This window comes from Vanellus vanellus (genome assembly GCF_965231255.1).
Source record: "Vanellus vanellus genome assembly, chromosome: 25".
NCBI lineage: Eukaryota > Metazoa > Chordata > Aves > Charadriiformes > Charadriidae > Vanellus > Vanellus vanellus.
The window spans coordinates 3505434-3566381 of record NC_138930.1 but is presented as its reverse complement, the minus strand read 5'-3'; the positions used below and the strand labels follow the sequence as shown (position 1 = coordinate 3566381).

At 53.6% G+C, this 60948-nt stretch overlaps 4 protein-coding genes across 5 annotated transcripts in view; 2 read left to right on the top strand and 2 right to left on the bottom strand.

Annotated features, from left to right (window-relative positions):
- Window positions 1-474: 474 nt before the first annotated feature.
- On the bottom strand, window positions 475-29436 carry SH3GL1 (SH3 domain containing GRB2 like 1, endophilin A2). Of its 2 annotated transcripts, XM_082495452.1 has the most exons (10): window positions 29307-29436; window positions 9699-9767; window positions 9522-9594; window positions 8736-8879; window positions 6844-6977; window positions 5467-5625; window positions 4803-4906; window positions 3111-3235; window positions 2575-2628; window positions 475-816 (listed from the first exon to the last, which is right to left on the bottom strand). In XM_082495452.1, exons 1-10 carry the CDS (start codon window positions 29349-29351, stop codon window positions 620-622), a joined length of 1104 nt encoding a protein of 367 aa, XP_082351578.1. In that variant the 5' UTR covers window positions 29352-29436; the 3' UTR covers window positions 475-619. The 2 variants fall into 2 exon arrangements, with proteins under 2 accessions (XP_082351578.1, XP_082351579.1); XM_082495453.1 differs by lacking the exon at window positions 2575-2628.
- Window positions 29437-29784: 348 nt separating this feature from the next.
- Window positions 29785-45885, top strand: CHAF1A (chromatin assembly factor 1 subunit A; the record flags this gene model as incomplete). The annotated part of the gene is made up of 16 exons (XM_082495358.1): window positions 29785-29800; window positions 29929-30756; window positions 30834-30884; window positions 31112-31929; window positions 34529-34585; window positions 37037-37278; window positions 37884-37944; window positions 38499-38567; window positions 38988-39211; window positions 39727-39895; window positions 40103-40183; window positions 40269-40358; window positions 40589-40850; window positions 41461-41948; window positions 44224-44317; window positions 45756-45885. The coding sequence occupies 16 exons, from the start codon at window positions 29785-29787 to the stop codon at window positions 45845-45847; spliced, it is 3642 nt and encodes a 1213-aa protein (XP_082351484.1). The 3' UTR covers window positions 45848-45885.
- UBXN6 (UBX domain protein 6) lies at window positions 45859-52184 on the bottom strand. Its single transcript, XM_082495557.1, has 11 exons — window positions 52028-52184; window positions 51415-51569; window positions 51049-51110; window positions 50788-50919; window positions 50134-50231; window positions 49653-49728; window positions 49482-49566; window positions 49000-49219; window positions 48764-48894; window positions 47959-48104; window positions 45859-47437 (listed from the first exon to the last, which is right to left on the bottom strand). The coding sequence occupies exons 1-11, from the start codon at window positions 52108-52110 to the stop codon at window positions 47309-47311; spliced, it is 1317 nt and encodes a 438-aa protein (XP_082351683.1). The 5' UTR covers window positions 52111-52184; the 3' UTR covers window positions 45859-47308.
- Window positions 52185-55380: 3196 nt separating this feature from the next.
- HDGFL2 (HDGF like 2) overlaps window positions 55381-60948 on the top strand; it is an 11557-nt gene continuing 5989 nt past the window's right edge. Inside the window, exons 1-4 of the mRNA XM_082495492.1 lie at window positions 55381-55500; window positions 58240-58316; window positions 58398-58536; window positions 60429-60608. Of these exons, the coding sequence (XP_082351618.1) occupies window positions 55429-55500; window positions 58240-58316; window positions 58398-58536; window positions 60429-60608 (468 nt within the window). The 5' untranslated portion in view covers window positions 55381-55428. The remainder of the gene's footprint in view (window positions 55501-58239; window positions 58317-58397; window positions 58537-60428; window positions 60609-60948) is intronic.

Here is a 60948-nt window from a genome sequence, read left to right as displayed (position 1 = left end):
GTGGCGTCCCTCCCCTGAGCCCCCCACCTGGAGGCAGGGAAGAGCGGGGGTCCTGCGTTGGTGTTGGGCTGCAGGGAAGGTTGGGCACCCGCGGGGAGGGGGGTAGTGTTCAAGGGGGTGGGGGGCGAAGGGGTTGCCCCTCGGTGAGGCTGGGAGCTGCTTTGCCCCCCCCGCCAACGGGATGCGCATCTCCCCATGGCAACGCTCAGCGTGAAGGATGCAGCCCAGCTCTCCTCCCCTCCCCTGCTCATCCAGCTGCTTGACCCCCAAAAAAGACAAAAACTGGACAGGGAGAGGGGCCTGCGACAGTCGTACAGGCAGGGAAGGGGGGGATGGATGTGGCAAGGCGCGCAAAGTACCGAAGTTCAAGCACCAGAAGGACACACACACAAAAAAAAAAAAAATTAAAATAACCAAATTCACAGGGGTTTTGGGGGGGGGGGGGGAGGGAGCGTTTGACCCTTCTGGCTTGTTCCCTGGTGGCAATCTCGCCCCGAGGTGCCGCAGAGCTTAACGCAGCCCCCGCCGCCCGCCGGAGAGGGCCAGTGTCGGGAGGGAGGTGGAATGGATGCTCGGCCCCGCGCGAGCGGATGGCGGGGGGGACGGGAGCGATGCCGTTTCACTGAGGTAGCGGAACCAGCACTTCCACGTAGTTGAGGGGGAAGAAGCCCGACTGGCCGTTGATCATGCCCTCGTACCAGTTTTCGTCGATCTGGTTGGTCAGGGTGATGATGTCGCCTTCCTTGAAGCCCAACTCGCCATCGTTTTCGGGTTCGAAGTCGTAGAGCGCCTTGCAGCAGGGCTGGTCCAGGGGGGCTGCGGGGAGAGACGGGGCCGGGGGGGGGAAGAAGAGAGGTGAGCCGGACCCCATCAACACCCCCGTCCTCGAGCGCCCGGCTCTGCCGATGCCGGGGACCGCTGCCGCTGGCACATGCCGGATCCGGACGCTGCGCGAGATCTTGGGCTCTGCCAGAGCCGGGGTTTGCGCAACTGGTTTGACAAACCGGCTCTGCGCTGCCTGGGATGAACTGGCCCTTCACTTGGCCCCCACCATGGGAAAGCATTAATTCCGTTTAAACTCCTCACCGGCTTTTAGCTCACTTGTTGCTCATGGCAGACCATGTCCTTCAGGAGCTTCTCCCAAAGCGGACTCCCACCTCCAGCACCCCCCCGTTGTCTGGTCCTGCCTGGATTTACCCCACTCTAAGCTAAATTCCAACCTAAATTAGACCCTCACACTGGAAACCAGGTGGTGAAAAGGCACATTATTCCTCCGGAGATGAGAGAAACTGCTGTGCATTTCATCGACGATGGGGTTAGACATCAGCATGTGGTAGAGAAGGACCCCGGGAGTCCCTTTAGAGGGGTCACCCCGAGCCTGAGGGCGATGGGAGGGAGAGGATTGCCAGTGCCGCCCTGCGCAGAGGGCTTCAAATCAAATTAGCAAACCAGCAGCTCGGTGTTGGATGCGAGGATCCCCCCAAAATGAGGAGCAAATCAAAGTCTCTTCCCCCCATCTCAGCTCCATCAGACCTTCTGACTGCAAAGGGTGGTTTTTTTTTTTTTTGTAGCGGGGAAAGCTGCTGCTTGCTCTGTTGACTAATGTTTTGGGACGGGCAGGCGCTCGGTTTTGCAGCCGTAGGGATCCTACTGAAAAGGGAGAGAGCTCACGCAGCCCAGCGGGGTCTGTTCCCTTCCCTCCGCGCTACAGCTCTTCCAACCAGGGCAGGGGGAACGGCCCGGACAGCAGCCAGCGCATCTGGTCTGCCCAACGCCCACAGCAAGAAAGGACCCGGCGTTAGATGAGAACTCGGAAAACACCAAAAGCGGCAGCCAAGCGGGTTCATGTTTTTGAGACCACTTCCCAAAACGCCAGGCTGGTCCCACCACCGCGGCGCTTCCCCTCCACCAGGCTCCTCAAGTCATCCTGCCCCGCTGCTGCGCCACCACAAACGAGCTTTCCCCACCACAACGCCTCTGAGCCACAGACCCAGCCTGGCCTCGGGACCCCAACGGGACCCCAACGGGACCCCTCAGCAGGAACACCGACCCACGGAACCCCAGGTCACCCCACAACCCATTGGAGGCTCCTCGCTGCCCAACTGGGACCACAAAACCCGCTCGGCGTGCCCAGGCTCTACCTGCTCCCCCCCCCCCCAGCCTTCAGCTGTGGGGTACGGGGGGGCAGCAGGAGCAGGAGTGGGAGCGATCCGGGCTGGGAGCTTGTAACGAGAATGGGGTAACCCTCGAGATGTCTGATACCTCGTGGAAGAGCATCTGATCCCTGTGGCCTCAGGCAGGACATGCCTGCGCGATGATAGCTGCTACAGCTCCTCCGGGGTGAGCAAACGCCCCAGATTTGGGGGGGTGGGGTGTGTAAATGACCAATATAGGGTGGCTGGTTTAATTTGGGGCTTCGCTCGAGGCTTAGCTCGGCTTAGCCGGGCTGTTCTGCTGGCCAGGCTCAGCGCGGAGGCGTTAGCGGCTCCAAGCGGCAGCGTCAGGGAAGGAAGAGCGAGGAGGGATGGGGGAGAGATGGTCACACATCATGCAGTGCGGAGGGAGGAAACTCACGGATACTCCTGACGGAGGCCCGGGACGACTTGTCGGATCGGAAAGAGGAGGAAGCTGCTTCCAAACAAAAAGAGACATGCTTAAAACAACGTGAACTGGAGAGAGGGAAAGGCAGGGCCCAAAGGGAGGATCTGTTAGGAGAAACGGGGCGGCCCACATGCTGTGTTAGGAACCCGCCTGCCTCGCCGGGAGCAGGGAGGGACGAATGCAGCGTGATGGAAGACGGGGAGGGAGGGAGAGAGGCTTCGTTTTTTCCTGTCTGCCGCTGCTGGCGCTGACTGGGCACTAAGAGGCGAGTGGCCCGAGCTGGAGACCCCGCTGGGACACCCCCAGCGCCAAAATAACGAAGGCTGCAGGGCCCCAGGAGAAAAGAGCCTGAGTCCAGAGGCATTTCTGACATTTTTCAGCACCGCCAGCTCGTGCGGGCACATCCAGCACACCAAAAACATCATTTCCAGGCAGACTAGTTCCCCTCCGTCCCCAGGAGGCTGCTCCAGAGGCGCCTGCGTGTGCGCACACACGCGGGACAACTTTACCTGAGACTTTGGGGGTTGGATTGCAAGAGAAGCCCCCGTTAGACTGGTCAGTCTCTCCGAAGTCGTACGTCTCCCTGGGTTTGGGCTTGTACTCCCGCTTGGGACGCGAGGAGGCCTCCCTCATTCTGGAAGAAGGAAAACAAACGCAGATGAATTGAAATATGAAACAGAATATGACGAGATCAATATGATATTTATATTTATTCCCCTTGGTGGCTATGCAGGGGAGCAGATTGGGTTGTAGACAAGAATTTGCACAACCCTCCGAGCTGGGGCGTTTGGAAGATGGATCTTGCCCAGGGTTTGGGACCTGGTCCTTAGAGAGGGCCACACGCCCCAGGCTTTGCTACGGAGGTGTCTCGGGCGATTCAGGCCAGCAGAGGACACTCGTGCTGCACTGCGAGAGCTCAGGCTTGGCAGGATCCTCCCAGCTCTTCTTAATTCAAACCAGACACAGCATCCACTCAGCAGTTTCTTCTCCGAGGCAGCATTGCCAAAACGCCCTGAGAAGCGGAGAGGCTGCCCTGGCTCTGTCCAAGCCACCCTGCGCCAGGCTGCGCATCCCCGGCTCCGCAGGGAAGCCCCAGACGCAATGAAGCCACCTCTCCTTCCTTCGCCGGGAAGAAGAATCTCTTTGGGGAGATGCTTGCCCGGGTGAGACAGAGCAGCAGGCGGAACGACCGTGCTAAGTCATGGCCGTCACGTGAACCAGCTCGCTCGGTATTTCAACAGCACCTCTGTGGGTTTTGGCACCTCGGCAGACACCACACGTTCCCCAGGGCCGCGGCGGAGGTCAAGCGCTCCAGGAGGGGCAGGGAGAGCAGCAAGACCAGGCAGCTCCGTGGCTCTCCCGGGTCCTGGGTGCCAGACAGCTATCTGCCTTTCACCAAGGAGCTCATGTAGCTCAAAACCCCAGAGCACGCGCGGCACTGCCCCGTCTGTGGTAGGGTCTACCAGGGACCGCCGTGTGGACAGAAGGGAGAGTAGGGCTCGCTGGAAAACAAGGGTTCTGGTGGAGGGCTCACGGACGCCTGCCTTTAAGGAGGTGATCTAAGCGCTCTTCCACCGGCCTGCGGCCACCACGTCATCCCCACCACATTGCATTCACCTTCTGGTCTTCAGAGCAACTGGGAGCCCTTGACACGGACCTTTGTGGTCCAAAACCGTGGCCAATGGCCAGGTTCCCTCCTTAACCACGGCTGAAGCTAATGGCACAAAGACTCCAGGATAGGTGGTTCCAGGTGACACAGGGTGCCAGGCATGTCCAGTTTGTGACATCTGAGCCATCTGCTCCACCAGCGTGATGCAACTTGTGACTCGATGCTGGGTCTGGCCAAAAGGCACATCTCGGGGGACACTCCCATGCTCAACGCCCACAAAGCAAGGAGCCGTGAGCCCTGGCACGAAGGGGATTTCATCCTCCTTCTCCACCCTTGCCAAATTCAACTCCAGCCTCCCTGGGTGCAGCACACCCCGATTCAGGCAAGGCTCAGCCCAGAAGAGACCAGCTGCCCATGGCGCAAGCTGCCCACAACCTGAAGAAGGTCTGGATCGATGCTCGAGTGACTGCAAGAAGCAGCTTTAATGCCAGGAGATAGATTTAGAGGGGTGGTCAGGTATTTATAGACCAGTACGACAGGGAGAGCTTGTGGCTGTGAAAACTGAGAGTGCCTACAGCACCCTGGGACTCACCTGCGTTTGAGTTTTTCCGCAAGCTCGTCCAGGATCTGCACTGCCTGCCTGTGGTAGTCCAGCTGGGCGTCCACCAAGGCTGAGAGCTGGCTCACCTGCTCGATCTGCGAGAATCACACCAAGGCGGGATGAACGGCTCTCCCCAGCTGACCACAGACTCCCTTGTTGTACACATGAGGATCATACTGGGGAACGTGTACGAAGGGCAACTTCCCCGGGGAGATGAGGAGAAGGTTTGGGATTTCAGACACTAGAGGTCAGGCACTGGCCGAGACTCAGCAGCACAGAGGACACCTCCTACCACTCCCTGGGCTTCACTAGCTGTTCGAATCCTTCCCAAGTAAAATGCGTTACCAGCCCAAACTCACTCCCACCAGCACACTGAGAAAAGACCTGGTTTGGTACAAGCCACAGCCTCTCCTCTGGCCAAGGGCTGGATCAGGAAGAGGAAGTACAGAAAGGATAAGAGGCCACCAAGCCACGTGCCGGGCACTCGAATCTGGGTTTTAAGAGAGCAAAACCACGCTTGCAAAAACAAGAGTGGAAATTAGCGTCTACCTTGTGCATCCCTCGAGAGATCCCACCCTCGTGCACACAGAAACGCCACCCACCCGGCGGCTCTCAGCCCGGGGCAGAGGAGCCGGCGCTCCCCCCACACACTTACATCGGTTTCTAGGAGGTTGTGCATACTGGTCTCCGCTACTTCCTTGGACTCTTCGAACTTCTCCATGGCCTGTCGAAGTTCTTCATCGGGGATTTTGCCCTGTCGCTTCTTCTTGTAGTCAAAGTCCAAGCGTCTGCCTTCCAGCTTCTTGAGATGGTGCTGGGAAGAGGATGGTTATGAATAGTAAAGGAAAAGAAGGCAAAGCCGGAGTGGGAGCAGCTGAGCTCTCCTGCTGGGAAGGCAGCTCTAGTTACAGGCCAAGTTCATTCGGCTCAGAAACCTGATCTTGGAGCACACACCTTTGTTCAGACCCTGGAGAAGCTCCAGGACGTGATGGAGTGAGGCAGGGCTGCTGTGAGGTGACAGGGAGGATCGGACTGTCTGAACTCAGTCTGGCAGAGGACTACTGCTCCGGCTGCAGGGCTTTTTACTAAGAAACGACCCTCAACTAATTGGCATGGCGGTATGGTTTCACCCCCTTCCAGCCGAGAGCTGGAGGAAAACACTGCAGGGAGCAGCCCAGGTCCGTTCCCCATGCAAGCCTTTCGGGAAGCTGAAGAGTTGACCTGCTTCTTTCAGCTCCCCAGGAGCGATGGGGACCGCTGGAGATCAGGAATTGGGATGCAGTTTCAGGGCATCGCATCCCCTGACTGCTCAGGGCAGGGCTGTTTAAATCAGCTCTATGGCAGCCCGCAGAATTGGAGTACAGATAAGTACTGAAACAGTAGTTGGCGGTTATTTTATCTGGGACACCACTGTAAGCGAAAATTCACTCAAGAGCGCTGCGTTGTGAATTACAGGTCAGGATGGATCCTATTACAAAGCCTGTCCGTGCTTTACACGGACTCATCTCTGTGGTACCATACGGCAGCTACCAAGCTCCGTGTCTCCCCAGCGAGACACCAAAGGGCCATCTTGAGATGCTGCATAAGAGACCTAGAGGGAAGCTTGCTCGCAGCTTGAAAGTACGTTGTAAATCCAGGCTACGAACAGAATAGAGCCCGCAGCTGTAAAGACACCACGAAGTTTAACGCAACATGGCTGGGAGCTCGCAGCACAAAGAACCAAATTCAGCAAGCCCAGGGCACACGTCGGGATGTACTCCCACCGCATCCTCTGTAAAACACGGTAAATGAAGAACCCTTCAAACCTGCATCCAGCCTTACGAGCTGCTCAGGAGCAGTAGCAGCAGCGGCGCTGAGCGGGTGGCTAGTGAACGTGGGGAGAGCGAGCACACAGAGTGCAGGGGCAGAGACCCGATTCCTATGCGAGTCCCTGGTTCCCACCACGACAGAGCAAGCAATTACATGCGCTAATAGGCAGGAGAGGCCAGGAACGAAAGAGATGAGGAGGAGAGATAAACATTGGGGTGTTTACCTGGATCTCTTTCAGGTCTTTGTCACACAGGTTCTGGAGGGGATCAATAAAATTTTGTTTGACTTCGATATCCAGCGAGTCCTTCACTTCAGCCAACCGCTTCATAGATTCGCCAGCGTCAAGAAGCGCATCGCCTTCGAGTGAGAAAAGGAAGGGAAGAGAAAGGGAGAAGAGGCCAGCCAGTTAAACAGAGCCGAAGTCTGTGGCGGCTGCATGCAGAGCCATTCTGCCAAGACACCCAGCGTGTGCAAGCTCCGTCCAACACCCCCAGTGTTTCTATCTGGAGCGAATCTCTGAGCCTGGCACGGTATGAGCGGTGCCGGCGTGAGAGCAGGCGACTGCCTCTTGGTACCGACTCCACACAAGACACTTCACCAACACGCTTCATTTTTTTTCCCCCCTCGGAAAAACAGGAACAATCTCTACCAACTACACAGAGGAAGGAAAAGGTAAAAATATTTTAAAAAGCAGTATTTTTAAACTCCCTTTTAGCTCAGGGAGTTGCTGAGCCGCTGCTTGGCCATGCAGTGCTTTAACCTTGCTCTGCTCCTCGGCCACAGCGGGCAAGAGAAGCCCGGGGCAGAGGCGCGTTCGCTCTGATCCAGCCTGGCCATCCTTTTGTTCAGCCGATTTTAAGCCCAGAGCGCTCTGACCAACTTTTCAAGTTTCCCCAGATGCTGGCAGCCAACTTGCAGCCTTTTATTCATTTCAGACACTAACTTCTACCGGGCCAACCTTATCCCTTCTCCTCCCCTCTGAATTAGAGGGCTCCGAGTTGCTTATTGAAACCTATTTCGTTTCATGCTTTTCTAAGGCTCCTGCCACAATGACAGCTAAGCCAGACGGACTTGCAGCAAAGCGTTTTTAGTCTTGGCTTTTTATTCCAGTGGAAACCATTTCCAGATTAAATTATCCCTGTGCAGCTTTGGCAAACCAGCCCTTTCAGCACTACGTTAGCACAGGAGAATATACAAGTGAAACAGAGGGTAAAGCGAAAACATCACTCTACTGTCCAGCTGGAAAAAAAAATAAATATACGAGAAGAGTTATTTCAATCATGATAACTCTAGATAACCTCTCCCAGGGAGGGATGCAGCACTAACCTAGACATTTATCAAGTTAAGTGTTCCTTTAAAGAGAGGCTATTAAGGGAAATCAGGTTTGGTGTGCTCTTCTAAATACTTCCTTCCCCCTTGCTCTCCGGTTCCTGCAAGCCAGGAGAGATGCAGGGCTCTGAGTTGGCCAGAGACACTCTCGAGACTCCCTCGTCACTCCCACAAAGTAGCCAGAGCTTTTTAATTTTCCTAAGGCAAGAAGGCTCCTCCCTGTGCTGGAAGCCATCAGGCAGCTGTGCACTGTACCAGGTCTGTCACGTGTGCAGGCTGATGTTTTAGTGGATTAAAATTGATGTCACTGAAAGGCTTCACCCCCCCTCCTCCCCGCAAGTCACACGTGGTTATGAGAAATTGCCACGCAAAAAGATTTCTTGGCCACAGCCTCCCTATAGCAGGGCTGTAGCTGGAAACGGCACCGTAAAACTCGGCATCTCGCTCAATCTAGTTTCCACGTCACCGATATTCAGTTTAGAAGCAAGGAAGCATTTTTTCCGACATACAAATTGATCTCAGTGTTTAATCAGAAAGCATCAAGAGGTGGTTTTGCACGTGATGCCACGGATTGGGATGCAGGACACTGGGGCTCTGCTCGCCCCTTCCCTGCCGCCCCGGGTGGAAGCCTTCAAACCTCTTTTAAGAGCCCCCAGTACTGTTAGGTGATGCAAAAGGTCACACAGCCCTTCCAGAATTTAGAATAACAGCTTGGAAATTTGGCAGCAGCCTTTGCCATCTCATCCGCACGCTCCCAGGGGGAAGCTAACCCCACGGGACACTCACCGAAATTGGAGTCCTCGCCCAGCTCCTTGCCGTATCGGATCATGCTCTCCCCCAGCAGCCCTTCTGACTGCGGGTAGCCGGGGTTCTTCACCTGCCCGCGGATCTTCGACATCGTGTTGAGCATGGTTAGCTTGGCTCTGGAAGCTGGCACAGGAACAGCCACAGCCGTGTTTGCAATTACTCGGACTTGCCAGCAGCTGCTGGCCACTGCCAACATTTTTTTTTCTAAAGCTACACCCAAAGCCAAGAAGCCCTATTGTCTTCATCTACCAGAAATACCATTCGCTACGAAAAGAGAAGTTTCTTTTCCAAGACAGCAAGCAAAAATAGTTCCCCACAGCTCACCAGTGAAGGCCAAAGGAGTTTCCCCAGCCCTCCCATAGTCCCTGGAGTGCTCTCTGAACGAGCTGGCTGGAAGCACGGCAGGACAGCAGGCTCCAGAGGTGATGCCTACAAAGGCAGTCACCCAGCCCGGAGATACCACTTTTTCTGGACACCCCAAGAAAAATGAGTCCCCTTCAGGGCCTCTCTAGGTCCAAGGCCAAAGATGCGTCCGTTCTTTCACTGTTCGACAGCAAACAGCAGCGTCTTGCAGCCCAGGAACCCAGCACAGGGCAAGAGGAGCATCTGGATCTTTACCCAAGTTGCCTGACCTCATTTGTGGGCTGGTGACCAATATCTCAGGGCCAAAAGGGTTCTCTCTGATGTCTCTCTGCCCCCTCTGCCTCTTTCCCTGGAAAACTGGGGGGGCAGAGGGAACGGGACAGGAGAGATCCAGGCACTCACCTGGGTTCGGCTGGAGGTACTCTATTGTTCTGGTCAATACTTCTGTCACTGCCTTGCTGGTCAGGTCCACTTTCTGTAGGAAAGACAAAACGATCCAGATGATCAGCTCAGGGCTTTGGCAAGGTCACAAAGGAGTTATGTGGGCGATTTTAGACGTTCCTCTTGTTCCCTACTCACCTTTTCCATTTCCTTGAAGTCATCGTCTAGCTTGGTCCCTTCAGCCCCTCCAACCTTCTCACTGACCAGCTGCAGAAAAAGAAGAAGGGAGGGGGAATCAGGTGCAGTAGTAACTCCTTAAAGCCCCTTATACCTCATGCAGTAAGTCCCTGGGACAGAAAGGGAAGGGGGGTGATCCAAACAGCATCTGCAAGAGAAAGGAGGTGGCAGGAACAGCCCACAGCATGTTAAGATGTAGCTCTTTGCTAACGCTGCCCTGTTAAAAATCCAAGCATCCCCTACCCTCCCAAAGCACGGCTCACTCAGGATGTTCCTCACCCGACAGAAGCTACACAGCTCTTTAAATCCCACCACGCGGCTCCAACTCCAACGCTCGCTGGAAAAAGCAAGCAGCAAAATTGTCTCTCGACTCCATTTTGAGCCAAGGCTTCGGTTTCACACATGGCAAAATGCAAGTAAACAGGGAAGGAGCACGCTCTGCTCTCAGCAGCCAGCGCCAGAAGAGAGTCTGGAGAGAGCAGAGACCTCCCAAAGCCCTAAACCATCTCCCTCCAAGGGGAAACGCTGGAGGAGCTCAGGATCTGGGGCACTGGGGGGGGGGGGGGGGTTTGAATTCTTTGTTAAGCGGAGAATAAAGAGATCTGCGGAAGCCACGGTAAAGTTTTCAAATCCATTTATCAAAGCGTCTCTGACGCCTGTTCTAAAACTAGCGAAAAGGTGCGATGTTTGACAAGCTGTAAAGACAGGGCTGCTTTCGGCTATTTGCGTGAAGGGCTTATCAGCTTTCTTCTAAATATTGCTTGGTCTAAGAAAAGACCCCTGCTCCCTAACCCCCACCATTCAACTGCCTGGGCTGAAAGATAAGAAGCGCTTCCCTAAATCCACCTAAAAAGCACCCTTCCCCACAGCCCAAACGGGGAGGAAAATTTCCTTCCCAGCCCCAGGTGCAGGCAAGGCAGCGCCTGGGGATGCAGGTCATCCGGATCAGCCAAAATTAGCCATTATTTTGACCCAAACTGGTCCAAATGGACAGCAAATCACCTATACGGACATCAAAAGCGGTCTAGGAAACAGGCGCTGAGTCCCAAGCACTCGACGCCTGCTGCGGGGCATTGCCAGGATTCCTCCCGTTTGTAGTCAAAAGTCCAGTTCTGGACGAACAATACAGGTTTGTTTACTTCAACATCAAATACTTGATTTTATCAAGTCTTTCTTCCTCTGGAACCCTCCTGCTCCCATGGGGATTCAAAATGGTTCCTTTTTTGAAGAGGAGGAGGGAGGGGGGGGAAAAACCCCAACCTTTTGGGTAATTATCTGGCTTCAAAAGCCCTTGGAAACACCCCACCAGCCCCTCTGCCCTACGGGCTTGCACCGACAGTGCCGTGCTCAGCCCCCCAAAATCAAGTCACCAAGCAGGACACATGCATAAGAAACGCCTGGTATCACGAAGAAGAACAAGAACTTCAGCGGTTCAGCAAAATCCCATTTCCAGATTGCAAAATAGGGAGGAGAGAGAAAAAAAAAAAAAAAAAAAAAAAAGAAAAGAAGCGCATATTCAAAGACCCTCAGAGTGCCCAGAGACAGGCTCTGGCGCTGAACACCAACGTCATCGCTGCTCGGAGCACCGCCACGACTGATAATGTCCTTGCGTCTCGGTGGGGAGACATCAGCAATCGTTCAGTGCCGCCGAGGCAGCGCCGACGCTGCGGAGAAGAGGCTGGGGAGCACCGAGAGCTCTTCTAACCCAGTGCTCAGCACGGAGCCGCGCAGCATCAATCACTGCAGGGCCAAAACGACGGCTCAACGAGGCTGACAAATGAGGCAGGAACCTTTCGGGGCCTCGCTGCACCAAGGGAAGCCTTTCCCCCCCCCCCCCCCCCCTCTTTCGGAGGAAGCACAGTTCAGCAGAGGACCCGAGATGTCAGACAAAGAGGGATTGCTGCAGTTCACCCTTGACGTTTAGACACTGGGGGAAAAGGAAAGGGTTGAGGCTCTCCTGGTTCGCTCAGCTCAGCGGTGGATTTCGTTCTCCTGCTTAAACCTCAGATAAGGTCTTCACAGGACCCAGAAAGAGTATGCCAGGATGGCCCAGCCCCGCACACGAAGCAGGCTCAAAAGGGTACGATCACCCCATAGCTTCTTGCATTTGGGCAACCAACCTGAGCTTGATTTTTTGGGGTTTTTTTTTTGAGTTTTTTTTGGACACCGGCTCCCTGCTTGGGGTGCCAGCGCACACCCCGGCAAGCCGGCTCCGAGCTGGGGAGGTGCACGTTCCTCTTGAGACACACCAAGTCTAGAAAACAAGAAAAAAAAAAAAAACAAAACCCCAAAAGCCAACCCCAGGAAGCAGCTGCTCTGCCTGCCAGGGCAGGCTCAGCAGAGCACAACTCGCTCCCGGCTGCCATCGCCTGTCCCCTGCCAAAAGTCCCGGGGAAAGGGGCTGCCGCACGCCCCAGAGTGGCACGGATCACTTTCGCAAAGGTTGCACCTCCGGAAAGCTCTTTTATTTGTTAATACACCTGGGAAGGGTACAATTATCCCATGCAATTCTATTCCCACTTTTCTCCACCCATCCACCCACGGATTTGCAGCGCAGAAAGCTGCAAATACCCCCCCTGGCAGGGAGCTCTGCCGTAATCGGGGACCGCATGCCATGTCAAAGGCATCGATCACCACAGTGATTTTGGAGGCTTAACACCCTCCCAGAGAGCTGAGAGATGTGAAGGAGGAAAAAAAAAAAACCACCCAACAACCTCCCCCCCCCCCTCCCCTCGCTCACAGACTAATTTAATCCTCCTTTTGACGTCCAAGAAATGCTACTGGTGCCCTGCTGCGAAGGAAGAATAAGATTGAGGTTCTCTCCCTGCTGGCTCTAATTAAACTGGGAGGCTTCATCGCGGGAGGAAAGAAGGAGGGACTGCGTGTCATCCGCAGCGGCTCCCTCCCTATCCCCAAATCTGTCAAGCAAGGAGACAAACTAATGCAGATTCCCCCCCACCGGCGCTAGCCGAGCCAGGAGCCAGGAGAAGCCCTCGCCGGCTCCTTGTTTAACCTAGAGCTTCACGACGCGACCGGGAGCCAAATTTCTGAGTGCCGCGTCGTGCATCTCAGCACGCTGACTGTAAAAAAGCCTGCGAAGGCTGGCAAGTCGGCGGCTGACTTTCTCCGGGGGAGCATCACGCTCACCGGGAAGCTGGTCCGTCGCTTGCAGGATGGGAGAGGAAGGAAGAAGCATCCACGTGCTGCCCGTAACGTGGCTTCAGTGAACTCGGGTCAGTGAAACGCTGCCGGTGCACATCCCGGCACAGCTTCCTCCGGGAAGCGGTTCAGGGGTTTTTTTGAGGATGTGGTGACAATTCTTCTGTACTTTTACTGCTTCGGCAGCCAGGAGGAGGCATGGGATGTGTCCGTCTTCCCCTGGTTGGGGAACCTCACCTCTGCAATCAAGACGGATGTGAACCCAGGGGAAGGACGGTGCAAGGCAAGACATGCAAATCGTTAACCAAATTCAGTGGCCCAAATACTCTCGTGCAGGCTCGTGCTGAAGCGCATCAGCTGTCTCAGCGTGAAAGATGAGAACAAGCCTATACTCTCTGGTGTCTTTAATCTCCCAGCCCTGCCAGGTCGGGGGAGACACTAAAAGGTTAAACCTGGAGCGAGCCCTGCCGCAGCGACACAGCAGAAGCCCTCAGCTCCGCCGCCGCAGCAGCCGAAGCCAAATGCTTCCTACAGCAAATATTAGCACACGGCGATATAGTTGAGCGTCGTGGCCCAGCGAGATAAAAACTGCTACGAAAACGAGACGGCTGTTTACCTGGAATCCCAACCAAACCACGCCGCAGGGCGGGGGAAGAGGGCCGAAGCAGACGCTGCACGCAAACGCCAATGGAGAAGCCAGGAATCAATCCCTCGCTTCCCAGCCATGTTTAATTAAAAGGATGCTGGCAGTTAAAACATGCCCTAGATAGCTCCGACTTGAGATCAGCGAGCAGGGAGGTGCATTTAATTCAAGGCTGGTGCGTGGCGCGATGCAGTGGCTCCCACCCCAGCGAGCATCTCCAGGAGCACGGCATCCAGCCTGCTCCACCTGCAGACCTCATCCAGAGGGACGGGCTACGGCCACTTCTTGCCACCGCCGGGTTGCTCCTGACCACGCTTCGGAGTTCCTGCGGCCTCCTTTGAAAGAGCATTGACTCACGGGGGTTTCCATCGCTTTCCTTCGCAGGGGCGTGGGAACGTGAACGATCCCGACTTCCCCTCGCTGTTCAAACCCCACCGAAGGGCTGCGGACGGTGGAAGATCTTCGGAAATGAAAGACCTATTGTTTAGAGTAACTACTGCGGCGGGAGGTTGGCTACGGGGAGAGGCAGGAATGGTATGTGTACACAGAGGGGGAAGAAAGGCGCGATGAAGAGGGCTTCTTTTTTACAGCTGGGAGTGGGAGAGAAACGTAACTCGGGGACAAGGGAGAGGGCTGCGCGGCCGCTCCCGACTTACGGCACAAAATCCACACACCCTTCCTCAAAACCCACCATTCCTTCATCTCATCCGCTCAGCTCCAGGACAACTCACAGCAAATAAAGAAGTCTGAGTGTCCATTCCTTGCTATACTGCACTGGGCATCCTTACGTGAACAAGACGGATCAGACAGACGGGTATCAGTCATTTGGTGCTGCCCACGCCATCACCGAAACCCAAACAGATCCCAAGGGTCTGGAGAAGGACCCTGACACACCCACTCCCACCCCAAAGCTGCATTTCTCTCGTCGTTGGCTGCAGCATCACCTCCATTAACATTCCTGCCCGGAGCACAGCCCATGCCCAGCACGTTTCGCCACGTGGCAGGAGTGCTTGGCCAGGATGCGCCTGGATAAATTTAGGAGCCCAGAAGACCGGGAGAGGTTTTGTGAGCAGTAGATGAGGCTGTTCCCCGAGAAGAGGTGGGCAGTCCCAGCTCGGAGCAATGGGATGGGCAGTTCTCGCACTGTGGCCTCGCTGCGTCGATCCCAGGGGCTGCTGGTGGCAGAGGTGTGAAAGATGAGTAGAAAAAAAAAAGAAAGAAAAGGGAGATTTTTGTACAGCATCATCAGTAAAATTCACGACAAACTGAGAGGGGAAATGCCATCAGCCAAACTCCCCCCCAGCTGAGGAACACCTCAAAACCCGGAGGAGGGCAGGTTTGCAGCACACCCCACCATAAGTAGGTGTCGTTTTCTGCTAATAAGCAGCTTTCCCATGGGACTTTACACGCCAGTTGTGGCTGCCCCATCCCTGGAGGTGTTCGAGGCCGGGTTGGACGGGGCTTGGAGCAACCTGGGCTGGGGGGAGGTGGCCCTGCCCAGGGCAGGGGGGTGGCACTGGATGAGCTTTAAGGTCCCTTCCAACCCAAAGCATTCTGTGATTCTATGATTCTGCACTCCCGATTTTGATATTCTGCTCTTTAGCCTTCAGATGCTTTAAACTGGGAAATTACCCCTAACTCCCTCAGCCTCAAACAAGCAAAACATATAAAGAGAAACACAAAACCTATTTTTTTTTTAAAGCAAACCCAACAACTTTGCTTTCTTTTTCCATAGCAAACAGTCAGCCCTATTTATAACACATCAAACATACGCCATCCTTGCACTCAAAACAGTTGCCTGCAGTGGAATGAAAACCTTCTCCCTCCAGACGCTGGCGTATCAAAGCCTTCCTCTTCCTCCCCACCACCCTCCACCTCTCAACAGAAAGTTCCCTTCAAGAAATAAATGAAAAAAAAAACAAACAAACAAACCAAAACAACCCCAAACCCAAGCAAACAGACAAACAGCTCTACCCTGGCTCCCTTGGTGAGGAAAGAGCAAGTCCAGTGGAAAAAGCCAGCCCACAAAATAATTAAAAAAGGTGCCGTAAATGTTTTGAATCCCAGATGAAGACAGCTCAACTACAACACGACAGCCTGGCAGGGACACGTAGAAGGAGCAGTTAAGGAAAACCAGTGCTAACTGGGATCGCTAGCGCCCAGTCTCAGTCGTGCCCAGTGGCACAGATCTATGGGCTGCTCCAAAAAAGCTAAATAAAGCCACTGCCACTGCTCCAGCTCAGCAAGGCGGGACTCCCTGGCATTAAGTGTAATTTTCGGTCATCTTCACCGATAGCTTTATCGTCACAGAGCGAGAGGCAGCCGGGCGGTTGCAGCTCCACGGAGCCAACGTGCGAATTTACTCCGTTGCCGCGTGTGTGTTTAAGCTGCAAAATAGATGCGCAGCAAATGGGTTTAGTCGCTTGGGGGCAGCCAGTGGGGCTTGGTGACGGCGGGGCTGCAGAGCCCCAAAAAAGCCTTCTCCAAACACACTCTGTTTCTCACGGAGTGCCCGGGAGAGGCAGGAGCCCAGCGGTGCCACAGTTCAGCTGCAGCACCCAGAAAACACCCAGGGTCTTCCCCGAGTGCCGCCGCGGAGGCTCCTTGCAGAACCAGCCCATACTGGGAGGTGACTCAAGGCCGATGGCGATCCTCTGTAGATGTCTGGGCTCGGATGCGCTGCCCATCTGCGCCAACGCAAAGTGTCTCATTAAAAGTTAATTGTCACCCTTCCTGGCGTAATCCTTGGAAATGAGGCAAGACTGGAAGGTGCTGGTCTGACAGCAGACACCAGTCGGGATCCAGAGCGTATGTCGTGTCAAGACCTCGGCATTTCGGGTCCAGCTCCAGCTCCCAGCCGCAGCGGTCACCACGGGGCTGGGAACTGGGAGGAGAGGACCAGCCGGTTCCCACGGAGCAGCCGCAGATGATGCGAAGCCACCGAGAGCTCCGATGCTGTGCTCACCCCTTTTGTCCCCAGCCAGCCCTGCCGTTCTGTCCGTTCAACGTTAGCTTTGTGGATCTGACTGTATTCTGCCTCCTTAGAGGCTTTTAAGCCTTTTTGGTTTAGGTTTTTCTTGGGTTTTTTTTTTTTTTTTTATTAAAAATGGAAGGCATCCTTTCGTAAGGAAGGACGCTGCTGAGAGGCAGCGGACACCCCGGTTTCAGGAGAGATCGGCACGCCCACAGCAAAGTGCACGTTATTCTGAGCAACTTCTGACCTACTTTAACGAGAAGAAAACAGATCTAAGTGTTTATTGTGCGGAACAGGGGATGAACAATTACCATTAGCCTTGTGATGAAGAGGAAGGCGCGTTCCCTAGCAGATCCCCATGCTCCGAAGAGCTGGGGGACTGGAGGCACCCAGCAGCTCCGTGGTGGCTTAGCATCCACTGGACTTTCTCACCCCAAAAGCCGCCACTCCACCAGGAGAGAAGACTGACAAGTGCCAGAAGAGGAGAGAGCATGAGAGGAAGCGATTTGCCTACTGTCAAGAGCAGGTTAGCAGCAGAGCTAAAAACAGAAGGTGGATGTGACTCGGCAGACACCGTCTCACCATTTCTCACATCCCCGTTGGACAAACCCGAGAAAGAGGAACGGCAGCCGAAGCTCTCGCCCTCCTGCCCCTCTGGTCCCTACCATCAGCCCTACCGTTGATCTAACCTGTCTCGGGGCACCTGGTCACTCCACCAGCCTCCTAAGTTGTCTGGTCTCCCTGCTAAACAGCTCGCGGGAGCATTTTTACTGTTATCCAGCCCTCAATCTTCTCCTGAGCTTTCTTGCCTTTGTTTTTCCTGTTCCCAACCTTCCAGGAGGAGGGCCAGTCCCATCCGAAACTCGCCACCGACATACTCGTGCAAAGGCACGTAGAGGTGCTCCGCTACCTCCAGACACGTGCACCAGGAAAACGTGTCTAGAAACAGACCCAGCTTTCCACCCCCTCACCATCTGAGATGGGGATCTAGCCGCTCTCCACCCAACGCCGGAGGAATTGCCTTGATTTTGAGCAGGAAGGTCAACCCAGAACAATGAAGAGCTCCTTCCCTTCGCTCCCGACAAGGCAGAAAGCCTTCAAAGTGACCTCGGGTTGTAATCTTATCATATAGAAACCGCAAAGAAAGAGCTGCCGCATGCAAAGACAGCTTTCTAGGGAGCCACCTGTCAAATCACCTACTCAAAGCACTATCGAATGACTCATCTCCATCCAGCAGATGGGCTCAGAGGAACAAGGACAGCATGAATTAAAAAAAAAAAAAAAAAAAAAAAAGTAACTCAAGCAGCAGCCAGCAGGTCACACTGGCAGAGCTCGGGCTGGAGAAGGGCATATACATGCACTGCAATGCGGTCACCCCCCGTTTGCTCGGGGGATCCATCCTTTCCTTGTCTGTAGGACGATAGTATTTAAAATCCTGGTTGTGATGGCTGTTTACGAGGCTCTGTGCTCATCTCGGTGCTCCCCAAGCGAACGCTGCCAGCAGGGGAAAGACGCTGCCTCCTTCCCTCCTCGAGCAGAAGCCGACGGCTCGGCTTGCCCGGGCTAACGCCGAGGCAGGGACGGGCCAGCCCGCCGAAAGGGCACGACGCTGCCTTAAAAACAGACTCACCCCGGAGGAGAAAGGTCTCCATAGGCAGCTCTCACCGCGGGGAGACACTCGAAATGTTCTTGCTGCGGGGAAGGGGGCACCTCCCAACAGTCAGACACAGCCGTTTGCATCATAAATATTTTCTCCTCTTATTAAGTTACTTCTCGCACGCTCTGTACCAAATGAGACATAATTTCTATTCAGCTGGAAAAAAAAAAAAAAAAAAATCAACGTAATTGGGTCAAGTTAACCGGGAAAACAAAAACACATAAGGAAAAAAGCAGCAGCTCTCCTCTCTCCCCGGCAATGCCCTTCTCCTCACCCACTTGCAGCGACTACAGCCATTCAGAGGAAGTTCACTAAACCGAGGGGAAACGTGGAATATTTGCCTTGCATCCAGATTTCCTGCCCAACCTCCCGACCTCCTATCGCAGAAGAGCTTTAGTGAATCACGGCCTGACTTTCGCAAAGCTGCTGAGCCATCATTCCTCAGCAACTCCACCCCACCTCCGCAGACCCAGGGGGGGGAAAAAAAAAAAAAAAAGAAAAAAAAAAAAAAAAGACGCGTTTGAGACTCAGAGCCGCTCATTAGATGGGATATAAGAGTACAAAGCACTAGAAGTGCCTCCTCGTAATTGCAGTCCTCGGTTTCCTCTTCTGCAAAGCGCCGATGACCGAGCGAGGCAGAGCACCCAGCAGTCCCGGCCTCCAGCGTTCCGAGGATGAGCCCCGAGCGTCCGCCTGCACGCCGCTCCTAGGGGGTTCACAGAAGGCAAGGGGGTTGGAAAAAGGGACAGGAGGACTTAGGACACCTGTATGTCCCTGGGGGAGACACCATGGCCACAGGACAGCTTGAAAAAAAGCAGCAGACGGGATTTCTGCTCCTGCGCAAACCAAAAGAGATGAAAAAAACACCTCCCCGGGGCACACGACACGAACTGGCATCATCCAGTGAAAAAAAAAAAAAAAACAAAACAAAACAGCAACAGAGCCTGGAGATTATCAAGGAACTGGGAAGGAGGCAGAAGAACCTCCGGATTTGCAGCGTGACGAGACCAAACCAGGCTGATGGGACACGTAGAGCAATTACCTAAAAAGCGCAGTCACGGCTGCATTCAGTTTTGGGTGGCAGACAGCGTTTGTGAGCTCAGGAAGAGCCCAGGCGAGTTCCCAGGCAGGTTTACAGATAGAAGGGAGATCGAAAAAGATGCTGAGCTCAGGCAGGAGCTCAACGCCCTCAAAGGGAAGGCAAAACCCCTCTTCCTGAGTCGGAGGGGGCAGAGGAGCCCCATGCAGAGCACGTTTAACACGGAGAGCGTTGGCCAAGTGAAAACTCCAGCGCGGACCCAGCGATATCTCAGTGTACACAAACATCAAAGAGGGAGAGAAATAATCGAGGACACTATAAACACGCGTTTTCCTTGTTAATTTGAATACTAGGAAAAGCTTGGTGGCTATCAGACCAGTGCACAGCATCCTAAGGAAAAGCAGAGCGGGAATCAGTGAACAAACCTCCTCCGTAAGACTGCCGGGAGCAATCCGGCGACGACGACGTGCTGGACCAGATCAAACTCCTGCTCCTGCATCAGTTCCTCCAAGAGCTCTGCACGGGAACCCTCCCCACAGCCCGGTCCTGTCACGCTTCCAGCCCATGCAAGACAATGCAGCGTTTTTCTTGCTGCACGTCGTTAACGCTTGCTAATACTCATTTCAGAATGGTTTAAATGGGGAAGGGGGGGGGGGAAACAACCCTCCCAGCTCTTTGCAGTTTGCTTTTACTCTGCAGGTGCCACTATCGACGCACCACAATTGCCTTTCTGCCCCGCAGCCCGAGCAATAGGCGTACCAGAAATTCAGGTAGAGAATATTTAGACGATGTTATCCCTGTGAAGCATAAAAGTACAGACTCCCTCGTCTTTTAAAATTCACCTGGTACAATTAGGAGGAGCTTTACGATGAGAGTAACTACCCCAACATCTGGCGCTCCAGATTTGTGCCTGCCCAACGCCCCCTAAATCTGCCCAAACGCATGTGCGCAGACACGCGTCACCAACCAACAAGATGTTTTCTAACTGCTCCACCACGGAGCTATAAAGCGAAGACGACCTGCGGGGGGGAGAAAACCCCTTTTGGCAAGAACAGCACCGTCTTACACAGTGGATTTGCTTTGTACATAGATAATTGTTCACCGTTTTCCTGCCTTTTTCATCACGAAGGTGGCAAGATTAAGGTTAAATATAGCTAGTCCTGTAAAGCCAAAACAAATTTGTTCAAGAAAGCGGTTAATAAATTATCACCGATGAATAAAGTCTGGGCCAACAAGAAGAGCCAGCCGGGTTTTCAAGCTCTAGGATGAATTATGAAGCATTTTCTCAATTAGAAAAAGCCCTTTAAAGCTTTAATCATGCAAATTTTATCTTCCGTCTGAAAGACAGAATTTCATTATGGAGATGTGTTTAACTTTTTTTTTTTTTTTGAGCTGAAAAGCAATCTAATTAGTGACAGTATCATGAACTTTATTAATAGCCAGTTAATATGAGATAGGAAGATTCTAAAATTCCCAGTGGCTTCAAAAGAAAAAAAAAAAAAAAAAAAGACATTCTATTAATAAGATATCGGCAACAAAGCTAATTACACACACCACTGGCGGGAAGGCTTTTCTTGGAAGCAAGAGCAGCCTGGATTCTTGATGGACTCTCCATCTGCTGCGAGAGGAGCAGGTCCAGGACCTGAGGGGGACCGTGTGCGTCCCCCCCCCCGGCCCTGGGACAGCCCCAGCGCGACGCGGACACCCCTGCCTGGGCTCTGGCAAGCTGAAGATCTCGCCGGCACCCCCAGGCACTGTCGGAAAACCCACATCAGGCAACGAAACCATGCGGCTGCTGGAGAGGATCCCAAGAGCAGCTTATTTATCCCCTCTCCTCAAGCTTGGGCCAAACATGGTTCTTTCCCGTCAACAGGAACCGTTCCTGAAAGCCATGGGATCACCGACGAAAGGGATGGGGGGGGCGGGGGGAAGAGGAAGAGGAAACCTTTTTAAAAGAAAACTTAATTACTGCTTTTATAATCACAGGGAGAGGCCAAGAGGGGACGAATCCTGAACTAAGTCATGTCACACGGCAGCTTATGAAAAGAGAAGCTAAGCGATGCTGTGGGGCTTTCCCAGCCCGACGAGCCTGCATCCTTCCCCATCCGCTTCGGCTCTGCACAGGCTCACCTGGTCCATGTGCTGGGACACAGCCGTGGCAGAGGAGGGGGACACACAGCCGTGGCAGAGCAGGGGGGACACACAGCTCAGGAGGGAGCAGATCTGCAGGAAAAGTCACCCCCGTTGACAGGAGCTCCAGCTGCGAGCCCCCGACTTCACAGCTCAGGCTGATGATTTAATCAGCGCAATTGAAAAGATGGAAAGGACCATAAGCGCAGCCCTCCGCAACGCGGGAGGCTTATGAAACAGCATCAGTGTCTAGATGCATCACTGAGTTTCCATGCGAATGAGTTCAGCTGGCGTTACAAACCCAAGACCTTCTGGATTACAGATTTATCATATTTCTGGTCTTTTCAGGAGTTTGGCATCCTGCTCGGGAAGGGCGCAGACCAGCAGCCTTCTCCAGAAGGGACAGCAACACGGATGCAGGCTGTAGCAGGCTCAGGTCTTGGAATAACCCCTCACACCCCACTGCACACAAATTCCCTCCCCGAGGGGGCACCGAGCCCACCGAGGCAGCCCGTAGTTGCGATTTTTACGTTGGTATTTCCGCAGTCTCAGGCAGGAGGAGCTGCCGTCCCTCCGGTTTTACCACCCGGGGCTTGGATGGGGCTGTGAGCCCTGGCAAAAGGCACTGGCATATGTAGGGCTGGGGGAAGAGAAGGCAGAAAAAAAAAAAAAAAAAAAAAAGTGCTAAAGAAATGAATCAGCTTTTACAAGCCAGCCTGCCTGATCTCATCCCTATTTTGCTCTTTCCCAGGAGGAAAGTATTGGCAGGGAGAAGGGGGAGGAAGGATTTCCTTCCACCGCATCCAGAAACCATCCCCCTCGGCACCGTCCACTTTCAATAGTTCACCCATAACCTGTGAAAACAGACAGACAAATAGATAATTTTCAACAGAAAGCCTCGAGGCAGGCGGGCAGGCATCACCACGCAGAGCGAGATGATGACGAGGAATCAACACTCCTAATTCTGTGCAATCCCCCCCCCCCCAGCCCTGAGTCACGTATCCTTCCTGCGTCCCAGATTCCCCCAGCTGCAGACGCGGGATAATAACACTTTCCCCGTTTGACATTAAAAACGAGGAGGGGAGCAAACGCAGCAGGGGACGGAGAGCTGGACTTTTCCACCTCTTGTTTTCTGTCTTTGCCTTGCAAGAATTTGATTTCTCGTTGCTATTAGAGCCCAGTGGCTGCGAAAGCGATCTTAAAAGGAAATAAAAAAGCCAAGTTAAAGTAACTGAGGCAGAGACATGAGCCCGCGACTCCAGACAGGCTGAACAATCCCGAGAAAAGCTGAAAACCGCTCTGTTACGGTACTGCCCAGCTCAGCTCCGACAATGATTAACCAGCCGAACACCGTCGCCGTGCCAGGCGTTTCACCGACGACGAATTGTGCGAGAAAAGGAGAGGGAGTTACTATGAAAATACCCTGCGCGCAGACATTTTAGCTAGACGTGACAGCAGGCATCTCTGCAAGCGTTCAGGCGTCATCACCTCGGCTGGGAGAGGGATGCGCTGAAGTCTAGTTGCCTTCACTCGGAGGTTTGTCGAGTACGTGCACCCTCCTCTGCTTTTTCACCTGCCGTACGTGGGATCTGCAAACACACACGGCACTAAAACACCCATCTCCGGCAACAGCAAACTGCTCGGGGCTCCAGGGCGCCAGGCGAGGATGCTCAGGCTGACTGCTGAATCCGACTCCTTCCCGGACGGACCTCGGCCGGCAAAGCTGAGCACGCGGGACGTCACACTACGCTCCAGCAAATCCGGCTTTCCTCCAGTATTATTGAGCAGATTAATATTGAAAGATAAACGAGGGAGGCTGCAGGGGACTCCAGCCCAGGTTAATATTAATAGAGCAAACATCAGGTGCTGTGGGAGGGAAGGTCAGGCTGGCAGGAATCAGCAGAATCGCTGGACTCCCCAGTCCAAATTCCCAGTTATAGATAAGGAACTTAGAGCCCGACACTGCCAACTACCTCCCCCTGGAATTAACTGCTCGCCGTGCTGTCGCAGCACCCAGTCCTCATTCTGCCTTCGTCATCAAAGCAAAGCCACCGCCACAGCAAAAAAAGCCAAGGAGCGACCTGCTCCCAGCATCTCCTCTTGCTGACTCACTCGCTGGTGGCCGGGCACGGGCGCGCAAAATTCACCAGAAGAGCTCAAAAAGAACACGTGAGCCCAAAATAGCACCTCAAATCCCCCTCGGGTGCTTGTTTCCTCCACTGGCAGCTCTGGGTGCTCTCCTGGGTAAAGTCTTGGTCCCAGCGAACCAGCAAGGGCTTCCCCAGGATTTCACCCCCGGGATGGGGCAGGCAGCCCCACCACCCTGCCCAACTGCTGCCTGTGCTCGCTCGCTCCTCTCGCCTCTGCCAAAGCAGAAAAGCCACCTCATGGACCATCTCAGGTCCACTCTTGGCTTTACTAATTGCTGGAGGACTCAAGGTAAGTCAGCACGAAGTTCTGATGCCACCGCAGAGCAGAGGAAGGCCTCTCTCAGGGGGCTGTGTTTAATGTCTCTGGGCACAAGCACTGTCCTAAGAGCTTCAACTCGCACCCGCTGGCCAAAAAGCTACAGCAGGTGAAGATCTAACAGATCTAGAAGATCTTGGAAATGAGGAAGAATTTTTTTTTACGCTGAGGGTGGTGAAACACCAGAGCAGGTTGCCCAGAGAGGCAGTGGCTGCCCCATCCCAGAAAACATTCCAGGTCAGGTTGGACGGGGCCCTGAGCAACCTGAGCGAGCTGAAGATGTCCCTGCTCATGGCAGGGGGTTGGACTAGATGGCCTTAAAAGGTCCCTTCCAACCAAACCCAAACCATTCCACCAGTCTATGATCTCTCTGCCGCTGCAATAACTGCCCCACGGCACGGTCGGCAGTGGGAGCGCGACCCTCCGCTCTCCCGGCTCCGCAGCTCCTCTCCAGCCCCACACCATCCGTGGTTTAAACTCCGGCAGCGGTGAGTTGGAGCGAAAACGTGTAGATGAACTCGGGGTGTGTCAGTCTCCACCGGAGAGCTACAGCTGGAGGGCAGGCACAATCAAAACCGTCTGCGGCACGACAGGGCACCCACAGACAAGCTCCGGCTGTGGAAAGGAGCCTCGTGGGTTTGGTTTTCCACGTGGAAGGTTATCCCGCACGCCGTGCTTCCCATTTCTCTTCCAGCAGGAGATCCTGTACTGCACAGAGCATCTGTGACGTCCCGAGAAACCCACCGCCCAGCCGCAGCGAGCGGAAAGCCATCTCATGCCTACAAGAGGAAGCCCCACGAGAGCCAGATGCCAGAAGGACTGACTTAACGTCAAAACAAACCCACCCCATACAAGGTAGCTGCTAAAAGGTATCATCTGGAAAAGGGAGGGAAAAAACCCACCCACATTTGAAAGCAGAGTGCAAAGCCACCGCGGAAAGAATCTAATCCGAAGAGAAATAAAGGAAATCCCAATCCAGCACGAGCAAGAGCAACTGACCACAAAGGCCAAAATAAAAAAAAAAAAAAAAAGGAGCGATGCCATCCCTGCCCGCCAGCTGCGCTCCGTCCCCCGTCACCAAACGGTCCCCGTGCGGCGCCTCTAGGAGCGGATTCCTCTGCCTCAGCCTTCCGAGCAGATGCCATCGCATCGCAGCACCTGGGCGCCAAGCTGCGGGGGAAGGAAGCTCTTAGGGCTCATTAACAACCGGCCGGAAAGCGTACATCGCTGACGTACGGAGCTTGGGAATTCTGTGGTCCTTCTGGGCTGAAATGGCTGTTGGAGGCACATCCCGGGCTCTTGAGCCGGGCAGAAAGCAAGCTGTAGCTATTCACGTTCAAAAATATCTTCAGGAGCCTTGAAAGCAGTCATCAAACTCAGGAAAAAGCATGAAATGTCAAGGGCTCGGTGGTTTTAATTAGCACTCGCCTCTTCGCCCTCTTGGAAAATGGCTTTTGTACTTCACACGTGGAAGAGGAGGTCGCCGGTCCATGTCTCAGGCCGAGACTCGCCAGACACAGCCGGGCACGAGCCGCCGGTTGCCACCCCGGTTCCTAAGCCCAGGCAGGTCTAGCAGGGTTTAGGCTTGGACCACACAGGCGTTGGGAGCACGTTAATCCTGTTGGGGATGACAGCGGCGCCCAGGGCTGAATACCAGCCCGGTTTAAGAAAGCGATGCCATCTTCTCTCGCTCTCCCTCGCTCGGGCTGAAGCTGCTCCCCGAGCCGAACTGCCGGCATCGAAAAACAGGTCTCGTGTCCCCAGAAGGGCTCTGTTATACCCAAAATGACGGTATTCAGCAAGCTCGTTGCTGCTGCGCCTTGGTCACCTGCCGAGCCACGACCACCCGGAGCAGAGCATCCCCGCTGGGCAGAGAGGGGGGACACTCGCCACATCCACGGGGCAGCTCCCAAAGAGCTGCACCACGGGGACACCACACCAACGTGGGCTACGGAAAAGGGCACCGCACACCCCCTCCCCAGATTAGACCTGTCCCCCCGTGAGTGGGTGTGCTGCTCCTCCTGCCTCCGCACTCTCAGGCGCTGTATAATCCCAGCCAGGGCAGCCCTGCTGTCACCGAGGGAGGGGACGTGTTTACCACCACCGTATGACAACAGCGGTGCCTCCACCCTAGGGTTTGTCCCTTCACACCGGTGGCTGATAAACCTGCCCGTGCCAGGCAGGGCTGCTGCTCTGCGGGCAAGTAGTGACAAACCCACTTACACCCAACATGCACCAGAATCACAGATTGGTTTGGGTTGGAAGGGACCTTAAAGATCATCCAGTTCCACCTGGGACATTTTCCCCCCAGCCCAGGTTGCTCCCAGCCCCGTCCAACCCGGCCTTGAACACCTCCAGGGATGGGGCAGCCACAGCTTCTCAGGGCACCCTGCGCCAGGGGCTCACCACCCGCACAGCCAAGAATTTCTTCCTGATATCTTATCTAAATCTCTCTTCGCGCAGGAAGGGCGCAGGCAGGCGCCCAGCTTTGCGCAGGCTGCTCTATCCCGTGGTTAATGAAAAGTTTTGCGGGCTTTTAGGATTTACATCAGTCTGTATAAAAAGCAAATGAAGCCATTTCTACACCCCAAGGTTCCTACAAATTCCTGAGCGGACGCTGATGGACCAAGGCTGGATGGTACCCAGGACTGGACAACCTCGTACCTGCAGGCAGAGACTTCCCATCCCGCTCCCAGCTCACGACGCTGGAGCTTAAAGCTGCTGCTGTTGTTTCTCCTCTTTCCTTTTGCGAGAACGTTTTCTACAGCTTTTTTTTTTTTTTCTTTTTAATTTTAAATTTTTTTAAAAAGAACATTTTGCTGTGAACAAGCAAAACCTGTTCTGGACACGCACAGAGAACTGCTCACCATCTGCAGCGTTTGCCAGCGTGACTTTTTTTTTGTTTGTTTTTTTTTTTGCAGGATACTATCTCAGCTTGCTCCTGCGCGTGGGTGCCCGGCTGCCTCACCCAGGGAAGACGTGGGCACGCAGGAATCAGACGGCAGAAGCCCACGAGCCAAGCCCCGCTCCTTCGGGCTACTGAGAGGGCTGAACTGGCCCCCTCGTCGTACGGGGAGGCAGGAGGGATCCCAAACCCGCCGCTCCAGCGGTGCTGAGGTCCTTGCAGACCTCGGTCCTGGCTCCGTTTTCCTTCAATTAACAACAGACGTGGAACGAAACGTAACGTTTGAGGAAAGATCTTCCACATGTTTGCTTTTGGCAGCGTCCGATAGCTTTAAGGGAGCCAAAAAATAACTAATCCTCCTCTGCTTCAGCCAAGGGGTGGCTGAGGAGTGGGACTGGTGGAGGGAAAGGGAAGGAGGGTGGAAAGGGAAAGGAGAGGAGGAGAAGACTGAAAAATGACCAAACTGGAACCAGTCACTCCCAGTTTCCAGTTAAAGCATCTCTAAAGCGTAGATACCCATGTCCTCATCACCAGGGCACCACCAAACCCGGCTGCTTCGGATTAAATCAGCTCCCAAGCCACATGGCAACAAGAGCCGCGAAAGAATTCCCGATGCCGTTGCAAATACACACGACGCAATTGCAAATACACCTTATCTCCCGATTTAATTCGCCACCGAACGCAGTCTCAGTGCTCAAGTGAGGTACGTGCACACACGCACAAGGCGAGCGGGCCACCAAGTCCGTGCATTGGGCAAATTACTTCTCCCCGGACAGCTACGCCGGGTTTAATTTTTCCGCGAGCAGCCAAAATGATTCCTTTTAAGAAAAAAAAGACACCTGTAACAGGAAAAAAAAACACCAAAGACCACACATGATTTCACTTTACAGTAATTCCCCCCAAGAAAGTCTTCATCAGGTGCTTTAAAATGACGGTATTTAGACTTTAGAGACACGCTGCCCCTGACTCATCGATGAGCTTTCACCCCTAATTGCCCTGCGACACCACCACGGCACATCCACACCAGCAAAATCCTCCTACACTTGAGTTTTCAGTACAACCTTCCCCCATGGAAGTCGTAAAAAAAACCCCAGGAGGCAGGGGGTTGCGAGAAAGGGGGTGGGGGAATGACTTCAGGAATTTGTTATTTTGCTTTGCTGTTTAAGCAAAATGCTTTTTCGTAAACACGGCCAAGAAACGAAGCAGCACACGTAGCAAACACGCTTGGGCTGAGCTTAAAGGGGTTTAAAGTTTATGCCTGGAAAACACGGTCTGGTGGTAGAGCTCTGTAAAATTCATCTTAAATTTAAAACAGGGGTAGAAAAGCAGCGACCGGGAGAAGCAGAGGAGCGTTTGCGATTCCCGAACCGTTCTAAAAATACATTAAAAAAAATAATCCCGACTGTTAATTTCGGCGATGTTGGCAAGCTGAAGGAAGGATAACTCTGCTCGGGGGGATGGGGACGGCCATCCCTCACGCAGAGGGTGAGGGAGAAGGTGTTTACGAACCCCGTGAGAAGCAGATTCCCCGCTCCGAGGGAGGGGAAGAGCTGCAGCCCCCTGAGCCGTGAGGAGCCACACTTCACCATCTTTGCTTTAGGATGACATAAACTCACTATTTACCGCCGGTGTAAGCCAATTATGGGATCGATTTTCGCTTGGCTAAAAATCCCACATCTGACAAGTTTTTTCCGATGTTCCCCCAGCCGTTTCCCGTCCGGGCTGAGGCTCCGCGCTCCCTCGCTCCCAAAATCCTGAGCCAGCGGCTCTCCAGGAAGCGGGAGCTTCCCGGGGTCGGGCTGCAGCTGCCGTCGGAGGTTACCGGGACAGCGACTCCCCGCTACGACCTCGAACCCCGCATGGCAACCACCTTCCATGGATTTTCTCTGAAAACCCAGCTCTGCTTAGAAAGTCGAAGGGCGTTTCGGCTGTTGAGGTGCTTCACCGCCATCGCCCGCGGAGCCAGCGCGGGTCTGGGGCTGAGCGGGCTGGATGCGTCCCCCCACCGTGCTGTGGACACGAACTGGTTTTGGGGACCTCAGGCACGGCCGGCACCCAAACCGCGGGACCCCCCGGTCCACGGCGGATGCGTTTCTCTGCTGGGGTCACCGCCCCGGGGGGGTACGGGTCGGGCCCCGGGACCCCCCAGGCTCCCCCGAGGGTTGGGGGGCCATCCCAGGGACACACACCGGGGACGCTGTGGCTCCCTACTGCGCTCCCGCCCCACACAGGACCGGCCATAGCGGGGGAGAACGGGACACCGGGCCCCGGGATGGCCCAGAGCCACCGGGAGGGGACAGCCAGGGGTGTTGGGGGGCACCGGGAGAACCGGGCAGGGAGATATGAGACTGGGATACCGGTGGGTGCCGGGCTAGCATACCGGGGCCGGGAGGGACCAACGGTCAGGGGCACCGGGGGGCGAGGACGGGCAGCGGCCCGGGATGCCGGGAGGGGATAACGGCGGGTATCAGGGCACCACCGGGCCGGGCAGGCAGCAGCGGGAGGGGAGTCACGGAGATAGAGCCGGTAAGGGGCAGATCGGCCGCCCCCGGAGGCCGCGGCGGCGGGAGGGGGTGACGGTTCCCCGGTGCCTCACCTGGCTCGCCTTGTAGAACTGCTTCTTCAGCCCCGCCACCGACATGCTGCCGCCTCTGCCGCCCGCCGAGGGACCCTGGGGGCGGCGGGACGCCTCGGCACGCAGGAGCCCGGCCCGGCCGCCGCCGCCGCTTCCGCCGCCGCCGCCAGGAAGCGCCCGCCCCGCCCCGCCCCGCCCCCTAACGGCCCGGCGGAGCGCCGCCACCGGCACCACTGAGAAGCGCTCTCGGCGCCGGCCGGAGCGCCGCCTGGCCCGCCACGTGGTGCCGCAGCGCCCCCTGCCGGCTGGGCGACGCCGCTACACGTTACTACGGAGCCCCGGAGGGGCGGGTAAAGGGGGCGGGGGGGCGGCCACCGCCGCTACCGGGCCGAGCGGCCCAGCACCGCCTCAGGCGGGGCTGCGGGGAGGGAACGGCGTGTGGGACACGGGGGCGGCCAGGCCCTCCCCCTGCAGCACCTGCCATAGCAGTGGGGACGGAATGGGGGTGACTACCGGTAGGAACTACAACTCCCAGGATCCCTCGCGGCAGGCATATGCGCCTGCGCGCTGCGGCGGCGGCCGTTCATTGGCTGCTGGCGCCGCCGCCATTTCGCGCCCTAGCTGAGGCCTCTCAGTGGCACAGCGCGGTGGGCGGCTCCGCCTCTCCGCTCGGTGCTGGGGAAAGGTTGCCCCGACCCCTCCGGGGCCGCACCGCCGGTGCCCCGGCTCCCACCCGGCGAGCAGGCAGATGCAAGGACCCAGCGGCCCCCCGCCGGCCCTCACACAGCTATCCAATCAGCGCCTCCAGCGCGCCGGACCGACAGCCCCCGCCACCAATCAGCGACGGCTATCGAGCTAGCTAATCGAGAGGCAGCGGCGAGGCCGGGCTTCGAGCTTTCCTCCCACCCTCCTCGCGAGACGCGGGCGGGCGAGGGGCGGAGCGGGCGGAAGGGCGGGTCACGTGGGGCGCGCTCCGCCTATCAGCGCGGCGAGGCGCGGGGTCGCCCCGGCTCCCGCCAAATACGAGCGGGAGCCCCCGGGGCGGGACCGGCCGCGACGGGCCGGGACGGGTCGGCCGCCGCCGCCACTGCCGGAGGAGGAGGAGCGGCGGGAGCCGCCGCGGCTCCTCCCTGGCAGGTACGGACCGAGCTTGGGGCGCGGTGGGGCCGGGGCGCGGTGTGTTTCCGGCGGCGGTTGGGGTGCGCGGGGCCTTCCCGGGGTAACAAAGGAGACACGGCAGCCGCCGCCGCGCCCCGGAACCAGGCCCGGGTCTGGCCCGCCGCCTCCTTCTTGCCCAAACTCCCCTCCCTCGACCTGGCCCCGGCGGAGGGGACCGGTGTCCGGCGACCCTGGGCCCGGCGGGTGCGGAGATCCCCTCAGCCCGAGGGGCGGCCGGTGGGGCCGACCCCTTTGTCCGGCCTGGCCGGGCCCGCGCTCCGCCCCCGGGGAGAGCTGTGGGGGACCGCCGGCGGTGGGCTATGGCGGGGAAGCAGGTAGCTCACCGGGAACGGGTCACGGGTGTTTATTTATTATGTTTTTCCCTCACAGCCATGGAGTGCCGAGACAAAGCGGCCGTTCCTCCGCGGAAGCTCGTCCAAGGTAAGGCTCCAGAGGGAGTGTCTGTCACCCAACGCGGCTTTAGCGCCCTGAGAAGGCGTCGGACCTGGTTGTGTGAAATATATTGGCTTCGCGCTAATAAGCTGTGCCCAACTGGCTAATCTGTTTCAATTCCCGTGCTTAATAACTAATTAAATATCCTACTATTTGATCCCCCCTCATCCCAGTGATTTGTATGATGCGACTAAAATAACAAAATGTCGTTTCAGCTCGGTTGCCGTTCAAACGTTTGAATCCTGTACCAAAGGAGAAGTGCGATGCGGATTCAGAAGTCAAAAAAGTAAAGAGCTCGCAAAGCGGTTTTGGCTCAAGTAAGGATTCCTCCCTCGACGCATCGCATGCGTCCCTGGACAACGTGGAGAATGACTGCCAGCTGGATTCGGATGCGAATTTTGCTCCAAAACTTGTGAACGGAAAGTTAGATCATTTTATGCAAAAAAACACAAAAGATGACACAAATGAAACTGTAATTGTTATTGACCTGACAAAGGACTCTGGCCATAGACTAAGCGATGACGTAGACCATGTTAACGTTGATACAAAAGCATCTTCGTCTGTAGCTATAACTAACGGCACGTTAGGAAAAGAGAGAAACCAATTGAGTTGCCTGAATTCCACTCAGAGTAGCCAAACGGATGATTCAATGGAGACTGATGTGCCGTGTGAAGCTGTAGTGAGTAAAGATGAAAATTTGGTAGATGGAATTCAGTCGTGTTCCGGGTTAACAGAGTGTAATAGCGTGGAAAACGCAAAGGTAAACCAGAGCGAACTGAAGGATGTCATCTTTGAGGGGAAGATGCCCGTAGTGCTCCTGGAGGATATTATGACTGCAAAATCTCCCCAAGTCGCTTCTCTGGATGGAAGCGTCACGTCGGAAAATGAGACCATGGAATCATCTCACGAAGGAGACTCTGGACTTACCAATTCCTCGCTAAGCTCTCACTCTGTGAGCTCACCTGAGGCGCAGCCTGCTGCAGAAACAAAGAGGAATACTAGTCCCTTAGCTGCCTCAACGCCCATTCGGAAGGTTGGTCTCTTTTCTTGGGGTTTTTTAAAAGCTGTTGTGTTGCGGATAGGTTGTATGGCATCCTGCACTTGTAGTGAGGAGGACAGGTAAGATATTCGCAAAGATTGTGAGAAGTGTATGAAAGGTGGTGTTAATTTATTAATACCATAACTGAATTAATTGCCTTTTTGGTTATTCATTTAAATTCTGTAGCTAAAGGATTTAAATCTTGCCTGGTTTTGAGCTGCTGGCGTATTTGCATTGTATGAATGTAACTTTAAACTCTGTTACAGGTTCGTTTTATTTTATTTTTTTTTTTATAAACCGCTCATGAAGTGCGTGCCCTAGGACTCCGCGTTTTGGTGATTAGGATAAGGACAGCGTCCAAAAGCAGTTTTGTCCATTAGGTCATGTTTTACAACCTCTACTCTATCCTTGATGAAGCTGCTGTAATTACTGTGAGCGGACGTTACCCCAGTACCAGTCAGTGCAGATACTTCCTGAGCTCTGAATTTCTGCAGCTGCGGCATAGAAAACGCTTTAAGTTCAAACTACAGCGCATCGGTGAAACTGCAGATCTGCGTGTGAGGATGGAGGACAGGTCAGACGAGGCTCTCTGTCCCCAAACTGGGTGTACAGAGCTTGTGCTCTCAGCCATCTTGTTATGAGCTGCTTCGGGGAAAAGTCACCGCATGTAGAGCACTCCTGGGGATGCGCGACGCTGTTGGGCAGCGAAGGCTGGAGTGCAGGAGGGAACACCTCAAAACTAGCTCTGTATGAGGTTTGTTGTGATCTTAGTTGCAGTTTGGTACCTCTGCTCCAGCGAGAGCCCTGAAACCACTGTGATTTTTGGTGCTGTATCGAAGGGGAAGCTTCTCAGGCCAACAGTATCTGTGCAAGTGGCCGAAACATTCGTGTGGCTCAAGCGCCTGTTCACCGCTCAACCGTTTGGGGGAAGAGATGAGTGGAGGTGTGAAGCGGGGGGTTCTCGGGGAGGGGGGCGGGCACAGTCGCCCATGGTGAGACCTGTGAAGCAAAACAGTCCTGGTGAATGTGTTTGGGCGCTGTAGCTCAGCCTCGCCTACGGTTAGGCTGGACTATCTGCCCAGTGCGTTTGTTTTGCTCGACTACATTATTAGAAGGGAAAATTAGGAAAGTATTGAGGGGTGGGTTGACATTTAGCTGCCAGAGGCGGAGAATTGAGTATGTGCCTCAGGTAAATGAGGGTGAAGCAGCTGGTAGCCTTCCTGCTTAGGTCATCCTGAGCCTTTTAAGAAAGATTTTAAACAATTATCCCCCTGGGGCTTAAGGAGAAACTGTCCCTCAGGTGAGGAAAAAAAACCTCGCTGGCCTGGAGGAGGTATGGCTGAGTTAGCTGGGGCTTGGAGCTCACCATGTGACGGCTCTTCCATCTCTTCTGCTGCGTGCTTACCAAGGAAAATGATCAATTCTTATCACCGTTCAAACTTGCAATCTTTCATCTCTAAAATAAATATGTGAACTCAAGCAGGCGTGAAGCATTTCCAGTGCAGCAGAGCAAACAAAAAATAAAATAAAATAAAAAAAAAAGGCACTTGACTCCTGATGTAATACGGTAATGCAAACAAGTTACTGGTTTCCCGTGGCGTGAAGGAAGGTAGGAACAGCTCGGGCGCTGCTTACCCTGTTGGTTGTCTGTCCTGGCGTGTTTGTTTGCTTAGGTGGAAACAGCTCTGGTAAACTAAAGCTCCCGGTTGAAAGAACTCTTATTTTGTGTCAGATAAATGCAGAATCTCCTGATACAGCTTTGCACTGTGCAAACTTAAATGTCTGTGAGTACGGAAAATGAAGCGGTTGGTCTGTGTTAGTCCTTTAATCACAGGGTACCTTATACTGCGAGTGGCAGGAGATGAAGAGGGAGAAAGCAAGCCACAGTATGCTGAATTATTGACGAATTAAGTCTTTGACCAGTCTATGAATGATACTTTTCAACATAAAATACCTTTTTTTTTCTACCTATAAGTAACAGCTGTAAGAGAAATGAGAAGTCTGACCTGTTGGGGAACTTGGGGTCGATGCGCTGGTACTAGTGGAAGAGCAAGAGAGTTATGGTTACAAGAAGAAAAAGAGTTAAAATGTGAATAATAGTCCTCGTGCTCAGGAAGGTATAGTTAAATATTGTAGCAAGAGTAAATGGTAGGATGCCAAAAAAAAAAAAAAAAGTTGAACTCGAAGGAAGTGACTTTGCTATAATTAAATGTTCTCTGTTGTGCTCTCGTGATTTGGAGCAGCTCTGGCTTCTGTTTGTTTTTCCGCATATGATATTCCCTTGCAAATGGTACTTGAGAACTGAGTAGACTAGAGGGATTTGTTTATGCAAAACTCGGTAACACGAGGACTTAATGTAAACTGAAGCATTTAGATGTATTCAGGCTTAAATGGAAATCAGTGAGATTAGAAATGCTTGAACTGTATTCTTATATGCTATATTGAAGGAATACTTAAGTTGCTGAATATACTAATCTGCAAGAACAACGTTAATGTAATTCAGACGAAGCTTGCTGTTCTTTCAGTAAGAGTTCTAGTGCCTCGTGGAAAGGGAACGATGCAAATTTCTAAAACTTGCGTTTTGTAATTCCAGGTATCTCAGAAATTCCACAAAAGTTCGGCAGAGAAGGAGAAGCTGAGATTGCAAAGAGTAAGGCATTTTCACTGACATAGAAAGTTAACCTGCTGTGCTTTTGCGTTGAATAGTAAGCAAAGCCCTTTGCCCTTCATCTTACTCCACTTAGAGCATCTCTCTTCCTGGTTTTCCTCACTGATGAATATGGAAGGATCTTAATGCACGCAGTTAAAGTACTTGGCTCGTTCCAAAGCTTTTTAATGCATATGTAATGAGGTGTGGGTGGCCTGCGCCGCATTTCTGTGCGCTTTGGTAAGGTATTAAGGATCTAAATGTTGCTGACTGCTTGTCAAAATGCTTTCGAGAATTTTTTCAAACCCTTCCTGCGAAGGTGCAGCCTGCTAAGTGGACAGATGCAGGTGAAATTTTCCAGAGCCTTCTCTTTAGGGGTCCGTTCCTGCTTCGTCATTCTCGCCCTCCCTCCTTTTAAGCCACAAAACGTAGGGTCCGTTCCTCGTTAATAAGTGAGGCAAATGGGCCCCTGCGTTTATGGCTTGCTGAAGAACCTGTTGGATGTCACAGCGGGAAACGCTCAAGCTCCGATCTCTGCTTGAATGCTGCTAGTCAGCAAACTCTGTTCCGGAACAAAACGGAGGTGCGATAATTCTGCTGTCCGTTCTGCTTTCGGTCATAAAACGTGAAATATAAAGGAGGATGATCGCAGGGAGTTCTTGAACAGGCAGCGCTGTACGAGTGGGCTTTGCCTGCTGGAAAACCGGTTGTTATTTTAACTGCGTTTGGGAAGGCCTGTGCTGATGACTTCGTATTGTGTTTCTTAGTAACTAGTTTATAAAGTCGGTAGGGGACTGTTGTGTGGTTGTTTTTTTTTTTTTCTAAGCTATATGTGGTTGAGCTTGCTCCCGAGACGCTTGCTTTTTACGGTGCCCCACATAGAAGTCCAATCTGTTGTTTTCTTCCATTCTATATGTATGTTAAAAATAGCAGCAATGTGAGGGAGAGAGATGAGAAAGGAAGCTTTATTACGCTAAAAATTAAATAGATCTGCCAATCTTGCTGTTAACTTCACACCATTTTCCAAACTACCCGGTAGGTTTTCACCGATTCCCATGACTCAGTCCTGACAATATTGGGTTGTTTGTTTTTTTTTTTTTTTTACCCTTGGCACCATTTTGTATGTTGGTTGCCTTCTGCAGTTATTTGTACATTGTGACACTGTGCAGTCAGTCTTCATGTTGCCAAGAGGAGATGTGAAATAAATAAAACAAAACTGAAAACACACAGTGAGGGTATTTGTATGTCTGAGCACAGACATATCTCCGTTTCCTGGAGAAGTCACTGATGCCTCCAATGTAGGGAAGTTATCTTTCCTTAATTTGCCGTTTTTTAGGAAGCGCACTCTGTTCTCCTTTGTGTCAGTAGATCCACAACGAGAATTTTAGTTGCTTTGGGTGGGAATACAGTGAACAGCAACACGTTCAATGTAATATTCCCCGCATTGTTCCCATACTGTCCCTTAAATAAGCGTAGGGTGCCTTGTGCTGTCTGATTATCTAATATGCACTAACATAAGTGACATTTTTTTTGCGAGCTCCAGGTTTCTAACGCAGCTGCATAATCCAGAGTTTGGTGGCTCACATTACCACCCGAGATAGCAAAAAACATAGTTGGAAAACCCTTATGGATTTATAATGCAAAATCGGATCAAATTCACTTTTCCAACTTATACCGTGGTAGCCCTACATTGATATCAAAGCATGAAAGCTTAGCTCGTGAGCTACGTATTTCCAAAGACAGTCTTTTGGCAACAATCTGAAATCTTGTATTAAATTAAAAATTCTTTTTTTTTTTTTTTTTTTTTAAAATTCCCGGATAATTTTCCATAGTCATGGAATATTTTAGGTTGGAAGGGACCTTGAAGATCATCCAGTTCCAACCATGGGCAGGGCCACTTCCCACCAGCCCAGGTTGCTCCCAGCCCCGTCCAACCTGGCCTTGAACACCTCCAGGGATGGGGCAGCCACAGCTTCTCAGGGCACCCTGCGCCAGGGGCTCACCACCCGCACAGCCAAGAATTTCTTCCTCATATCTAAATCTCCCCTCTCCCAGTTTGAAGCCGTTACCCCCTCGTCCTACCACTGCACAACCTTGTGATGCTACATTGCTAATGAAGGTGACTCAAATATAAAGTGAGTAGAATACAAAGTTTCCCTTGACGCTTAGAAAATGGAAACGCCTCTGTTTGTTAGGAGAAGAGAACAATTAATGCCTTCAGAGAGCCAGTGCGAGCTAGCTCAGTCAGCTGAGGCAGCAGGTAGCTGCGGTTAATAACTTTATGTCCTGTGGTAGCTGGAAACGATGCTGCGGGTCAAGCGCAGGGTGGGTGCAAGAATCTGCTCTAGTATCTCAGCTGAAGAAATGAAGTCCTTGTTTTACTCGGGTTTTTATGCCAGCGGCTCGAACTGTGTACAAAAAGACAACTTGCTTAATGGCTTGTTTCTGAACCAGGATCAGGAGCGCGCAGACAAGCTGCAGAAGCTGCAAGCGGAAAGGGAGGAAAAGGGAAGACTGAAAGAAGAAGCGAAAGCTGCCAAAGAGCGAGCCAAGGAGGAGGCGAAGAAGAAGAAAGAAGAGGAGAAAGAGTTGAAAGAGAAAGAAAGGAGAGAAAAGAAAGAAAAAGAAGAAAAGGAAAAAGCTGAGAAGCTGAGAGTGAAGGAGGAGAAACGCAAGGAGAGGCAGGAAGCATTAGAGTAAGTGGTTTGGTTTCTGCGGGCCCTGGGGAATAACGTGTAACGATGGGAGCAGCTTTCCATACCCACCTTAGCTGTCCCTCCTAGAGGCTGTGCTGGTCAAACACCACGTGCCTCTTTGTCGCGGGGTATCTTCTAAGCCCTTGAAAGGCTGTGTACACCAGAGCCTAGTCTCAGCAGTACTTTTCGCTTGTGGGCTGACCTGGGCTTCTGATTTGAAATGGCTGAAAAGAGCTGTCATGCTCCACTTGAGTTTTCCCTTCATGAGCAGTCTTGCCTGTGCTTTTGCAATTTGCTGGCAGTGGTGCCCTGTCTGGTGAGGAAGTCGCTTGTAACTCGATAACACCATAAATACCCTTTCCTGGTACCCAGGGAAACTTGAAGCAGTCTAGCTACTTTGTGGCTAAAACAGGTCAATATTTGTTCTAGAAGGAATGAAGAGAGCCCTGTACGCTTAACCAAGTATGGTCCTTGACCGAATAAATGGATTATCTTCTTGTCTAGCGTGATGGGGTCTTAGTCAAGGTGTGGGGCTCCTCAGCTCCTCCTCAGCGCAAATAAACACTTCGTGATTTGTGTCAATTAAAATGAACTTTGTATTAAAGGGCAAAACTCGAGGAGAAGAGAAAGAAAGAAGAGGAGAAACGGTTAAGAGAGGAGGAAAAGGTAAATGCTTTCTCTGGCTTGTCTCTAAATTCTTCTGCTACGGTCAAACGACGTTAATGTGCTCCCTGGCGCCCGGCCAACGGCTGCTGAGCCATTCGCAACAGGGCTCCCGCAGCTGCTGCGGTTCTCCGGGCAGTGTACCCTCCCTTGGTGTCCCTCTTGCCGACGTGCCACTTGGGAGGGAGTGCGTCCGTTTGGGACGCAGCCTGTCCTGTCTCGGCTGGTGGTGCGATGTCACGGAGGTTTCTTCTCTGTTACTTTCCTACGTGTTGGCGTCTTTGCCTTTATCTGTTAAATTCTTCCTGCATTTGTTTTCTCACTGCCCATAAGTGAACTCTATCCTTTGTCTTAGCAATGACATTGGAATACATATAGCTGTGTTAGAGAAGACAATTTCTGGTGGGTTTTTTGTTGAGTTACAGGAGCTGGTAAATAACTGAGCTTTGCTTTATACCTCACTAGATTTGAAGTTGGCTCATGCATGAGCTCACCTTGAATTATAAGGCCTTGTCCTACCCTTGTGTTTATAATTTGCATTTTGATTCTGATTGCAGCGTATCAATGCACAGAAAGCAGAAATTACGAGGTTCTTCCAGAAACCAAAGACTCCACAAGCCCCGAAGGTGAGTTATTGCTACTCCTGTGTTTTGTTGACCTTTCGTTGGTTGACTTCTAACAAAGACACTGATTTCCTTCTGATCTGTCCCTTAGAGCTTCTTAGGCAGACAAAGCATTAGTATTTCTTACTTCCTAATTTCAAAAGTGTAAAGGATTTAAAAAAAAATCTGTGACGGGAGCAGAGACTGCAAAAGAAGTTTGTAGTTGCTTTAGTAAAAATCTCAGCTCTGTCTCCTGCTGCATGGGCCGTGAGGACCTAGATTCCCTTGAGAAGATCCGTCGAAGACTGAGATAGGAAGGGCTTAACCCCAATCTTCGCTCCAACCTCACCACCTGGTGTTGAGGTTTGTCGTAGATCTTAACTGTGTTTGTGCCGTGGTTTCTCAGGTGTTCAGACCCTAACGAATCCTCCCTTGATATTTCAGATTCTTGCTGGCTCTTGTGGAAAGTTTGCTCCTTTTGAAATTAAGGAGAACATGGTCTTAGCTCCCCTCTGTCGTATTGCCCTGGATCCAGACTTCTTAGAACAGCTGGATAAGCTCCTGCGTGCACAGAATAGTGACGTTTCTTTCTTGAGGGATCTAAAGTGTCGTAAACCGCGTAAAACTGGACCTACTTTTGTCAATAACAGTGCTGACATAGTAAACAGGTTAGTCTGTGTTTTGGGGGCTTTCCTCGCTTTTTTTTTAGGTATTGAACCGCAGAATGGTTTTGAGGTAGTCTTTATTCTAGTATTGGAGATGATAGAAAGATGGAGGTTTTCTCTGAATGCTCATTTTGTATGAGTGTTATTTCCCCGGAGGAGCAGTACATTACGATGTAGATTTCCTTCGTTCCATACAATGCTTCTCAAATCCTTCCCTGCAGGAAATCTTGCGCTTCAGGCAGCTCCCTTCAGCACCGGACACTAGTGGCCTTTAGCAGTGTTCGTTTTTGACAGTTTTAAAAAGGCAATTTACCGATAGCTAAAACAGAGGGTGCTGATAAGGAGGGAGGCGGCTTGTCTGGAACCCCCGTTCTTGCAAGCGCGTTGGGAGCGGCTGTTCTAATGGGCTCAAGCTCTTGGGTTGGTATTGTGGCTGAACCGAAGCTTTCTAGAAGATGTTTTCCTGAGCGGCAGGGGAGCGTGCTGCAAGTACTGAAGGCGGTGTCTTCTTTTAACAGTGACGTGGTGGTAGTGGATAACTGCAAAACAGATGCTGTTCCTGAGAGGGGGAAATTCGGTAGAATGAAACTTCTGCAGTTTTGTGAGAATCACCGTCCTGCATACTGGGGCACGTGGAACAAGAAAACCACTATGATCCGTCCCAGGAATCCCTGGTCGAAGGACAGTGTAAGCACCTCAGAGGCAGTGTAGTTGGATTCTTTTCTTTCTTTATGCTCTTAAAGTGGATGTGGGGTTGGCCAGGTTCGCTTGTTCTCTGGGATTTCTGATCTGCTTGCATGTTCCCTCTTGCTACTGAGTTTTGAAACCCTGAATGGGGTCTGGCGTTGTGCTCTCAAGTTATTTACCAAAAAAGCATGTTGGCATTTCTTCTAGAAACTCCTGGACTATGAAGTAGATAGCGATGAAGAATGGGAAGAGGAGGAACCTGGAGAAAGTCTCTCCCATAGTGAAGGGGTAAGGGTTCCGCTTGCTGAAAAACAGTTTTCTGAACCAATTGCACTCATAAGTGTAATTTCTAATAAGCAGAGTTTATTTTTAGGATGATGAAGAGGAGGGAGAGGATGAAGATGATGACGATGGGTTTTTTGTACCCCATGGGTACCTATCTGAAGATGAAGGAGTGACAGAAGTAAGTGAACTGGGTGTCACTGGGCTTCCATCTCTGTTTCCAATGAATCTTGTAACAAATATTGGCAGAGGAAGAAAGTGTGTAGTCTTTGCGGTGATGTAACTCATCTCAGATCTGCATGGTTCAGGAGCTGACTTCCATAGCTCAGGGAACACGGTAAAAAGCTGTGTCCAAAAAGCTTTTGTTTTTCCTGGAATTAATGTATCGTCCTTTCTTGCCTGTGGCTTTAGGAGTGCGATCCGGAGAATCAGAAGGTTCGTCAAAAGCTGAAAGCAAAGGAGTGGGATGAACTGATGGCCAAGGGGAAGAGGTTCCGTGTTCTACAGCCGGTGAAAATCGGCTGCCTCTGGGAAAGTGCAGAAAATGACAGCGGCACGAATGCGGACCTAAAGGTTCTTCAGCAGTTCACAGCATGTATCCTGGATTCGCCTGTTGCAGAGGAAGAACAGCAGATACAGAAATGTAGTAAAAAAAGAGCAAAAGACCAGCAAAGTAAGACCCGGAGGGCTAAAGAGTTGTACTTATGCACTGTTGTACTCTGCTTTGGAGAGAATAGACTTCTGTATTGAGTGTCCAGTTCAGAATGACCTGGTTTTGACGAGTCTGAAATCCAAGGAATCTCTATGAGAGTTCTTGGAAAGGAGTTTTCTGGCAGTGTGTCTGGTATGGCCGTAGTTACGTTCTCTAAAAACTCTTGCTGTAGATAATCCAGGAAATAAAGCCAACAAGATTTCAGTAGACTCGGATTTAGGACTGCTTACTGGAAGTGCTCGAGCCCATTGACCTGTTTATTGTTCAGGGGGAGAGGATTTAGTTTATGTGACCAGTACTGAGTATCCTGTGCGTGATTAACATGAGGATGTGAATAATGCACATAAAGACTAGAATAAAGGTCGAAGCTTTCACTTTAGGCAGTCGTTATTGGGGGTGACTTTTCTACACCAAATTTAGCTCCTGTTACAATCCCATATCTAAAATTATTCTCAACCTATTTGTCTTCTTTCTGGAGCATGCGTACTGATAGGTTATGCCTGCCTGGCTTTTTCTTGCCCTTTTAAGCGGTTCTTCCCCACAACCTTTGTGCCTCCTTTCTTCTCTGCAGTCCTCGGCCAGCTTCTGCCGCTGCTGCATGGCAACGTGAACGGGAGCAAAGTGATCATCCAGGAATTTCAGGAGTGCTGCCGGCAAGGACTGTTCAGCGATGTGACTGCAGCCGCCGACTGTAGCGATGCGAGCCCTGCGAGCCCCCACACCTCCCGGCCGCAGACGCCTGTTGGTGAGGACAGCGGTGTCCCTTCCAAAGCCAGGCTAAAGCGAATCATTTCCGAGAACTCTGTGTACGAGAAAAGACCCGAATATAGGATGTGTTGGTACGTCCACTCGGAGGTGCTGAAGAGTTTTGATCAAGAGCATCTCCCCGTCCCTTGTCAATGGAACTACGTCACCCAAGTCCCTTCTTCGGGGAAGGAGGAGGGTGGCAGCGTGCCAGGCGTGGCGGTCCTGCAGACCACCCCCATGTCGGGAAAGAGGAAGGCCACCGGAAGCATGTCCATCACTAAATTCATGAAAAGGCCTCGGGATGCTGAACAGGTGAGTTCCTTTCCCGGTGCTCTTCCCCAGTAAAGAATGACGGGAATGTAGCTGTGCGTCTTCGGCAGGCGAGCGTCCTGGCGTGCCTCCCAGATTGGCCTAGATCTGCCGTGAGCAGAGTCAAAATACTCAGCTACAGATCTTCATACAAAAAGACCTTTTTTTGTGGGGAAAGGAGTGAAATTATGTGACTCTAAAGAGATGGGTTTCTTTTGTGTTTCTCCAGCTTGGACTGTCTGTTCCGTTTGAAATGTTGCTCTCCTGCTGTTCTTCCATTTTCTGCTATTTGGCAGTGATTGCATCCAAGCTGTGAATAGTTTCTGAGTGCCTGCTTGGCCTTGGTTTTACAGCTGTATATAATTTGTATGCAGGTTTTTATGTGTGTGTGTATGGCTGCCAGATGTATAGCCCGAGCTGGTGCCTTACATCAGTTGCACGTGTACTGATTAAATGTGGTTCCGAAGTGCTGCAACTCAACCTGTAATAGTCTGTTAAGTCTCCCGCTTATGCTGTCATACGCAAAGCTGAATTTCAAGAGCTGGTTTAAAAATATAATAATTCATAGGAGCAAAATGAGATGGATTTGGAGTAGTTGCTACTCCAGCTCTGAGCTTTGTTGCGGTCTTCCTGTTGTTTGCTTCTGCTTTTCAGGGTAACCACAGGTAGTATTAAGAGCTTAATCATCCAAAAGGATGACTGAAAAGTACGCGATCAGTGCTTTAGCTGTGTGATGCTCTGTCACGCGTTCAAGACAGTCAGGCTTTAGGTCCTGAAGCTTGGTGTTATCAACTGTTTGCTTCCAAACCTACAGGTAGGGACAGGGTTTGCGCTGTCAGTGGATTTATTCCTCATCCCCTGCGGATAAGGGGGTGAGGAAAAGCCACAGACATGGCTTTTTACGCTTTTCCTGCCCGCTTTATTGTTGGCTGCTTTGGCTCTTCTCCTGAAAAATCTCTGCGTTCAAGTATTGATAGGGATCAGAGACTTGTGAGAAGCTGTTCAGCCCCCAAACTCCATCTGCTTGGGTTTTTTTCTTATACGCTAAATAAAGGCAGAGATAAAAATCTCTGCTTGGCACCCACTGGAAATCCTGCTTGTAACCAACTCCTTGAGCAGAAATAGCAAAACAAAGGCTTTTAGTAGAATTGCATCACTGGCCTGAATTCTTCAAAGCTCTTGAAAGCATCTCAAAGCTGCCCCTTGCGAGGTGCGGCGCCGTGCAGCTCAGAGCAGAGGTGTCAGAGGCCTTTCATGCCTGACGTCTAAATCAGCACTGCTGAGGTATTGAGGTCCCGTTCTTCCTGCGGAGCGAGGCTGGAGCGTGGGAAGAGCCTGGGAGCGATGGGTAGGTCAAGGCTGCCAGGTTCTCTGCCCCTGGCACGTGTTTCTCTGCCGTGAAGCTCACGCCAGGACTCGTGTAAGTAAAGGTGCTCTTACATAAACTGCGGAGAGAGAGAACAACTCGGTATCGAAGTGGGCAGTACCTGCACGCGTGTAGGAGGGGAATACTTAATCTGAGAACTGTGACTTTTAACGACAGATGTAAATTTAAAATGCTTTCTCTTGGAGAACAGCTTGCAGGGGCTGGGGACCAGGTTCCAGGTCTGAGATTTCATTCCAGGGTTCCAGTTGGGGGGGGACGACACACGGCCAAAAACCACTCGCAGCTGTTCAATGCTGCACAAATTCAGTTTGTATCACTCCTTGTATTCATTTTCTCAATTCAAAGCGAGTACTTTGTGCTGCTCCCATGGGAGAAAATTGGGTCACCGAGGGAAGAAGGACCCTCCCTGAATAAAAGCTAATTGGCGAAGATGAGGAGGAGTCAGGGGGAGAACACGCTTCAAACTTGACAAGCAAAAGTCTTCAGAAGGAAGAAAGCATCCAAAATAATCAGCAGAGGGGGGAGATATTTCCTTTCCAAAAAACCCAACAAAACCGAGTCGGATTTCAAATGAGGTTTGAGCTGACTTTTCAATGTGTAGGCTGTTCATGGCGTTGTGTAACAGGGAAACATCTTGGAGCAGAAGCTTGGCGCTCTTCCTGCGGTACGTGCCATTGCAGACGAGGCCTTTTATCAAAAGTCAGTGTCTGTTGAAGCTGGGGGTTGCTTATTTTTCTTCCCTACAAATATGCCCGACTGATCAGACTGCTGCGAGTCCCAGTTGTGAGGAGCGCGCGCTGTAGTCCTTCACAGCGCTGGCTGTGCTTGGTGTCGCATGTTAGCACCGTCAGCTTGCTGATACGCAGCTGATACCTCTTTTTTTTCCTTAAGGCTGAAGCTGCGGAGATGGATGGATTTCAGGCAGACACCGAGGAAGACGAGGAAGATGATGACTGCATGATTGTGGATATACAGCCAGGCAAAGGTGGGAAAATAAATGGATAGCAGACACGTGCTCCCACAAGGGAGAGTATAACAGAGTGAGAATGTTTTGTTTTAGGTACCTCTCTGCTTTTTATGCCTTATTCTAGATGCTGCTTTGCTATTTACGGTCTTCTCTAACCTGCTCTTGCTCTTCCTTCCTTCCTTCCTCCAAGTGACTAAATAGCCCAAAGTGCTTGTGACTAGCATTTGGCTGCCGGTGTCACCTTTTCTTTTTTTTTTTTTTTTTTTTTTTCTGATGAGAAAAGTGAACACTGGGGGCCATAATCAGCAGATCCACTATTGGTAAATGTTGCTGAGCAGGGCCGGTCTCTGTGGTGTGTGCACTAATGTTCCAGAGCCCTCCCAGGACTGGCAAAGTCTGGAGCGTATCTCCCCCGTGCCGCCTTCCCAAAGCCTTAGGTGCAGGCTGAATTGTCTGGTCTGCAGGAAATAACATCAGATAATAACCGAGCTCTCGGATGTGGGGACTCTGATCAACACTTTGCTCTAGAATCTAAGCAGTTGCTTGTATTTGTGTCCCAGTTATCCCCTGGAGAAGAACTTTCAAATCTCCGCTGCTATAGCGTATCCTTTCAGGCTACGGATTCAGAAACTGGGATGAGGATGTGGAGCGGCTCCTTTCATCTCAGTGAGGTTTTAACTATACGTACTTGATCGTACAGATCAATGACTTAACACCAACCACATGATGTGCATTCAGCTCTTCTAAACCGCTTTCAAAACCTCCGAGCCCTTTCTTACTGCACTCACAATAGAGCTCTTTCACAATGCTACTGGCACAACCTGAATTAAGGAAAGTGAGGTTTTTGTGTTGGGCAGCTCCTCTAATTGATAGATAAGGGCTCGTGCATATTCCCAAAGCCTTAAATTCTATAGAGCGTTTGACCCATTCTAGACATATCTGGGTTCTCCTTTCTATCTCGGCTGGTGCTACATTCCTCCTCCCGCCTTCCGTAACAGACAATATAACTGTTTGACAAGAAGCTTTGCATTTAATCTTAAGCTGCTTTTGCTTATTACAAGACTGCAGTGAGATGAAAGCCTTGCTTCAGGTTTGTAACCTCGCGTTCAGAGGACGGGGATGCTATTCGGGAGCTTGCCTTCCTCAGGCTTTGTTGACACACATGCAGCTGTATTTGTTTAACTCTGCCTGAGTCTAAAGCGCTGAAAAGATTAGGAAGATCCTTTTTTATGGTTGAGAAGTAATTTTATTCTGGATTGATGTTAACCCGATATTAAAACCAGTTTTTAAATGGTATTGAAAAGACTTGCAACAGATATGGGCAGACAAATTAAGACAGGTAAAGCATATAGTAGTCAAATTCTACTAGATTAATGAGGATATTAAAAAGGAAAAAAAAACCCACAACAACAAACAAAAAAAACAACCCCAAACCAACACGTTTTCTACTTTGCAGATTCTACGTTGACAGTTACCGAAACAGCTTCAGAATCCAGCGGCACAAGAGCCGCTCACCAGGACGTGGTCAGCCCATCTAATACAGTTTGAGACGTAAATGCCTACTAACTTCTCTGTATGTATGTAGAATGAATTAGAAAATTTTAAACCTTGTGTATCTTTGAACAAGATACTTGAAAGTATTCCATATTTCTTGTAAAGAGAAGACAGCACTTTGTTCTGCTTCAGACCAGATGGAAGCTTAAATTTTTAGTTCTAGTTTTTAGCTTAAAAAAATACTGCATATTAATCTGTCCTTAATAAAGCATTATTGAAATTTTGATACTTCTTTGTAATGGAAGGTATCTAAGTTATCTCTAAAACTAGTGGAGGGATTTTGAAATAAGCTTATTGTGATGCCACTGGGGGAATTACTCTGTTCATAATGTTGTATAGCACGGCCTTGGGTATAAATGATGTACAATTATATTTGAATTTATGCTATCTATATCATCCTGTTTGTGGTCTTACTTGCTACAGAGAACAGCAGCAGGGCTTTATCTTTGGAAAAGGGGAAAAAAAAAAAAAACAAACCTGCAACTTGTTTCTCCTATTTTTGGAATAGGCCAGTATTAATTAGACACCAGGCTAGTGATAGATTATTGATCTCCTGTATCCATTGCTGCAATAGAAGCTCTATACATAAAAGCTGGTCTCTACACCGCAGAAAAAACTTTAAGATTGATGCTAGTTCAGTCCTTTATACTTCAAACTTGTTTATGTATGTAACAAACTTGTTGGGGCTTTTAACTTCGTATGGCTTGTGAGCTGATGAGTTAGTTCCCTAAAATACTGGCTGTAGTTAGAGGTTTAATCTCTCACCAGCGGGCAGCGTAAATAGCTGTTGCCTGTCATGGGTCTCCCTGCCTGTCCCTTGTTCTGTCTGCAGGTGCCATGAAGTGAAAAGGTGGGTAATGCCACAGCTGCACCAGTAACACCAGTGCCAGCCCCAGCACTGACTGGAGCTCGTCTGCACTTCCAGCCTGTAAGAGCAATGCAATTCAAATAACTTTTGCACAGAACTGAGTCTTTAAATATTCCATTTAATCAGACTAAACATAATTTTATCTAAATATATTCTCTCCAATAGGAGTTACAGTGCACACAGAAGCAAAAGGAAAAGCTGAGTTCTAAGCCCAGCCCCATATCCAGGCTCAATCGATTGGTAATCCAGCCTAGTACTAGCACCTAATCCCTCCTCCGAGGGAGGAGAGTGGTGCTTCGTCATGGTCCTGGAAACACCTCAAGCAGTTCCCTGCTAGAACTTGGTTTTTAAAGCCATTCAGAGCAGTCCTGTGAGTGTCTTACTGGGCAAGACTGCCTTAGTGTACGGCTACTGGAGTTGTGGAGGTGACTGCAGGGTTGGTGTGACATGGCAGAATCTAGACTCCCACTCTGCAGAGCTAAAAGAAAGTCATTTCTGAGGTCACGTAGCTGGAAGCTCCAACAGTCTGCATGGGAAAAGGAGAAAACAGTCTAAAACCACCAGCACTGAATCCACTCCCCTTTATTTCATGACAGTGTCTGGACTCTGGAGAGAAGTTCTGGTTTCAGGGGGTTTGCTGGCTGCTCCTCTCCCGACGCCTGAATGTCTGCCATGACTGCTGCGTCCCAGGCGAGAGTCAGGAGGGCTGAGGGCACCTGGGACAGAAAAGGCAGAGTTATTAAGCCATAGCAATGTTATGCTTTGACCTCCTAACATGCGGTGTATGGTCACAGACCTGCAAAAAACTTAGAAAGAGCACTTCAACTAAAAAGGACAAGTGTGGATTTCTGCAAGAAGCTCTTTAGGGGGGACACTGCTTTGGGCTTTCTGTTGGTAGCCTGGTAGCCTCATGCTAGAGCTGCGCTCGCCTCGCAGTTGCTGCCTTCCCTCTTTTTCCAGCGTGGATGCTCAGCCTCTGGCAGAGCTGCTGGCAACTCCTGCAGACTGTGTTTGCTACAGGAGGTAGGTCCTTGCAGTTCCTTGTGGACAGACCTAACCTTGAGCCAGAAGCCTTCAAGCAGTTTCTTGTTCACTTGTGCTTAAAAAGAAGGGGCCAGAGCACAACTTACGGCACTGAAAGCACAAGACACGAACTTCCCTCTAAGTTATGAGCAGCAGATGACTCTGACAACCTGAAGACCCCTGTGGAAGGTACTGGCTATCTTTTTTTACTCACCAGCCCACATTCATTGAAGGCCAAGTTCTCATCAGTCAGTTTGACACCTCCGGGTCCCACCAGCTCAAAGGGCAGCCAGTCATCTCTGAGTGCTTCTCTCACAAAGCTGTAGAGCACGGATACCGATTCTCGTGCATAAAAAGTCCCTGCCATGAGAAAACAAGGTGAGATATCGAGAGAGAGTCTGGCATTTACCAAATCTAACCCTTTGTGGTAGGTTTCCTGGGGCTCACGTACTGATGCTATCTTTATGAACTACTTCAGTGACACAGAAACAGCCAGATTCAGCTGAGAAGTATAAAAGCAGAATCCCCAAAGAAAACTATTACTTCAATTGTTGCGAGCCCCTGCCAGCCTGTAGAAATCATTTCAGGCTTTCCCAGCTCTTTGTTAGAGTTCTACGGCAAAATTGGAAGAGGGTTTAGACTGTTGTATAGCCTGACACCACACAGGCAACCTCACGCTGGTTACTATAACGAACTGATCTAATGAGTCCAGCTTGCTGGCTGTAGCCTGGGAAGAGCACGCTTTAATTAACAGCACCTTGAGATTCTTCCCTCTCCACTCAACCCGGGCTTACAGTCCCAACCCTGTGCAGGTGAGGCACGTGGAGGGCTCGGAGACGGGAAGAGTTCATACAGAAGCGTTCCCCTGCTCTGGGTTTGGTTGCTTTATTCTTCCAGTTGCATTCAGCCCACCTCAAGCCTGCTTATTATTCAAGCTCTTGCGCTACAAGTATTCTCAAAGCTTTTGGAGGTGTACAGAGAAAGGGTAAGAAGTCTTTTTCTTTTTTTTTTTTTTTTACCTTGGAGGATGTATCCATCGGGAAACCGGACTCGTATCAGGGTGTAGTTGTACTTGCGCATTTCCCTTTGTTCTTCTTTCTCTCGCATGGCTCTTGTCCTCAGCATCGAAGCCTTCTCCACTGCTTCTGTCCTTTAGAGGGAAAGCGATTTTTAGCACGAAGGAGAGGTACAAGACTCCTAGCTGGCATTGCATGCCCCCTGGGCAGTTGGGACCCTCCTCCTAAAGCCTACTCACCGGAGCCTTTGCTCTCGTTTGATCTCTTCTGTAGTGAGGTTGTAGAAGTCATTTGGCAGCTCAAACCGAGAAGCTTGAGGTGATGGTTTAAACACGCAGAGCTGGCGATCCAGCTGGGCTCTCACAGGCTCAGAGCTTAAAAGCTGCTCTTTGTAGTCCTTGAGGTCTTCCAACTTGGTCAGCATTTCTTCTTTCAGTACATAGTACTCCTCTGTGGTCTCTACAAGCAAAAGGATGGGATTTGAGTCTCTGGTTCTTTACATGAGTAATGTATGAAATACAAGGGCAAGGATCTCCAGACAATGTAATGTCTTAGTGGGGAAAATGCAGGGTGAGCGGCTGTTTCTGTTACAGCCTTGGAGTAACAGCCTTAATTGCAGCCTGCGGAGCTCTCGGCAACCAAAGGTGCCTCACTCGCCTCCCCTGAGATGTCCCACCACCATTCAGACTCGACTCCAGTTTAATACATTTAGATTTCTTGCCTTGTCCTGGAACAGGCAGTGTTTTTGTCTCAAACCCGATAACCTGGAAAAATTTGTGTATCCCCTCCAAGCAGCTTATCCTTTCCTGGAAGAAAAGGAAAGAATTTAAGTGTAGTCTGCTCCAGGCAAGGATGGTCCTAGGCAGAGCACCTGCAGGAGTCTTGACCTCACCTGAAACACTTTGTTCTGCAGTTTGATTTTCCGGTACTTCTCTTCCTCTGGATGGAGATAGATATTATCCAAGTACCTGCAGAAAGAGGAATGCACTGCATGGGTCAAAGCAGACACTTAGGACACGCCACCCCGAGGTGTAAGAAAAGACTGGGAGACCTCACAGTATTTCTCACAGATAAAAGAGCTGAAAAAATGAGGAAAGTAAAATACATCTGTGTTTCATGCCCAAGCCAGACAGAAGATGGCGTGGCCAATCTCAACCAGCTGTTCTCAGACCTCTTGGATGAGTGGACCAACTCTTAAAACACCTCTGAGATCTGACCTTATTTCAACTGACACTTAAAATAGTTTGAGTGTTTGGCTTTGGGCTTCTTCAGACACTGCCTGGACCACAGCAAGAAAATCCACCTGCTTGTTGACCTTGCAGGGAAGGGACAAGCTACCTGCGCGCTCGGTCCTCCTAACGCAGCCCGCTTACTTGGCCATGGTTTCCACGCCCACTCGTACTTTCTCCCGGTCCTTATTGAAGGTGTGAATCTCCATGATCGAGGCGGCCACAGGGTCTATGGAGAAATACTGGGGGAGAAGGAGAAAAGCTAGTCGGGGGGAGCTGACACTACTCTGCACAAAGAGATGTATGGGTTTGTTTAACCCCGACCAGCAGCTCAGCACCACACTTGTTCCCCCCCGCAGTGGGATGGGGAGAGAGTCAGAAGGGTAAAAAAAGTGTGAAAACTCATGAGTTGGGCTAAACCCAAGATTAATAGGTAAAGCAAAAGCTGTCTACACGCAAGAATTTATTCACTGCTTCCCAGTTTAGCCATTTCCAGTGTATAATCAATACTGTTTTCATCACAAATCTAAAACACAGCACTATCCCAGCTGCTATGAAGAAAATTAACTCTGTCCCAGCCAAAACCAGTGCAGGGCCAGAGTTCCCAGTCCCAGCACTTGGAGGGTGCTTGGACAGACATTTGTACAGCTACAGTGGGACAGAGTTGCCCTTTGGAAGATGGTGGTGATTTTACAGGGAGAAGGTGGAGCAGTCACTGCTCGAGGGGACCCAGGCCACAAACTGCATTAAAACAGGAGGAAGGGAAGAAGCTGTGCAGCCGACAGGCGCGGTGCTTACCGACTGGATGGCTTCTCTGAGGTGCTTTTCCTTCTGGTCTTTCCTTACAACTGCACCAGTTAACGGGCAAATGAAGTAGACCCCTGAAACAGAGGGGGCAGCTGCCCCTTCCTTGTCTGGGGAGGCAAGGTCCTAAAGGAGACAAAACCAAACTGAACGTAAGGAGGTTTGGGTTTGGTTTTAAATATCCTGGCCCATCTGCATGGGACAGGGACGGCAGCCCAGAAAGGCGCTGATCAGGGACAGCAGCATCTCTCATACCTTTTCCTCTGCTGAGAGCCCTTTCTCACTCGCAGCTGCCTCGGCCATCAGCTCTTTCCTCACTACGAGAGACAAACCCACGTTATGGGGGCAGAGGGTCAGCAGATTTCAGAGGGTGCCCTAGAGAAGCAAACACCTAGCCGGGTGCTCTATCCCAAGTCCAGAGATGACCGTGACCCCCATGTCTACGACACCCCAGCAGTCGCAGAAGGCAGCTGCACCCCACAACGCCCTCGAGAGCTGCACCCGAGCAATCGCCCACCCGAGATGTCCCTCCCCAACCTCAGCTCAGAGCTGTGACCGTCCCAGCCAGCCCCACCATCCCTACACCAGTGCAGAAGCTCCACGTCCTCAGCGAGCTCCTACCCTGGTTCTTGATGGCCTCCTGGGAGGAGGAGACCTTGGTCTTGGGCTTCAGCTCCATCCGGGCCAGCGCTGCGGCCGCCGCCATCTGTGCTTCATCTGTTGGTCCCTGACGAGGCTTTGGCGCCGCTTCGGCTTTCGGCTTCTCCTTGGGGACCCTGGGCAGGAGGGGACAGCAGAGCTCAGGAGGAGATGAGCTCCGCCACGCGCCGACCTGGACGTAGCCATGGACACGTAATGGCAATTACCGCCCCGGTGCCCCCGGGGAGGCAGCCGGGAAACCGGCCGCCCCGGTGCGGCTGCATCGCTGCCCAGTGAGTGTCGGCCCCCGCGGGATGGGTGGCTTGGGACCGGTGTCGCCCACCGGGCCCCATGACTGGCGACGTCCGTCCCAGCCCGGTGTCCCCGAGCAACCGCGTCCAGGCACCCCCCTGGTACCGGGTGGCACCAGGACCGGAGCAGCGACGGGGACCGTGGGTACCGGCAGCTTGGCGGAGGGGGCCGGCTCCCGCCCGCTCAGCCCTGCTGGCTGCCCGCAGCGCCCCGGCCCGCCCGAGAACGGCGTCCTCCCCCCCGACGGGCCCACCGTTACCGGAGGGTCCCCCCTATCCCGTACCGGGACGGCTCCGAGAGCTTCTGTCCGGGCCCCGCGGTCTTGAACTTCAGGTCGGCCTTGATCTCCTGGAAGAACTTGCGCATGGCGGCGGGACCGGGACCGGGACGGGGTCGGGGACAGGGACTGGGACCGCCACCGCCGCCTCCAGCCCCCGCTTCCGCCACGCCCACGTCACCGCCACCGGAAGGGGCGTGTCCATCGCACTGGCCCGGGCGTCGCTCTAGGCTCCCGCCACTCTATGGCGTCCGCGGTCCTCCAGGCTGAAGAGAATGGAGGGGGGCAGGCTCGAGCCCCTCACGGACCCCAGGCCTGCACCCATGGACCCCCAGGGCACCCAGGCCTACAACCACAGAGTCCAGGCCTGCACCCATTTCCCCCCACAGCCCTGGGGCCTGTACCCATGGACCCCCACGGAGCCCAGGCCTGTACCCACAGCTGCCAAGTCTGCACCCATGGCCTCCCACAGCCCCCAGGCCTGCACCCAAGGACCCCTGTGGCTTCCAGGCCTGCACCCATGGTACCCAGACCTACAACCACGGACCCCAGGCCTGCACTCAAGGACCCCCATGAAGCCCAGGCCTGTACCTATGGACCCCCAGGGCACCCAGGCCTACAACCACAGCACCCAGGCCTGCACCCAAGGACGCCCACGGAGCCCAGGCCTGCACCCGCAACCTTCAGGCCTGCACCCAAGGACCCCTATGGCTCCCAGGCCTGCAATCCGTGGACCCCCCACAGCACCCAGGCCTGCACCCAAGGACGCCCACGGAGCCCAGGCCTGCACCCGCAACCTTCAGGCCTGCATCCATGGACCCCTATGGCTCCCAGGCCTGCAATCCGTGGACCCCCCACAGCACCCAGGCCTGCACCCAAGGACGCCCACGGAGCCCAGGCCTGCACCTGCAACCTTCAGGCCTGCACCCAAGGACCCTATGGCTCCCAGGCCTGCACCCATGGACCATCCACAGCACCCAGGCCTACAACCACAGAGCCCAGGCCTTCACCCGCAGCCCCCAGGCCTGCACCCATGGCCCCCACGACCCCCAGGCCTGCACCCACAGTCCCCGCTCTACAGCCTCAGCCCCCCCTGGTACCCCCAGGAGGAACCAGCAGCCCCAGCCTGAGCAAACCAGCCTGAGATGGGGCCTCCATGGCTCTAGAGCAAACCTCGCCCAGCTGGGGGTGCAACCCGGGCTGAGAGAGCCTAAAACACATGAAGATTTTCCATTCTCTCTCACTGGATGCACAGCCCGGCCCTCTCCCTCATGCCCCTTGAACAGGCAGAAGCCTCACTTCCCACCCCGCAAAGCAGGTTTGAGACTGGCCAAAAGGCTCAAAATTTGGGAACAGGTGTTTGGATGAGGTTTGTTTCCGCAGCACAGCTCTTCCTCCTCCTCCTCCCAGGGACAGAGGACAGTCACTGCCGAGGAAGGGGCCACATGCCAGACCAGGAGGATGCCCCATCCCAAACACAGGGGAGTCATGCGTTTGCCCGTGAGGTGGTAGTTGTGGAAATGGCACCCTGGCACTGCACCTCCAGTGGCAGCAACTCCACGCCGACATCGGCATGGGGACCTGGGCCACCACAGCGGCACCAAGAGCCAGAAACACACACATGGAGGCCGAACCAATGCCTGCATCACCAACAGGCACTCGCACCAAGCTGTGGTACCACCGGGACCCCCGTACTGTGGCACAGGAGATGCCATGGAGAGCACAAGGTCCCCCAAGATCTCCATGGGGATGTTTTTGCTGTCCCAGGGCCAAACATGCACTGCAGGCTCTGCTCCTGCTCCCAGCAGTGCCAGCAAGTCAATGCACAGCCTGGGTACGGCACAGACCAGGATACGACACAGCCCAGCAGGAGTGGGTACTCACTCGATTGCGAGGTGACCTCAAGAACCACGGACCTGCTCTCTCCCCAAACCCCTCACTTCACGAATTCCCTCCCGCAAAGCCCAAAGGAATTCCCCCTGCTCGTGCGCATCCCCGTCGTGCTGCCGGTCACACGCCGGCCGCTGCCCATGCTTCACAGAATCATTTAGGTTGGAAAAATCTTTAAAATCACAGTTCGTCCCTGCTTGCCTCCTCCCAGGGCCACAGTTGCCCTGTAAATAATTTCTCCCCTGAGCGCAGTTTGTGTTTTGTACCTGCCAGGAGCTCCGGCTGCCACCATGGCCGTTTGGATGCCAGGCGGTGAGCCTGGCGCGGGCAGCAAACCGTTTGCATTTCCCTGACCTCCCAGAGCAACCGAATTGGGTTAAAACCAGGTTTAAAACCCAGGGAAGCTGTCGGGCGGATGCCTTAGGCCGGTGAGCCCCGGTGTAGCTGGCTTCAGTTCAAGTTTTACAGACTCTTTATAGGTAAAGCAGGTCTAACTCCATCCCCCATGGCCTCGCCCCAGGTGGGTCTGGTTGGTGGCCCTGTCCTCATCCCAGGGACACTGCCACCCACCCTGAACCAGAGGGGCCCGCTCCCCCCGGGATGAGCCCTCGGGGTTTGGCCATGCAGGGACGGCGTTGTGTCCCCAGGCTGTGGGGGGTGAGGTGGTGGAGGGGGCACGGTGTGATCCCCCTGATGTCCCCTGTGTCCCCCTTCTCCGGGCCCAGCCTGTCCTCCCTGGCTCTCTCTATGGCCACTACACTGGCTGCTCAGCTTGGGCCAGACCCGGCCCCCACCTTATAGCCCTGTCCCTTACCCTATAGCCCTGACCCCCACCCTATAGCCCTGTCTCACACCCTGTAGCCCTGAGCCCTTCCCTATAGCCCTGACCCATACCCCACAGTCCTGACCCATACCCTATAGCCCCTGTCCCCCTCCCACAGCCCCTGTCCCCTTCCCTATAGCCCTGTCTCTCACCCTCTAGCCCTGTCCCCCACCTATAGCCCTGACCCGTACCCTATAGCCCTGACCCATACCCTATAGCCCTGTCCCCCCCTATAGCCCTGACCCGTACCCTATAGCCCTATCCCCCACCCTATAGCCCTGTCCTTCACCCCACAGCCCCTGTCCCCCGCTAGCCCTGACCCATACCCTATAGCCCCGTCGTCCTCCCCCCCAGCCCTGACACATACCCTATAGCCCTGACCCATAGCCTATAGCCCCGGTCCCCCTCCCCAGTCTGGGCCCCACCCCCGGCCCCCTCCCCCGCCCCCTTTGGCCACGCCCCTCCGCGCCCCCCACCTCGGCGCCTCTGGCGGCACGGCCCAATGCCGTTATCCCGCCGTGCTCTCGCCTCTCTTCTATTGGGCGAGAAGACGGAGCGACGCGAGGCCGAGCCAACGGAAGCCGGCGCTGCTGGCGGGGGCGGGACATCCTGCGGGTCGGGCCGTCCCCGCCCCGCTGCCCGGTGCTGCCCGCGGCCTGGGCCTCCGCCGCCGCCGCCCCGCCCCGCGGCCGCCATGCCGCACAGCTTCAAGCCCGGAGACCTCGTCTTCGCCAAGATGAAGGGCTACCCGCACTGGCCGGCCCGGGTGAGACCGCGGGACCGCGCCGGCGGGGGGACGCACCGGGGAGGGGGGACTCACCGGGCCGGGGCGGGGGGAAAACGGGCCGTGGCCGGAGGTCCCGTACCGGGATGGAGATCCTGCACCGGGATGGGAGGCCGGTACCGGGATGGGGACCCGTACTGGCTCCAGTCCCGAGGTAGGGGGCCCCTACAGGGATGGAGATGCCATGACGGTTTAACGGTCCCCGTACCGCGATGGGGATCCGTTACCGGTATGGAGTGTCCTGTACCGGGATGGGGGACCTGGTACCAGCACCTGTGCCGGGACGGGGGCCCGCTAGCGGCATGAGGGACTTGTACCAGTGCCCATACTGGGATGGAGATCCCATAACGGCACCCATACCGGGATGGGGACCCGGTACCGGCATGGGGTGTCCCATACCGAGATGGGAGGACCCGTACCGGTATCTGTCCCGGGATGTGGGCCCAGTACCGGCACGAGGGACCTGTCCCAGTACCTGTACTGGGATGGGAAGTCCCGTCCCAGCACCTGTGACTGGGTTGGTACGTCCTGTACTGGGTTGGGAGATCGCGTACCAGCACCTGTACAGGGATCAGGACCCAGTACCAGGATGGGGTGTCCCATACTGGGATGGGAGGTCCTATTCCAGCACTGATACTGGTATGGGGACCTGGTACAGGAATGGGGCATTCTGTACTGGAATGGGGAACCCTGTGTTGGCACCTGTACTGGGTTGAGGGCCCAGTACTGGGATGGAGATTCCCTACGGGCACCCATGCCGGGATGGGAGCCTGGTACTGGGACGGGATCCTGCACTGGGTTGGCGTGCCATACTGGAACTGGGTTTTGATCCCGGGAGGGGGGTGCCATGTTGGCACCTGTACCAGGAGGGAGAAACCCATACTGGGATGGGGGTCCGGGACTGGAATTGGGGTACCCTCCTGGCACCTGTACTGGGAGAGGGTCCGGCACCAGGCTGGGATCCCGTACTGGCACCCACACCGAGGGAAGAGTGTCCCACAATGGTGTCTGTACCTGGCAGGGGATGGGGGGGACCTGGGGGACCCCTCACCAGGAGGGTGTTTGACAACCAGGTGCAGAGGGGACCTGGGACCCCCCTCCTGCCCTGATGGCAACCCGGAGCCCTCCCTTTTGACCTGCACCCAGGGGCGACCCTGACCCCCTTAGGGTGATGGCATGGGTGACCCTTCATCCCCCAGCCCTGGGACCCTGTCTCCTGCGGGGGTGTCCCCTGCCACCCCCCTCCCTGCTGCCCCCGGGACCCTGGCGCTCCAGGCACCCCGACCCCATGGGGGTGTCCCTCACAGCCCACCCCTGCCCCAGCACCCTGGAGGAGTCCTGCCCTTCACCTTCCATCCTCATCCTCATCCTCATCCTCCCACCACCCAGCAGGACCCTCCCCCTGCAGAGACCCCCCCCCATTCCCCTTCTCAGCCTGGATGTCACCCACCCTCTGTCCCCCACAAGGATGGGGACAAAACTGGGGTCCGGGGCTGTGTCCCTTGTTGGGGGTGGTGGGGACACGGACGCACACAGTGGGGACAGCGCCTGGGTTTGATGTGTGCCGGGGGCTGCGGCCGAGCGCTCGCGAGGTGCAGGTTCGGAGGGCACTGGTGCGGGTTGGGGGGTGCCGATGGGGCGATGGAGCACGCGTGGCGGAGGATGAGGGGTCCTGCTGGCGAGGTGACAGCGTTGTGCCATTGGTGGTGCCTGGAGGAGACCCAGAGGAGCTGGCAGAGCGGGGGCTGGTGTAGGACGTGCTCGTGAGGGGAGTGCGAGACGGCTTTGGGGCTCAGACGGGGTTCTGCAGTGGTCCGTGGTGGCAGCTGAGGGCAAGGCAGGTTCATCTGCTGAAAGTGTCCGATGGCATGAGACTGGCAGGCGGAAACCATGTGGGATCGGGGCCAGCAGGTACCGGGGAGGCTCAGGGTGCTGGAGACGACGATGCTTGGCCGCACCACGCCGTGAGATCTAGGATGCCATCCCCTGCGCTGTCGTGGCTGACCTGGCGCCGAGAGGACTCGGTCCTTCCAGGAGAGCCCTCGCGCTGCTGGCATCTGCAGCCCCTCCTGCTTTAGCTCACTTGCTTTTTTGGGGAAGGCTTCCCCTTGCTCCGAAGACCTCCCCAGCACGCAGGGCAGCCCCTGCGCACCCCGAGGCCCCCGCCTGCGGCTCTGCCCGCAGCCCAGACTACGTGGAGCAGACAGACGGGCGCTGGAGCTGGCCCGTGGGAAGAAGACGGGGTGGCCCACGCGTCCCGCTGGCAGCGGGGCTTTTCCTGTGGCCGGTCTCCAGCCAGGAAGGACCATCAGGTCGCCCCATCGGAGCAATCGCCCCCTCACCCTGCGCTGGAGGGAGCTTCCCTCGGGCATCCCCCCCCGAGGTGGCTCGTGCGATGGATCTCTGGGGAGTAGCACAAGGCCCGCATTTCCCTGGGTGTTGAGCCCCACGGTGGAGAGATGACCTCGCGCCGAGCTCTAGCCGTAGAGCATCCGTGCTGGATCCCTTCTGTTACTCTTCTAGAGATCCCGCCGGGCCCTGACGCCGCAGTGGGACTCTTGTGCGTAGCAAGGTCCCCGTCCGGGTGCTTTCTTGCCATGCTTGCCTCCAAGCGGGTGCGGGTGCCGGAGGCCAACGCTGCTAGCCGGGGCTGACGTGCCTTGCAGAGGACATGCTCAAGCTGCTCTCTCTGACCACCTCCTGCTTTGGGTTTCCTTTCAGATCGATGACATCGCGGACGGCGCTGTGAAACCCCCACCGAACAAGTACCCCATCTTCTTCTTCGGCACCCATGAGACGTAAGCGCTGCCTCGCTCCCCTCTCTGGGCTTTGCCCCGCTGCCTCTGCTCCGGGCTCACCTCTGCTTTATTTCTCTCCAGCGCCTTCTTGGGCCCTAAAGATCTCTTCCCTTATGAAAAATATAAAGACAAATATGGGAAACCAAACAAGAGAAAAGGCTTCAACGAGGGATTGTGGGAAATCCAGAACAACCCTCACGCCAGTTACAGTGCCCCTCCGGTGAGTGTGGGCCTCGCGTGGCGGGGGGGCAGCGAGGACGTGGGCTGCCGGCGCCTCCATCTCTCCTTTCCTCCGAGTCGCTCTCCTCCTTTTTCTGCTTCTCATTGCTGCGGTGGCTATGCGCTTCCAGCTCACAGATCGGCTTTCTCGGGGTTGAAGTAGCTTCCCTTCCCTGCCCGCTCCCTTCCTGAGGGAGTCAGCCCTCCTCTTCCTCCTCTGGAGGAAGACACCTTTGCCTCATCTTCGAGGTGGAACTGGGGACGTGCTTTGTGCCGCTTGCCCAAAACCACTGAGGATTTAATTGTCAGAGCAAGAACTTGAGGCTTGCTCATCCCCGTCTCCCAGACCTGCGTGTGGAGTGTTGGGCAGTCCCCTCTTCATCCATTTCTGAGGTCCTGAGCCAAAAGCTGCTGGGCTGCTCCTTCAGTGGGCTTCAGAGCAGGCCGGGAGATGGCTCTTTGCTGTCAGTTGCGTGAGCATTTCGTAACCATAATTGTGTGATACAATTTATTGTATAGCGATCTTAAAAGAAGGCATCCAAAGCAGCTTCATAGGCAGTTGGTCTGAAGAGGCAGAGGAAGGTTTTTAAGATGAGCTGCGAGGACAAGGTGGTCTGAAGGTAGGCAGGCTCAGGGAATGAGCTCCCCCAGCTGTGCCGCTGCCAGTGCAGGAGAGAGGATGTGGTCTGAGTAGCTGCAGGAGATGGTTGGACCCAAGACTTCAGATGTAGGGTAAGGTGAGACCATGGAGATGCTTGAAAACCTGGAGAACAACTTCAGCTTGCTGGGTGGGAGGTTGGTGATGGTGAGGAAGGCATCACCCACTTTGTCCAGGGACTCCATCGTGAACTACCAGCAGGGCTAAGAAACCTGCTGGTGAGAAGCCTGCTGTGATTGAGGGACCGAGGCAACACCAATGGCCCCAGCAAGGCTGAGGGTTCACCAGTGCCAACTGCATTTTGTGGCCAAAATGCCTGGAGGAGGAGGAGAAGAGACTGAAGTAGAGGTATTTTTTGGTTTTGAGACCTAAATGAAGTGAGGTGCCAGGAACAGTCAAGGATGAGGAGAGGCTTTTCAGCAGGAAGGCTCCAGCACTGGAAGAATTCCAGCTCCAGGATACCCCTTGGGTGCAACATCCTTGCGTGAGGAACCTCATGATGGGCTGGTGAGAAGCCAGGAGACCTTCCCTACATGGGAATGAGGGAACAGGACACAGGAGATCCCAACTGGGAAGAGTAGTGGCCACCACGCTGGACTCTTCGTGTGGACCTTTCCCACGGGGAAAGTGTGCGACATGCTGTGGGGTGAAGCCATCTGAGAAGAAAGAGGCCTGACTGGAGTGGAGGGCTGGCGGCCAGCCCACCGGAGGAGAACGGCCGCTCCCTGACGCCGGAGGAGAGGCTGAACCGAGCCACCCACCTCCGCTTGTCTGGCGCCGTTAGGGCAGAGGAGGACTGTGGTCCACTTGCCCAGGAGGGGCTCTCAGGTCTAAGGCTTCTCTGGGGGTCTTTGGCAGAGCACGAGGATGGGGAGGAGAGGGGAGCAGCAGCGGGTAGAAGCTGACCTGGGGGATCCAGAGGGAAGGTGGTGCTGGTGTTCTCGGGGTGGTGCGTGAGGGACCTTGGGAAGGGGGTGCAGGGGAATTAGAAGGGGGTCGACTGAGCGTCCTCGTTGGATTGCTGGTCACGTTGTCTCTCTGCCCCAGAGCCATGCTGAAGGGTTCTGTGCTGGGAGGGGAGGCTGCCCTATGCTCCTCTGCACACACATCTCTCTGCTCAGCGCTGCCGTCCATCGCTTGTGACCCTTTTGCACCGCTTCTTTCCCCTCCTCCCACCCCAATGCACCACAGGCCCCTTGGGGCGATAACACAACTCTTGTCTCTACTGTCTCTAGCCTGCGAGCTCCTCGGACAGCGACGTTCCTGAGAACGACCCGATGGGGGGAAGCGATGCAGGTGATGATGAAGAAGATGCTGCCATGGCTGCAGTCGCCACGGAGAAAATGGAAAGCGATGAGGACTCGGATCAAGGCAGCGACCACAGCGGGCTCAAGCGAAAATCGCTGGCCATGAAAGTGAGTCTGGGCTGGGGTGGTTCCACGCAGCAGGGACGGGAGGGTGTCCTGGTCAGGAGGACGCTGATATGGTCGTTGAGTCCACCACTGAGCTGCAGCTTTCATCCACCATGCTGCATGTCAAACCCACTGTGGCTGGAGGTGGTGAAGGAACCAACTCCCTCTGGAGTCTCTGGTGGGAAATGGGGTTCAGTGCATGTTTGGGGGTCTCGCAGCTGTCTCATGTTGTCTGTGAGATGGCGGGACGGCCAAGTCCTGGTGTGGTTTGCAGCCAGGAGCTGCAGATCTCTTCTGAGTGCATGTGGCTGCTCTTGCAGGGACAAGTGGGAAAAGTTGGGCA

Coding starts and splice junctions, on each gene's coding strand:
- SH3GL1 (XM_082495452.1), bottom strand. CDS start 29,351: ATGTCGGTGGCGGGGCTGAAGAAGCAGTTCTACAAGGCGAGCCAG. Junction 6,978..8,735: donor GGGCGAGGACTCCAATTTCG/GTGAGTGTCCCG, acceptor TCTCACTCGAAG/GCGATGCGCTTCTTGACGCT. Junction 4,907..5,466: donor ACAACCTCCTAGAAACCGAT/GTAAGTGTGTGG, acceptor TGATTCTCGCAG/ATCGAGCAGGTGAGCCAGCT.
- UBXN6 (XM_082495557.1), bottom strand. CDS start 52,110: ATGCGCAAGTTCTTCCAGGAGATCAAGGCCGACCTGAAGTTCAAGACC. Junction 49,220..49,481: donor ACTGCCTGTTCCAGGACAAG/GCAAGAAATCTA, acceptor TTTTGCTTGTAG/AGACCACAGAGGAGTACTAT. Junction 47,438..47,958: donor CCTTCAATGAATGTGGGCTG/GTGAGTAAAAAA, acceptor TTTCTGTCCCAG/GTGCCCTCAGCCCTCCTGAC.